The sequence below is a fragment of the Borostomias antarcticus genome (genome assembly GCF_949987555.1).
Source record: "Borostomias antarcticus genome assembly, contig: scaffold_152, whole genome shotgun sequence".
Taxonomy (NCBI): Eukaryota; Metazoa; Chordata; class Actinopteri; order Stomiiformes; family Stomiidae; genus Borostomias; species Borostomias antarcticus.
Window position 1 is genome coordinate 116,361 of NW_028175978.1, and position 72,089 is coordinate 188,449.

The 72,089-nt window shown below is 44.0% G+C and overlaps 2 protein-coding genes across 2 annotated transcripts; both read right to left on the bottom strand.

Moving 5' to 3' along the window:
- Positions 1-11,332: 11,332 nt before the first annotated feature.
- Positions 11,333-13,422, bottom strand: LOC311328959 (HLA class II histocompatibility antigen, DQ beta 2 chain-like; the record flags this gene model as incomplete). The annotated part of the gene is made up of 4 exons (XM_084462850.1): positions 11,333-11,358; positions 11,658-11,774; positions 12,337-12,618; positions 13,341-13,422. The coding sequence occupies 4 exons, from the start codon at positions 13,420-13,422 to the stop codon at positions 11,333-11,335; spliced, it is 507 nt and encodes a 168-aa protein (XP_084318976.1).
- A 2,205-nt stretch (positions 13,423-15,627) lies between these two features.
- LOC311328961 (H-2 class II histocompatibility antigen, E-S beta chain-like) lies at positions 15,628-41,758 on the bottom strand (the record flags this gene model as incomplete). Its single annotated transcript, XM_084462851.1, has 8 exons — positions 15,628-15,639; positions 28,790-28,891; positions 30,377-30,439; positions 32,289-32,372; positions 39,508-39,515; positions 39,973-40,089; positions 40,505-40,786; positions 41,587-41,758. 8 exons carry the CDS (start codon positions 41,756-41,758, stop codon positions 15,628-15,630), a joined length of 840 nt encoding a protein of 279 aa, XP_084318977.1.
- Between the last annotated feature and the right edge of the window lie 30,331 nt (positions 41,759-72,089).

Below are 72,089 nucleotides of genomic sequence, written 5' to 3' on the forward strand. Positions count from 1 at the left end.
TGCGCGATTGTAGGGTCAGAATGTTGTTCGTTCATCTCAGATCCAAATGCCACATTAACAGAGTTCCATGAATCAAACATGAAAGGTATTCAGACTTTAAAGACTGTCCATGGGTTTAATGCTTGGGGAATTTTCGATAATGCTTTTTCAAGTTCTGGAAATATTCTCAGATCTCTAGGTATCATTTTTATGATTATTATTTTGATTATTATTATTATTGGCATTGTTCTTAAGTGTATTGGAAAGTGTTTGAATACTGTTACAAAGATACCCATTACTGCATTAATGTTCAAAGGAGAAGTTGAATTAGACCTTCATTCAACTCAAGAACTTAGTCAAGTCTGTGCCATTGGAAATAAGGATTTTGAATTGTTTTGAAACTTGAAGTTAAGTTTTTTTCCTCTCAAAAGAAAGAGGTTTTTTTTTCCACTCATGAATATATGAAATCTGTATTAGATTAGTATCATGTTTAGTATCATGTTATCTTTTTACCTTGCTTATGATGATATTTTATAATTTGATTCCACATGGTTGATTCTTTCATTTATTATTGTTGTGGATGTTTTACCCACAAGATTGGGGAATTGTTAAAGAATTTCAACTCATCACCATGTGTTCACGCCAAGATAGGTTTCTGTTTATCTTACTCTATTGATGTTCCTGTTTCCTCTGTTTAATTATTTTACAATGTTTGTGGGAATCACACCTTAACTAAGTTCTCACTGCCATATGTGTCTGCCAGAGCAGCTGGTCAAACATCATGTCACGACACTGTCCCCTTAAAAGGGCTCCGCCTCTATTGGACGAGGCTCTCTGACTTGAATATCACTTCCTGTTGTGAGAGACCGCTTGCAAACGTATTGAGAATAAAGCTCTCGTCTTTGTTTTAACCAGCTGAATCGACCACTCGCGTGCTCTTATTCTTAATCCAAGCATTAAGGAAAAATAGCATCAACAGAACATCTAGATTGCCGCTTTCCACATGCGTGGAAGGCAGGGGGCCCCCGAACAGATCACACCGCCAAAAAAGATATGCGTAAAAAATGTACAGTAGGACCCCACTTATCCGAACCCAACGGGACCGAAGGTCGTTCGTATCTCTGAAATGTCCGGATGACTGAAACATGTTAAAATGCACCAAATTCAATAAGTGGTACTTGTTTCATATAGACTCATAATACACCGATAAATACCCTTAATTACTTTTGAAAATGCATCAAAATTGCAATCAAATAGCCAACTAAACTCATACAGCCTAGCCTATAATAGGCCTACAGTATAGTCTAGAATAAAATAAACGAATTTTGCACTTGAGTGCATGCTTTGATCAAATACAGTACTTTATTCTCAAATGAGGCGTACGCTGCATCGATAGGCTACTGTATTCGCAGAACAAAATGGTATAGCCTAAAAGCAACCCAACATTAGAACAATTAGAGCAAATGATAATAAATAAATAAATAAAATGAAATGACAGACAAGTTGTCGTGTCTAGGCTATTGCAGCCTAAACAACCAATGTAGGCTAACGTGGCCTAGGCTGTAGGCTATTATTTAACAAATACAGTAGGCCTAGTAGGCTAATCTACATGCTTACAACACGTCTGTGTTCCTGAAGTCCATTAACTGGGAACGAAAAATGACTCGATGCTCCTCTGCTTCAGGTTGCTGACGCGCTTACTGGCTACCAAGGAATGCAGCTCTCGCGCAGCAGACTCGTTTGTGTTTTGCGCTCGACATTAAAGTAACAAAGAAATTAAACGTGACAGTAGGCTACAGCATACAGGCAACATGTAGGTCTACATACAGTTCTGTTTTTATTCACAGTAGGGTACAGTACTGTAATGAAAATCCCACCAGTAACCAGATAGCAGGCTAAAAAAAACACGTTTTTTTAACGTTTTTAAACGTTTTACTGTCCGGTAGACCGGGAGGTTCGGATCTCTGAAGTTCGGATGAGTGGGGTCCTACTGTATATGCAGTATATATTATTGCATGCTAATAAATGGGTCAATTTTGACTAAAGTGATCTCGACTGAAGTAATTTTATGGTATGTATTTACTGTATTCACTGAGTGTTATTTTTTGTGACATTTATGAATATTTTCACATCATTTCACTGATGGCCAGCTGTCATGATCACTTTAAGCCACTATTAGAAACATGCTCAACATTTTTTTTAAAAGCCAGTCGGTCCTATTGTAATACTTTTTTTAGAATATAAAGCCAATCATTTATTTTACTCACAATTACTTTATGTTATAGTGTTTTGCAATTCATGTAGTACATTTAGAAATCTGTCTTTTTGGGGATTTTGAATGGCCATGTTGTGGTTCTCTCTGTGCATTCATGGTTGAATTCAACACTAGAGATAGAGAGAGAGAAAGAGAAAGAGGTTTATATATAATCTGTTTGTGTGAATGAATGAATGAATGAATGAATGAATGAATGAATGAATGAATGAATGAATGAATGAATGAATAGTTCATTTGTGGCGAGGCCGACACCAGACACCTTCTCATGGTCAGTAGCTGCGATTAACCACTGTAAGCGAAGCAAAGTCTGCCAACAGCCTGGCCCTGTTGTACGATCCCAAGGGCGCAGCCAGCTTTGTCTCAGGTCGCTGGAAAACTGGGACCAATCCTGACTTGGCATTCGCGAGCGTCGGCGTTGATAACCGGCTCCCTGATAGACGCGTGCTAGGAAAGTTCCTGTGGTCCCAACATCGACCATCGCTGATAACCATGCCTAAACTCTTGGACCTCGTCCCGAGCGAACCGGTGAAGCGATGGAACTTCTGAAAGGCCAACTGGAAACGCTACCGCCTCCTTACCCATAGATCCACAAGGTGCCTCCCACCACCTAACACCAACAATGTGGACGAGGCGTACCGGGAACTCTGCAGCATACTGGTGAAAGAGGCCAAGAATCCATCCCACGCGGACGTCGCAATAGTTACAAACCGTGTTGGGATGAGGAGCGTGAGAGTCTCTACTGTGCCTTCCTCCGGGCCCCCCCAGGAGCTGAGTCAGACAGACTTGCCTCAGCCCTGCTGTCTAGACTCAGCCGAAGGAGACAAGAGCGCTGGGAGGAGGCCATTAACTCCATCGACTTCTCACACTCCAGCCGCAAGGCATGGAGCATCCTTAACAACCTCACTGGTAGGTCCAGACACTCCCCCCATCACTGCCCCATCTTTGCAAACAAAATCGCATCACAATTTGTGAAAAGTGGAACACCTGAGGGCAAAGACCGCGGATCGTCACGTCTGACCTCTGGAAGGACACAACTCCTAGCGGTGGTAACTGTTGAGGAATTTACATCCAAACACCTTAAACCTTTGTTCTCTCTCTCCTTTTGTAATTCATCACCTCCCCCAAATATTCACATAGCTGTGCTAACATACAAAATGGCCTCCAGGAGGCCATACACTTTGAATCTGTCTACAACAGAATAACCATCCTTTGTCATCCTTTGTCCCCAATTGCTGCCTTTTTCTCATGTCACATGTCTGTACTCTTGGCCACGCCTGCCATTTCATATGACGTACAATGGAGTAGCCAATCACATCCTGGAAGCACCGTACCTGTGTTTTGATTGCATATAAGGCACAGCAAAACCCAGAGCCGGCACTTGTCTGGATAAACCACTCTTGTTGTGTTGTTAGGAAAGTCCTTGCGCTCGTATGTTTTCACAATAAACCAGACTTAACCTTTTGAGCGAATCTTGGTAAATCCTTTTTACTAGATCAGTAATTCCATTACAATTTGGCGACTCGGGACGGGATCGGCTGCTGTGAGGTTCGCCTGGAGTGGACAACGAAGGAAGCCAGACGTGCGGAGCAGTAGCGAGCTCTGGAAAATCTTCTCTCTTTGCGCCTATTCGCATTGGTTCGGAGAAGTCCGCCTCGTTGGTTTCACTCGGCTAAACTCACGGTACGTTGAAAAACGAATCCTTTTATGCTTTGTATTTGCCTTGGTTTCGTTTCAGATTGTGTTGTGGGTCTGGCGTATTGTTGAAAGCAAACTCCCCGGGGAAGGTGGTGGCGATAAGGCGTTTTTAACAGTGGCAGTTTAGGATTGGTGATATTGCATTGTTCTCTGACTTCGTCCTTGTTTAGGCTACCGGGGTTCTCTTCAGAAGAGGTGTAATTTTGGGTTTGGGACTCGCTCCCTTACAGTTGATGTAGACTACAGTTTAGATTGTTTGTCGGCTCGGCTGTAGTTAAGAAGTGAGAGTGCACTTCTAGGATAACGGTTTGGGTTGCTTTAGTTCGATGTTCCAGAATTAGCACAGAAGGGAACCTGTTGAAGTTCGCAGTGAGTGCGATTTCCAAATTGTTGAAGTTCGCAGATAGTGCGATTCCCACAGGGTTGAAGTTCGCAGATAGTGCGATTCCCACAGGGTTGAAGTTCGCAGATAGTGCGATTCCCACAGGGTTGAAGTTCGCAGATAGTGCGATTCCCACAGGGTTGAAGTTCGCAGTGAGTGCGATTTCCAAATGGGTTGAAGTTCGCAGTGAGTGCGATTACCAGCTAATCTCCGGAGTGTCTGTTTTTGTCCCCGAACGGGGTTGTGTTGTCTTTGTGTTTGTCTAGCGCTATTTCGCCGGCTCAGTGGGATTTTTGATTGCATTTTTGAGCTTCGGCTCTTGCCTTGTATTGTTTGTTAAGCGCGCCTATTATCCAGGTAAGTATTGTAAGTATTTTGTACACTGTTTCGACTGTTAAATCCTAACTGCTAGAATCTAGTAGCTGGTCGCCTGGGAGACGCAGAAAACACCACTCCGCTCTCCCGGTGATCCGCCATCGAGCCAGAGGGAGAACAAAGGACCAGTTGCTGGGTGAGTTAGCCTACTTAGCGGTTTAATGTGTCTTTGTTTCTTTCGAAATTGTATTCCTTTGTTTATTTCCCGCCTGTTTTAACTATACTTTTCTTTTCACCGTTAGTTTTGAATTATAGGCTGTAGGGTATTGTGTTAATTATGAATACCAATACTAGTTCGCTGTCTGGCCCAGCTAAGATTGTTGCGCAAAGGTTTTGGGATGATGCTTGTATGCAGTTTTTGCTCTGGGCGAGACATTCTGATTTCCCCCTGTCCGGTACACTCAAGGTTAGTGAGTTAGCGACTGTTAGAGCTCAGTTACAGGCGTTTGAGATGACTAGATTAGGAAGGGAGCCTGGAAATGCGATAGATTGGAATGCATTCAGGAAGTGGGAAATAGTCGCACACAAGTGTTTTTTCAAGTCAGAAAGAAGCGTAGCTGAGGAAGTTAATCAGAGAGATGAATATGTGACCGCCGCTGGTAATTTGGTCCTCAACTAGGCATTTTCATTTTTCAGTTTTTACAGATTATGAAAGTGCAGATTGTAAGCTTTCAAATGAGGTCTCATACATTGAAATCTGAACATATTTGAAGAAGATATGCTTATTTGAATGCTAGTACTGCCAAATCAACTTAGCTGAGAAATCTCCCTCCAAAGTTCTCCAACATTTTCACACCTCTGACTGCCAGGTAATGGGCGTGAACAATAGCCTGGTAACCGCACCCCCAGCCACTCCCCCACTGGAGGATCTGTCATTATCTGTCAGAGTGGCTGTCAACTTGGGGTATTACCTGAGAGTGGCTGCCAAGTGAGGTGCTCTCTCACTGATGACCCCACACTCTGAGTCAGTATTAATCTTGTGTTGTGAATGCAGTTAAGAACAATATAAGATGAAGTTCAAATTTAACGTTCTTTATTGTCACATACATGATATAAAGTACAAGCATAAGTAGTTAAGTGTACAAAAAAAGGCAACAGTCTAAGTGTTAAAGTGTACAGTCAGTTGTCTGTTTTATAGACAAGGTGCATAGTGTTCATTGTGATCAAGTGTACAACAAAGTAATAACAGTCCCCAGCTCAATACTCAAGGTAATAACAACAGTACTCAGCTCAGTATTCAATATTCCAACAATGCAGTCTGTGCAAGTGTGGGCAAGTCTGTGCAAGAGAACAAGCAACGCTTCAGTATACAAACAGGAAAACAGGAAAGGCTGTGGCCTTTCTCCTGCAGTGCTGTCCGTCCTGATGATCTGCAGTGAATCTACAAGCGGACAGTCTTGTTCTGAGCTGCTGTGGAGTTTGGAGGGGGACATGTGACGTCTCGTCCCTCATCAGAACAGAACTCTCTGATCTTGTCAAAGAGATATGTCTGTCTGGCCATGTCCAGTCCGGGTGGGGCTTGCACAAGAAGACCTTCTCTGGGGGGCAGGACATCAGGCTTGCGCAGCAGCTGAAACTTGACTGCCGGTGCATCACGGTGTTCTCTGGCCACAACCATGCCAGGTCTCTCAGCATCAAAACTGCAATAGAATAGAAGGAAGAAAGTACATTAAACTATTGCCCACAGTACTGGCAGTCCATATAGATAAAATAGTACCAGAATGTGTTGATTAAATAGACTAGCTGGCTAGTTTAGGAACAAAGGGCTAGTTCAGCTAACTAGCATGTTAGCTAACGTTAGCTAGCTAGCCTTTGTTAGTTAGTGCTAGTGCCTTTGTTATGCTAGCTAGACTTAGTCACTTGTTTAGAAAGGAGCTTCTGCTAAACGACTAACGTTAATGTAATGTAAACAGCACGGATAGTATAAAGATCAGCTTACTCCAAAGCAAAGCAGAATGCTTGGCGGTGGTGTGAATCTGGTACGTCGTTCGTCGCTTGGTAGCAGCTTGCTTTGTTACAGTCATCTCTGTATCACAGGTCATCAAGAATAAACTCCGTGTACGAACGAGTCCTGCTCTGCTGGAGTTTTAGCTGCTCTTAAAACTCTTTCCATGTCCTGGATGCCATCCCCGTCTTCTCTTTAGCAAAAGCTGTAGCATCCATGGTTAAACTTGGGACTGAATGTAAACAAAGCCGGCGTGTTGGGGAAGGGTGGGGGCGGAGAACCCGGAAGCAATAGCCAATGAAAACAAATCATGCTAATCGATCTGCCCGCCCCCAAACCTGACTCGAAATCAGCTAAAAACGAGCTTAGTTTGCAGACTAATTATACGTATTTTTTTAACCTAAAACTTTTGTCCATTATAGTAAGTGGGTTCTTCACAACTTCAACTTTGGTAATACACAAAAAAACAAAAAACGAAAAAAAACGTTTTTTGATTTATTTTGCCCTCTAGCGCATTTCGGGGTTTGCCGAGTTGCGGACCAAATCACCAGCCGCTGTCACATTTTATCTCCTCCGGCAGACATACTGTATACTGTAGCTAGATAGCTAACTTGGTTGTCTCTCGAAGCTCTTTCTAAAATACCCCGCCGTGAATTGAGCCAATCAGCAACGAACTGCTGGAATATGGGGGTATAACGTCACTATTATGTGCTCGGCGCGTGTTCGTGCGCTTGCTCGTGCGTCCTCGTGCACGTGCGAGAAATTACGTATACGCAATTTACGCAATTTTCGGGGACCACCTTCTCAAATTTGCTCTAGAACGCATACTAGTGGTCAAAAACTACATCGCGTACCTTTAAGATAGGTCTTGTCGCCTGGACACATTAGTTCCAATGCTTCCAATGCTAATCACACTGATTATTCCTGTAACGTTAGCTATTTTGCTGCAATTGGTTCAACTTCTTTGACCTATAAGGCAAGGGGTAAAGGTTGGATTTAAAGGATGAACATGTGGAGGTTTGGGGTATAGTCCCATAAAGTCATCCCCACTGGGGCCTTGAACCCTCGTCTACTGGGTGGGAGTCCTATGCTCTCACCACTACTCTACTTGTGCAGTGGAGATCGGCAGGTTGATTTTGGTGTCCTTCTTTATTTTGGTGTGCTGGGACTACTGCCGCTTGTGGTGACAACAGAGAAATGCAGGTCAACATTGATCGGAGGGAGGGAGGGAGTGATAACCGGACAAGCGCTATTCAAGGTGCGCTGGATTACAAAAAAACACTGCCTCTTGTCTAGGTGCGCTGGCTTACAACCATAATTGTCTAAATAACACAGAGCATTTATCAATAACAATTATACTTCCTGCTCCAGATCAATGAGTTGGCTAGTTTAAGCCGGAAGTGTGCATGAGTAATACTAAAAGGACACGGGGGAAATAGCAGGTTAGGGAATATATGTTCCGCCTATGAACACGCCTTCTGGCGGCTGTGTGGATTACCTCAGTTTTCTAAAACTATACTGTTCCGTCTCCTCTCAGGCTGTTATGTTTAGGGGTGTAGAGGGAGAGGGGCAAACGCAACAAGCAGTGCCTGCGTGTGGCCAAGTATGGGTAATGTAAGGCAGAGACTATGGAAGCAGTGGCAAAAACAAACAACACAACTAATATCCAAAAAGGTAGACGGACGACCAAGTAACAATAACCTTGTTAGGTTTATTGTGGTACAAAAAGGTGATACGGTAAGAGACGGGTAACGAGACAACATTAAACAATGAAAACATGAGGACAAGCTCTCCTCAGGACAAGCTAAGGGGAGGGGCGGTACAGGTGCCAAAATAACAAAGTACCTAAACCCGTTCCTATTCTAGTCCCTTGAACACTACCCTAACCACTTACTTACCTAGATGTACAAACCATCGTCCTCACTATCCATCCCTAAACTATCCCTCCTAGACTAAGCCCACTAAAATACAAAAGGTAGCACCTGACCAAAGAAGCTTACCTGGTGTATTTAGACATCGAGTTACCTACGTGTGAGAATGTAAACCCATGGGCCGCTAGCCTACCTCCCTAACCCTCCCCTGGAACTAACTATGGGGGGACCGGAACAACAGGACAGACAGAAACCCATAACAAAAAGGGGCTACAAAGACAGGACAGAACGTGAGGTAATAACATGAATCCAGGAGTACAAAACAGAACAGACAGCCTACCTAACAAAAATCAAATGCCACTACCTAAACATACAGGGGAGACAAAGGTTTAAATAAACAGCAGAACACCCTGATTGGACAACAGTAAAGTGACACAATGAGATGATTGGCTGACAGGACGAGACGATTAGCTGGCGGCACGTGGAACAGGGATGATTGCCAGCACAGCTAACGATGACGGACAGGACAGACGACCAATGGGGAACAGGAGCCTAGAACTCAAGGAGAGCAAGAAAGAGAGAACAAAAGCACGAAACGGACAAACATATTGGACTGTAGGCCTAACTAAAGTGGAACGTAACATATACACTGTAAGAAATTAGCTTTGCTAATTAGCTTAATTGGCTTGTCTTGCGCAATAAATCACAGAAACCAAACATAATTGTGACTTGACTTACAGTGCAGAAATTTCTATGAATATGTTTCTTATATCAGGTAGTAAATTAATTTTGGTCCTGACATGTGGTCCAAACTTTTGCGGGCATCACACTACGAATAGTAATATTGAGGTCAAAAGTGGCACAATGTTATCACAAAGTCCTCTTGTAGTGACAAGACACAACGAGTAGTGACATGTTCTTTATTAGTCACATTCTACATCAAACTGGAAAGATGTTCTTCTGTTAGCTCCTACAGTAGATTGTGCACACGCTAAGCAAGAGGTAAAAGAATTATAAGAGAAAGACATTGTGTATCAATCATTAAGCTAATGTTATAGTCCAATAACAGAACCTGAAACCACCACCACGTTTAAACAGACACCAACCGTACTGTTATAGCCTAGTTCATTTAAACAGACACCAACCGTACTGTAATAGCCTAGTTAATTTAAACAGACACCAGCCGTAGACTACTGTAATAGTTAATTTAAACAGACACCAACCGTACTGTTCATTTAAACAGACACCAACCGTACTGTAATAGCCTAGTTAATTTAAACAGACACCAACCGTACTGTAATAGCCTAGTTAATTTAAACAGACACCAGCCGTACTGTAATAGCCTAGTTCATTTAAACAGACTACAACCGTACTGTAATAGCCTAGTTCATTTAAACAGACACCAACCGTACTGTAATAGCCTAGTTCATTTAAACAGACACCAACCGTACTGTAATAGCCTAGTCAATTTAAACAGACACCAACTGAAGTGTAATAGTTCATCTAAACAGAGCTCTGCGTACTGTAATAGTTGACTGGCTCTAACATTAGACACAAGGCAAGCTTTAGCTGATAACACTACTGTATCTCACAAACAAATGAAAACAAAGAATACAACTGAGTTATTCTCCTGAACAGTAGTTTACTCCCCTCTGAATGCCAACATTAGATTATCATTATCATACATTTACCAACACTTGACTGTATGTTAATCATTAGTTAATATATGGTGAAAAAAAGCAATACATTAGTGCAACAAGGACTCTCATACTGGAGTATATGTTAGGTTTGAAGACCTGTCCTGAAGTTGAAGCAGTCCTGAAGCTCCCAAGTACAGTGGATTCTCATGTAGATTATTGACTTAAGGTGAATATACTGTAACATTACAATAATGCATATTTGTTGGCAAAGGATGGATACAGTGTGATAAACCTTGGCCTGGTTATCCTCTAGCAGAGACAGGTTAAGACCTGTAGGAACCAAGTAAACAGGCCTTTGTACAGACCTCTAACCTGCCACAAAGAGTGTCTGAAGTTGTCAGTGATGTTTGGTGTCAGACTCAGGATGTCCTCCAGTCACTTGTCCTGCTAATGCTGTTTCTCCACAGACATCCAGTTTAGACTAGAAACCAGAGGGAAATGACTCCAACTCTCATACATGACTATTATTGATATGTGGATCTTATAACCCTGGTACAGTTGATTAATAACACCCAGGACAGTGCAATATTGATTAATAACACCCAGGACAGTGCATTATTGATTAATTACACCCAGGACAGTGCATTATTGATTAATAACACACAGGACAGTGCATTATTGATTAATAACACCCAGGACAGTGCATTATTGATTAATAACACACAGGACAGTGCATTATTGATTAATAACACCCAGGACAATGCATTACCGATTAATAACACCCAGGACAGTGCATTATTGATTAATAACACCCAGGACACTGCATTATTGATTCAGAACACACAGGACAGTGCATTATTTGTGTATTAAAGGGAATATTGTTGTTGCATATAGAGAGACAAACTCATAACACATATGTATGGCCTTCTTAAGACAGTATTGGTTAATATGGAGCAAAGATATTGTAGTACGCTCAAGCATTTTAGCGTTATTTCAGTTAAACTGAGATTTCTGGTTAGAAGGAAGCTCTAATATCAGGTCTAGTTCAGCAGTGGATTCAGAAACAGACCTGCAAACCTGAGAAGATAAAAGAAAACCGTTACAATGACCATCAGGCACAGTCAGTTGTAGTAGTTGGTGAAACTTTTCTGTGACAAGAGGAGTCTCACCTTAGCTAGCAGGCACCAGCATCCGCCCTGTGAAATAAACACAGAGAGGGTGAAGAGACAGAGGGGACACAATCACTATGTGATATTTCAACAAATAAATCAACATTGCTGCCACCATCCACTGAACACAGGAGCAGTATTCTTGAAAAATACATCTCTCAATGTATCAGTGAATCTTTCTTACATCATGATTATTTTACAGTGTGCTGCGTACATAACACACAGATGACTGTGAAGATTGGATGACTATGAAGACTGTACATGTTCTCTACACACAGATGACTATGAAGACTGTACATGTTCTCTACACACAGCTGATGACTCACCATTGGATTTCTTCTTCTGGTAGTAGATGAGTCCAGCCAGTGCAAAGACCAGTCCCAGCACCAGCCCAGACGCCCCGATGGCGATCTTATTCCTCTCAGACTCAGGCAGGGACGGGTCTGTCAAGGAGAAATGACCCTTCTGTTAGCATGTGATGACACTGTAGCTGTCCTGTATGTAGCTTCTGACAGACCACCATCTATCATACGCTAGCACACACAGTCACAGTCAGGGTCATTCAGGTACCCAGCCACAACACAGCACTCGTACCCTGCTCACCTGAACTCACCCCAGCACACCATGACAACACCCTAACAACAGCTGAGCAGTGAACTCACTCTAGTACACCATGACAACACCCTAACAACAGCTGAGCAGTGAACTCACCCTAGTACACCATGACAACACCCTAACAACAGCTGGACAGTGAACTCACCCTAGTACACCATGACAACACCCTAACAACAGCTGAGCAGTGAACTCACCCTAGTACACCATGACAACACCCTAACAACAGCTGGACAGTGAACTCACCCTAGTACACCATGACAACACCCTAACAACAGCTGAGCAGTGACTTCACCCCAGTACACCATGACAACACCCTAACAACAGCTGAACAGTGAACTCACCCTAGTACACCATGACAACACCCTAACAACAGCTGGACAGTGACCTCACCCCAGTGCTTCACGAGGGGTCTGTCCAGGCTGGCGTGCTCCACCATGCAGGAGATCTTCTCCCCGGATCTGGGCGTGTACTCCAGTTGGGAGTGGAACTGGTAGTACCAGTCACCGTTGACCGACTCCTCAGTGGAGATCACGTCTGAGGTCACTTCCTGTCCATCTCTCTTCCAGGTCACTCTGATCTTTTTGGGGTAGAAGTCATAGGCGCTGCACACCAGCATGGCAGGGTGTCTGCCACTAGAGGGGGTCACTGAGAGAAGTTTGACAGAGGGCTCCACTGATAGTGGAGGAAAAACAGCAACACATTAGTTCATATAACACTATCATTCATATCATATTGATCAGGGTTCTGTTCTCTATTAATTAACACTATTATTGGTCTTTATTATATATACTGTATTATTGGTCTTTATTATATATACTGTATTATTGGTCTTTATTATATATACTGTATTATTGGTCTTTAATATGTCTACTATATTATTGGTCTTTAATATGTCTACTCTATTATTGGTCTTTAATATGTCTACTCTATTATTGGTCTTTAATATGTCTACTCTATTATTGGTCTTTAAACTCTCTAAGCGCTTCTAGCCCTCTCCCACCGGCTGCGCAGAGGTTCTGCATGCGGTTGGACTTTGCTAGATTTACCGCAAGGTCGGGAATTGTAAGCATTTCCTGGTTAATGTGCACAATCCCCGACCGTACGGGAGATGTGAGGAATACTAACCAATTTCTCACATCTCCCTCAAGGTCGGGGAATGTGCACATTACCCGGGAGATGTGAGAAACGCACATGTTCCTCCTACATTCCCCGCGAGGTCGGGGATGTGCGCAATAACCGGGAAAAGCTCACATTCCCCGTTTTCTCACATTGACCGTAACATATCCACCAGACAGAAGCTTCATTACAGGTTTTGTAGTGAACAGATGAAAGAGGTGTCGTATCATCTGGTGAGTGAGAGATGTGATGTTGTTGTGCTGAGGAGGGCAGCTCACCTGTCTTCTCCAGTACGGCAGAGAGGTGGTTCTCAGCGTTGTGCTTGCAGTAACGCACCAGGTTCGCTCGCATAAAAGCCATGTAAGCAGCATCATCATTCCGGATCTTAGCATTATACAGACCATGCTCAGTGTATCCCTCCCACCTTCCCTTAGTGCTGTTGAACCTGAGATACTCAATCTTATTATAAATTAAAGAGCATATGTACTCATGCGGTTGCTCTGTAGAGTATAAGCAGTGTGTCACCCTGTTCATCTCATATCCATCTGAAATATTGAAGAACAAAGTATGCATGATCACAGTTTTCATCTGAATTCATTACACACTTTATTTTCTCATAAATCATGAAGATCATGTCAAAGAACAATTCAGTAACATTTAATACAAATGTTATATGAAACAATATTCAACAATAAGATCACTGTCATTAGTTCATTGATGGAAAGCTAATTATACCTGGTAATACCATAGACTTTATACAGACTGTATTATACAGACTCACGGTGTGTAGTTTATGATAATGTAGCCTACCTGCTTTTTGCGTGGACAGAACCACAGCCATGCAAATGGAAAACACAGTTGACAAGGACATGTTCCTCCAGCGTTCAACTTCTCAACTAAATGAAAGAGAGCAGAGCACTCAGATAATAAACTGACTCTTAACCAAACCAACCAATCTCTGCTTCAGAAAAACACATGTCACATGTTGCTAGGCAGAGGTCAAACATTGTACGTTCATTATTACTGTATGGTCGGTCACTAACAGTTAATTCTCAATCAGAACACAGTCATTTACATAAATACAGCATTGTTTTTAAACATTGTCAAACATTTAATTCAGTTTTACTTTGTATTGAGTTAGAGCGTTGTTTACTCATCATGTTTGGCTCTTCAGGCTGTCACACTCAGTTCTCCTAAATTCAGCCATGCCAACCATATTGACAGTGTTACAGCAACAGACAGACATATCTCTTTATAGGGCAGCACAAGGAATAGCACAGGTATCAACTGACCACTTAAAACTCAATAAACCAATTACATCCAAATCAACAATATCCTGAGTAGCCATTTTGGCCAGTCGTGCAAGGTTTCCTCAGCAAAACAAGGTCTGAGCTGATCCGTGCCAATGCCTATGCCACAATGTGTGTATCTGCTTATGGACCGTGTGCTTGGGATCAAATGAGATACTGGGAAAATGATTCATGTTTAAAATATGGGAGGGACTGATGTCGAAGAGCAAGCTCTGGAAACATTTGCATCTGGAGAAGTGTTTCTGTCTAAAAACTACAAACCTGAGACATTATGATGAAAGACTATGATGTTTTTCCACCAAAAATGTTGTATTTATCAAGCAAAGCATGTAATTGTTGTTGATGTCATTTCTTCACAGAGAGGAGAACTGAGAAGACTTGAATTATACACTGAACTGAACATTTCTTTTCTCTCTCTTTTGTCTCTTGTGTAGGACCCTTGGACCAATCAGATGAGTCATTTCCAGCCTCATCATCTGTATCTAGGTAGACGCTCACATGGCTGTTCAGGCTTGTAGTGTAAATGCACAGTGGATGAGAACTTAGCAGGTAACGCAGGGATAGAATACATAGAGTTGGGGTGTCAGAGGCCTCTCACATAAAGGTCTTTATGTAAAAAGAAGATAATGATCATCAGATTGATGGGGACTTGAAAGTGTACAGTACATAACATGAAGCATATAATGCCATTAGGGAAGTGGCTGATTATATGCTTCAGTTATAGTAGAACTAGATGACTAATGGCTATCATGTAAAAGTGAGAATGCATGACGGAATTATTCAATTAATTATTTTACCTTTTTACATTAATCTGATAACTCATGTACTGACAAAACGCATAATTTAATCAATCTACCCCCTGAAAACAACAACAAAGAAAGATTATGGCTGCGTTCCTATCCACTTACATCAACTGTTGGGGTGAGAATCTCACTGATCCTGTTTCACAGAAACCAGGCTGTCCAGACAAACCAGTCTGGAGAAGTCCCTAAATATTGAAACCATAAAACTATGGAGCGACTTAAGACAGAAGAATATCTTCAGATTTTTTAGAGCAACAAAGTTTAGAGGAATGCTTCTATCTATACAACAACTATTCTGGAGGGTATGTGGGCGTATGGAAGCTGATCATGAACATGTATTCTGGAGCTACCAGAAGATGTGTGTCTGTGCGTGCGTGTGTCAGTGTACAGTGTTACAGTATATAAGATATCATTTCCGTGTGTTTGGTTAGCTAGGACCTGTACTGAGGGCATCAAAGGTCAGCCTACACATTACACAGAACACAATGATATACCCGTATCATTCAGTCAATCATAAATCAATCACATGATACCTCTGCCTCATTCAAAACAGTCAATCATTCAAACAGGTGGTGCAGTACCTAGTACTGTCGCCTCACAGCAGTCATTCAAACAATCAATCATAAATCAATCAAATGATGTGGCTGTATCATTCAAACGGTCAATCATAAATCAATCAAATGATACAGCAAACAAACATCTTTATTTGACAATTGGAGAGTAGGACGCGCCTTCCCAGAAAAAATGACTTGTGGAGCTCAACCAAAAATCCTTAAAGGTGGGGTAGGTAGTTTGATGTCAACAAGGCCTCGGATTGGTAATCTTTTTTTTTTTAAAACGCCCCTTCCTCCTGTCAATCATGATGTAATCCCTCCCTCCAAACATGACTGGTAGGTGTGACCAGATAGAGACCCTGATTGGTCAATACATTCGGGCGCGGTGCATTCTTTGAATCCAAAATACAGAGGCAGCGGTAAACACGGAGATCCAAGTTTATTCTCAGAGCACTTCTGTTACTGATAGCTGAAAGGATATTATGCCAATCTTACCAAATAAAGCCAAAAGCAAACTACCTATCGCACCTTTAAGTCTTTTTCTCTGAATTATTTGATGAATTATGTCTAATGTTTCCCCCCCTGAAAACAACAATGACTGTGGCAAAGTACCTATCCTCTAACCTACAGGAAGTCTTTAAATTCTGACCATGTGTCCAACCTTCTTTATCAGCCAACCAGCTGTAGGCTAGTTATAGTTTATATTACAGTCATTTGTACAGTCAGTTTAAAACAGTCATCTGCATAACAACAGCCTTCAGGTGCAGGAAACTCTTCATCTGATGGTAATATGCGTACCTGGTCAAACACTACTGTACTTAGAAACCCAACCACCCCCTGAGTGAATGAATAACATTGAACATGGCCAGAAAGAGAGTTGAATTTAAATAAAAACAACTTGGCTGTATTTGTCTGTATCTCTTCAAAATGACTGATATTTAGATTTATGAATGTTCATTTCTCTATTCTTCAACCTGGACCATGGTGTGAGTTTCTGTACTGTGTGATGATATGACAGAGGTCTGTTCCATGTTCTGTGGTCTGTCCTGTTCCTCATCTCAGGGCCGGTCAGTGCTGCTACAGCAGGGTGTTTACCTCCAGCTTCCCCTCCACTGAAAGACATGAGGTCTGGAAAGTCCCACAACTCCACTTTCACTTCACTAATCTCTCATCAGCCAATGGCAGATTTTATGTGAGAGTTGTTCTTACCATGTCATCTGTTGCTAGGTGAGGTGATTCTGATCACACAAGACAGGAGCAGAACAAGTGTGCACTGTGGCTGGGGCATAAGGGGTGGGCAGGAGGATATGTAGCACCTCCTATTGGGCTTAGGGGTCATTACAGCTTAAGTGCACCTCAATGCCCCTCCACCCACTTATCCAGCTCCTATATAGGCAGGAAGACTTTACAGGTAGACAAACAGACAGACACACAGGCAGGCCGGCTGGCAGAGAAAAAGCAACATGTTTTCACATCCATCACACTGAAGCTAACCTGGAAACAAGCTGCATTCCTTTAGTGTTTGGTTCTGAATTATTTGATGAATTATTTCATTTTTTGTACCCGGAAACCAACCTGTCCAGACAAACCAGTCTGGAGAAGTCCCTAAATATTGAAACCATAAAACTATGGAGCGACTTTGGACAGAAGAATATCGTCAGAAATGCTTCAGACTCTTTGCATCACCAGTTACTAAGAGAAGCTGTATATAACTGAGAGCTACATCAACTCCTCCTATTGTGTGTGTGTGTGTGTGTGTGTGTGTGTGTTAGTATACTGTATATGAAATATAATTTCTATGTGTTTGTTGAACCAGGACACTTCACCGTACAGGTTAGAGGTCATCAAAGGTCAGCCCACACGTTACACAGGACACAATAATATCCCTGCATCATTCAAACCGTCAATCATAAATCTATCAAATAATATCCCTGAATCATTCAAACCGTCAATCATAAATCTATCAAATAATATCCCTGAATCATTCAAACCATCAATCATAAATCTATCAAATTATATCCCTGAATCATTCAAACCATCAATCATAAATCTATCAAATTATATCCCTGCATTATTTAAACAGTCAATCATACATAATTTTCACAGCCTTTCCCAAAAAGATACTAAACCAAAAGTGAAGCATGCTACACTCCCTTCCTAGCGTCGTTTGTATTAAATGACCGCTTGCCAACATGGTGACCATGGACACCACACAATTAAAAACTGAAGACATGATTATATTGCACACAGAGAAGTGAATCATGAATGATATGGCTGGACTCTTTACCCAACACCAAAACCAAGGAATGCTGACCAGCAGAGTGTCCAGAGGAGTCAAGCAGCAAAGAGAAAGTACTGTAGAAACCTGAAGCTGACCTAAAACAACATATTTGTACCTATACAACAACTGGAGGCGTTTTTGGCCCCACATTGAAAATGACTGTATAAAGACACAGACTGTCAAGTCGTTCTCATAGAAAACTCATGTCAGCCAAAAGGCAATGAATTGTTTAATCATTTTAACACTTTGGGGAAGTGGACATGTTGTTGTTGTTGTTTCATGTTTATGAGATGTTATTTTACATACAAGAATATATCTATACCAGTGGTCAAAAGTAATTTTATGGTATGTATTTACTGTATGCACCGTGTTATTTTTTGTGACATTTGTGAATTGTAAATATTTTCACAACATTTCACTGATGGCCAGCTGTCATGATCACTTTGAGCCACTATTAGAAACATCCTCAAAATTTTTTTTTAAAGCCAGTCGGTCCGATTGTAATACTTTAAAAAAATCAAATAATATTAAGCCAATAATTTATTTTACTCACAATTACTTTATGTTATAGTGTTTTGCAATTCATGTAGTACATTTAGTAATCTGTCTTTTTGGGGATTTTGAATGGCCATGTTGTGGTTCTCTCTGTGCATTCATGGTTGAATTCAACACTAGAGAGAGAGAGAGAGAGAGAGAGAGAGAGAGATGGGGAGAGGGAAGCTTTATATATAATCTGTTTGTGTGAATGAATGAATGAATAGTTCATTCATGGTGAGGCAGACACCTTCTCATGGTCAGTAGCTGCGATTAACCACAGTAAGCGAAGCAAAGTCTGCCAACAGCCTGGCCCTGTTGTACGATCCCAAGGGCTCAGCCAGCTTTGTCTCAGGTCGCTGGAAAACTGGGACCAATCCTGACTTGGCATTTGCGAGCGTCGGCGTTGATAACCGGCTCCCTGATAGACGCTTGCTAGGAAAGTTCCTGTGGTCCCAACATCGACCATCGCTGATAACCATGCCTAAACTCGTGGACCTCGTCCCGAGCGAACCGGTGAAGCGATGGAACTTCTGAAAGGCCAACTGGAAACGCTACCACCTCCTTACCCATAGATCCACAAGGTGCCTCCCACCACCTAACACCAACAACGTGGACGAGGCGTACCGGGAACTCTGCAGCTTACTGGTGAAAGAGGCCAAGAATCCATCCCACGCGGACGTCGCAATAGTTACAAACCGTGTTGGGATGAGGAGCGTGAGAGTCTCTACTGTGCCTTCCTCCGGGCCCCCCCAGGAGCTGAGTCAGACAGACTTGCCTCAGCCCTGCTGTCTAGACTCAGCTGAAGGAGACAAGAGCGCTGGGAGGAGGCCATTAACTCCATCGACTTCTCACACTCCAGCCGCAAGGCATGGAGCATCCTTAACAACCTCACTGGTAGGTCCAGACACTCCCCCCATCACTGCCCCATCTTTGCAAACAAAATCGCATCACAATTTGTGAAAAGTGGGACACCTGAGGGCAAAGACCGCGGATCGTCACGTCTCGTGGCTAAAGAAGTGTCTGACCTCTGGAAGGACACAACTCCTAGCGGTGGTAACATCTCTGGTGAATTCACACCAGAGGAGTTTGCTGCTGCCCTCCAGCATGTAAGGCCAGGGAAAGCCCCAGGGCCTGATTCTATCTGCCCGAAGCTTATACTCCATGCCGCGCCTTTCTTGAAGTCCTGGTTAAGAGCGTTCCTCTCTTCCTGCTTGCGACAACTCAAGATCCCCAGAATCTGGAGAAGAGCCCTAGTTGATCCTGAAACTCTGCCCACAAATTCCAGGGCCTCAGGACAAACCCCAATCAACCTGGCCCAACCAAATCATCTGAAAACAAAAAGAAAAGGATATCAAATATTGGCATGAAACCACCAAATCACAAAGTAAGTTAGATTTCTATTTGACCCTAAACAGAGAGTTCACGGTAGCAGGATACTTGACTGCAGTGACTGATAGAAGACTGTGGAAAACGTTGACCAGGTCCAGACTGAGCGGACACAGCCTGGCCATAGAACCAGGGTCCAGACTGAGGGGACACAGCCTGGCCATAGAACCAGGGTCCAGACTGAGGGGACACAGCCTGGCCATAGAACCAGGGTCCAGACTGAGGGGACACAGCCTGGCCATAGAACCAGGTCCAGACTGAGGGGACACAGCCTGGCCATAGAACCAGGGTCCAGACTGAGGGGACACAGCCTGGCCATAGAACCAGGGTCCAGACTGAGGGGACACAGCCTGGCCATAGAACCAGGGTCCAGACTGAGGGGACACAGCCTGGCCATAGAACCAGGGTCCAGACTGAGGGGACACAGCCTGGCCATAGAACCAGGGTCCAGACTGAGGGGACACAGCCTGGCCATAGAACCAGGGTCCAGACTGAGGGGACACAGCCTGGCCATAGAACCAGGCCGCCGCAGGCAGTACTGGCTACCCAAGGAGGCCAGGCTGTGTTCACTTTGTCATCAGGGAGATGTTGAAACACAATCTCACTTCTTATTATAATGTGAGAAATCAAATAAATAATATATATCCTGAGTTTATTCACCTCCCTGATCCCGAGAAACTGACATATTTATGTGGAGAGAAAAGTCAGTGTGCATTATTAGCTGCTAAATATGTTGACTGTTGCCATACATTAAGGTAAACAAGTTCTACTGTATAGCAAACATCTCAGAGTGATTACATCTGAAGGATATTGCCAGATCCCCATGTTATTTAAAAAAAAAAATGAACTGTTGTTAAATGCTTTTGATTGTATTATTGATATATAGCTTCATGTTTTGTTGCGTATGTTATGTTATGTTTTTATACTATATTAGTATACTATACTATCTAACTAATTACTATAACATAATCACTGATACTCACTCCGCGGGGCTGGGTCTGGGTACGGGAGCTGAACACGCAGCAACCCAGACCCCTCACTGTCAGAGATAACACACCCTCACACTCACTTTTGATTTATTTATTTATACATAATCTGAATGTTGATTTTCTGAATGTTGATTTTATGTACTGCTTTGGCAATGTGGGTTATTTTCAACTATTGTGCCAATAAAGCTTATTTGAATTTGAATTTGAGAGAGAGAGAGAGAGAGAGAGAGAGAGAGAGAGAGAGAGAGAGAGAGAGAGAGACTGAAAGAGGGAGGTTTGTATGTCTGTTTGGAAACACGCTGCCATCCTTTTTTTTCTGAATTATTTGATGAATTATTTCAAATGTTTTACCCCCTGGAAACAACAATGTTCGGGTTTCCCGAACACGTTAAGAAGCACTTAACTTAACTTAACACTTAACTCCAAAGTACGTCTTAAGGGTTCCTTAAGGAGGTTCTTTATCGGGAAACCCGGCCAATGACTGTGGCAAAGTAGCTTTCCTCTGACCTACAGCAAGTCTTTAAGAAACTGCTGGGGTGATAATCTAAGGAAACCAACCTGTCCAGACAAACCAGTCTGGAGAATCCCTGAATATTAAAACCATAAAAATGAACCAATAGAAATGCTCCAGACTGTTTTCATCACCAGTTACTAAGGGAAGCTGTGTACAGTATAACTGAGAGCTACATCAACTGCTCTTAGTGTGTGTGTGTGTGTGTGTGTGTGTGTGTGTGTGCATGCATGTGTCTGTGTGTGTGCATGTGTGTGTGTGTGTGTGTGTGTTGTAGAAGATTTTTTAACTGATCTAGTCAAAAAGGATTTGCCAAGATTCGCTCAAAGAGGTTAAGTCTGGTTTATTGAGAAAACATACGAGCACAAGGACTTCAGAGGAAACACACGTGAGTGGTTCATCCAACAGAAGTGCCGCAGTCTGGTCTTGCGCGGCCTTATATTCAAGCAATACACAGGTATGACGCTTCCAGGGATGTGATTGGCTAAACCATTGTACACGTCATATTAAATGGCAGGCATCATCAACAGTGGTCGAGAATACAGACACGTGACATGAGAAAAGGCGGTAATTCTTGCAGGGACAATGGGACAAAGGATGGTTATTCTGGAGCAGACAACGTCTAGGTGTGTTGACCTCCTGGAGGTCATCCTGTCATAATTTAGATTAGCACAGCTATGTGAAAGGTTGAGGGAGGTGGTGAGGTGGGGAAACTACAATTTCTATGACAGTGTGTTTGTGTGTGTGAGTACAGTGTACTGTTTATGAAATATAATTTCTGTGTGTTTGTTGGGCCAGGACCCTGTACCATACAGGTCAGAGGTCATCAAAGTTGAGCCATATACATTACCCCTGTATCATTCAAACAGTCAATCATAAACCAATCAAATGATAAATGATACCCCTGCATCATTCAAACAGTCAATCATGAATAATCTTCACAGCGTTTCACAGTTGTTTTTTTACAGAGTGCTGAACAAAATACTAAACCCAAAGTGAAGCATGCTACACTCCCTGCCTAGCGTCGTTTGTGTCAAATTACCACTTGCCAACATGGTGACCATGGACACCACACAATTAAACACTGAAGACCTGATTCTACACAGAGAAGTAGAAGTGAATCATGAATGATATGGCTGGACTCTTTACCCAACACCAAAACTAAGGAATGCTGACCAGCAGAGTGTCCAGAGGAGTCAAGCAGCAAAGAGAAAGTACTGTAGAAACCTGAAGCCGACCTAAAACAACATATTTGTACCTAAATAACAACTGGAGGTGTTTCTGGCCCCACATTGAAAATGGCTGTATGAAGACAAAGACTCTCAAGTAGTTCTCTTAGAAAACTCATGTAAGACCCAAGATAATGGATTGTTTAATCATTTTAACACTTTGTTTTGATTTTTTGCATATGTTTCATGTTTATGAGCCGATATTTCATATACAAGAGCATATATATAGAAGCAGGGTTTTTCCTGGCTCAGAATGGGTCTTAGGAGATAAACCAAAAATCCTTAAGTCTTTTTTCTGAATTATTTGATGAATTATTTCTAATGTTTTCCCCCTTGAAAACAACAATGACTGTGGCAAAGTACCTATCCTCTAACCTACAGGAAGTCTTTAAATTCTGGCCATGTGTCCAACCTTCTTTATCAGCCAACCAGCTGTAGGCTAGTTGAATTTAAATACAAACAACATGGCTTCATCTTTCTGTATGTCTTCAAAATGACTGATATTTAGATTTATAAATGTTAATTTCTCTATTCTTCAACCTGGACCGTGGTGTGAGTTTCTGTACTGTTTGATGATATGACAGAGGTCTGTTCCATGTTCTGTGGTCTGTCCTGTTCCTCATCTCAGGGCCGGTCAGTGCTGCTACAGCAGGGTGTTTACCTCCAGCTTCCCCTCCACTGAAAGACATGAGGTCTGGAAAGTCCCACAACTCCACTTTCACTTCACTAATCTCTCATCAGCCAATGGCAGATTTTATGTGAGAGTTGTTCTTACCATGTCATCTGTTGCTAGGTGAGGTGATTCTGATCACAGGAGCAGAACAAGTGTGCACTGTGGCTGGGGCATAAGGGGTGGGCAGGAGGATATGTAGCACCTCCTATTGGGCTTAGGGGTCATTACAGCTTAAGTGCACCTCAATGCCCCTCCACCCACTTATCCAGCTCCTATATAGGCAGGAAGACTTTACAGGTAGACAAACAGACAGACACACAGGCAGGCCGGCTGGCAGAGAAAAAGCAACATGTTTTCACATCCATCACACAGAAGCTAACCTGGAAACAAGCTGCATTCCTTTAGTGTTCGGTTCTGAATTATTTGATTTTGTACCCGGAAACCAACCTGTCCAGACAAACCAGTCTGGAGAAGTCCCTAAATATTGAAACCATAAAACTATGGAGCGACTTTGGACAGAAGAATATCGTCAGAAATGCTTCAGACTCTTTGCATCACCAGTTACTAAGAGAAGCTGTATATAACTGAGAGCTACATCAACTCCTCCTATTGTGTGTGTGTGTGTGTTAGTATACTGTATATGAAATAGAATTTATGTGTGTTTGTTGAACCAGGACACTTCACTGTACAGGTTAGAGGTCATCAAAGGTCAGCCCACACGTTACACAGGACACAATGATACCCCTGCATCATTCAAACCATCAATCATAAATCTATCAAATAATATCCCTGCATCATTCAAACCATCAATCATAAATCTATCAAATAATATCCCTGAATCATTCAAACCGTTAATCATAAATCTATCAAATTATATCCCTGAATCATTCAAACTGTCAATCATAAATCTATCAAATTATATCCCTAAATTATTCAAACCGTCAATCATAAATCTATCAAATAATATCCCTGAATCATTAAAACCATCAATCATAAATCTATCAAATTATATACCTGAATCATTAAAACAGTCAATCATAAATCTATCAAATGATATCCCTGCATTATTTAAACAGTCAATCATACATAATTTTCACAGCGTTTTACAGGTTTTTTCACAGAGTGCTGAACAAAATACTAAACCAAAAGTGAAGCATGCTACACTCCCTGCCTAGCGTCGTTTGTATTCAATGACCGCTTGCCATCATGGTGACCATGGACACCACACAATTAAAAACTGAAGACATGATTATATTGCACACAGAGAAGTCAATCAATCAATCAATCAAAGCTTTATTTGTATAGCGCATTTCATACCCAGAGACAACACAATGCGCTTTACAGAGAACAAGGGAGGTGGGCAGACGTCCCACCCCTACATATTCCAGAGGGAAGCAAAAAAACAGCTGAGCTGTGAGCTGTAAAAATTCTTCCCTGACCCCTCTCAACAAGGCGATCGAGCAAGCTCCTGGAGTATGTTTGTTTACCGGCTAAGAACATTTATAAAGCAATAAAAAACACTAAATTACATTATCAGAGTAAGAGAGGCTAATAACATCATAGGAGAGACATGGCAAACACTGGTGTGTGTCTGTGTGTGCGTGAATGTGCCTGGGCCCAGATAGAGACAGGGGTCAGGGGTAGGGTCGGGGTAGGAAAAGGATAAGAAGTATAAGTGAAACATGAATGATATGGCTGAACTCTTTACCCAACACCAAAACCAAGGAATGCTGACAAGCAGAGTGTCCAGAGGAGTCAAGCAGCAAAGAGAAAGTACTGTTGAAACCTGAAGCTGACATCAAACAACATATTTGTACCTATATAACAACTGGAGGTGTTTTTGGCCCCACATTGAAAATGACTGTATAAAGACACAGACTGTCAAGTCGTTCTCATAGAAAACTTATGTCAGCCCCAAGGCAATGAATTGTTTAATCATTATACAACGGTTAGTTCTGGTTCTTGATTCTGATTGGCTGGAAGCCGTGTTAAAATTAAGCAATAAACCCAGAGAGGCCGTGTGTAATAGTGATTTTATAACAGCTAGTTGGTGTTGTCCGCTTCGCGTGCCTAACAACGCCCCCTAGCTGTTATATGATCACTAATCAACCTCTCATGGTGTATTGCTTAATTTTAACTTTAATTTTAATTTTGACTTAAGGGAAGTGTAAATGTTTTTGTTGTTGTTTCATGTTTATGAGATGTAATTTTACATACAAGAGTATATCTATACCAGTGGTCAAAAATGAAGTCTCCGACGTACTTCAGGCGAGACACGGATGTCAACGCCGGGCTAATCGGCAGAGGCCAATCAGTCACACCCCGTATGACGCAACCCACCAGCTGACTGTCAGCTGTCATAGCATTGGTTCAGCTCGCTAGAGCGCATGTATTTAAGCTGTCAAAACACGTCATTGCTCACTCTTGCCATTACATCTCCGAAGGGCCATCCAGCGGTCCCTCCGGTCACCATGGAGGCAGAGACACTAGGCTGTATCTCCTTGGGACTCCACGAAGCGCTGACCCGTGGAGGCCAGGGACTATAATGTACAGCAGTCCTCCTGTGGCGCTCTTTGACGGTCTTAGTGGGCTGAGTTACCTCCGAGCGTCTTCCCGATCGCGGCCCACTCTGATCGTCATAGAGGCAGGGGGCTAGATGCCGTTCCCTCTTCCGGCCCGGCACTCTGGGCCAAGCGGCCCAGAGGGGGGGAACATCTAGATTGCCGCTTTCCACATGCGTGGAAGGCAGGGGGCCCCCGAACAGATCACACCGCCAAAAAAGATATGCGTAAAAAATGTACAGTAGGACGCCACTTATCCGAACCCAACGGGACCGAAGGTCGTTCGTATCTCTGAAATGTCCGGATGACTGAAACATGTTAAAATGCACCAAATTCAATAAGTGGTACTTGTTTCATATAGACTCATAATACACCGATAAATACCCTTAATTACTTGTGAAAATGCATCAAAATTGCAATCAAATAGCCAACTAAACTCATACAGCCTAGCCTATAATAGGCCTACAGTATAGCCTAGAATAAAATAAACATATTTCCACTTGAGTGCATGCTTTGATCAAATACAGTACTTTATTCTCAAATGAGGCGTACGCTGCATCGATAGGCTACTGTATTCGCAGAACAAAATGGTATAGCCTAAAAGCAACCCAACATTAGAACAATAAGAGCAAATGATAATAAATAAATAAATGAAATGAAATGACAGACAAGTTGTCGTGTCTAGGCTATTGCAGCCTAAACAACCGATGTAGGCTAACGTGGCCTAGGCTGTAGGCTATTATTTAACAAATACAGTAGGCCTAGTAGGCTAATCTACATGCTCACAACACGTCTGTGTTCCTGAAGTCCATTAACTGGGAACAAAAAATGACTCGATGCTCCTCTGCTTCAGGTTGCTGACGCGCTTACTGGCTACCAAGGAATGCAGCTCTCGCGCAGCAGACTCGTTTGCGTTTTGCACTCGACATTAAAGTAACAAAGAAATTAAACGTGACAGTAGGCTACAGCCTACAGGCAACATGTAGGTCTACATACAGTTCTGTTTTTACTCACAGTAGGGTACAGTACTGTAATGAAAATCCCACCAGTAACCAGATAGCAGGCAAAAAAAAACACAACGTTTTTTAACGTTTTTAAACGTTTTACTGTCCGGTAGACCGGGAGAGGGAGAGAGAGAGAGATAGAGAGAGAGAGGAGGGAGAGAGCGAGAGAGGGAGAGAGGAGGGAGAGAGAGAGAGAGGAGGGAGAGAGGGAGAGAGAGGAGGGAGAGAGAGAGGAGGGAGAGAGAAAGAGAGAGAGAGAGGAGGGAGAGAGAAAGAGAGGGGGTAGAGAGAGAGAGAGAAATAGAGGAGTGAGAGAGACAAAGAAAGGAGAGAGAGAGAACATGGAGAGAAAGAGAGAGGAGGGAGAGAGTGAAAGAGAGGAGGGAGAGAGAGAGGAGGGAGAGAGAGAGGAGCGAGAGAGGGGAGGGAGAGCGAGAGAGACAGAGAGGAGGGAGAGAGAGAGGGGAGAGAGAGGAGGGAGAGAGAGAGGGGAGAGAGAGGGGGGGGGGGGAGAGAGAAGTGGAAATGTTAACCCACCCAGTCACCACTCAACACTCCCCTCTGAACACAGGACACTAACCCACCCAGTCACCACTCAACACTCCCCTCTGAACACAGGACACTAACCCTAACCCACCCAGTCACCACTCAACACTCCCCTCTGAACACAGGACACTAACCCACCCAGTCACCACTCAACACTCCCCTCTGAACACAGGACACTAACCCACCCAGTCACCACTCAACACTCCCCTCTGAACACAGGACACTAACCCACCCAGTCACCACTCAACACTCCCCTCTGAACACAGGACACTAACCCACCCAGTCACCACTCAACACTCCCCTCTGAACACAGGACACTAACCCACCCAGTCACCACTCAACACTCCCCTCTGAACACAGGACACTAACCCTAACCCACCCAGTCACCACTCAACACTCCCCTCTGAACACAGGACCCTAACCCACCCAGTCACCACTCAACACTCCCCTCTGAACACAGGTACAGGACACTCAGGTGCAGAAGGACCTGCTTCAGTAAGAGTCTGATCCCTGCAGCCATCGCTGCCTTAAACAGCCGGCCGGGCTTACCGCTAACCGGGGTGTGTGTGTGTGTGTGTGTGTGTGTGTGTGTGTGTGTGTATAGCTGTCCTGTAAGGTTGTTAACCGTGGTGTGTGTGTGTGTGTGTGTGTGTGTGTGTGTGTGTGTGTGTGTAGCTGTCCTGTAAGGTTGTTAACCGTGGTGTGTGTAGCTGTCCTGTAACATGACACAGGAAAACACAGCAACATGACACAGCAAACATGAAACAACTCAGCAACATGACACAGGGAAACACAGCACCATGATACAGCAGAACACAACACAGCAAACATGACACAACACAACATAGCAACATGACACAGGGAAACACAGCAACATGACACAGGGAAACACAGCACAACACCGCAACATGCACAGCACAGAAACATGACCCAGTACAACACAACACAGGAACATGACTCAGCACACCACAACACAGCATTGATAATGTGTGAATAACCAGGAGCAGCAGCACACAGACTGAACGCAGACCCCTGGGCTCTCACACACACACTAAGCCCAGTCGGTCTGATGCTGTGGGGTCTGGACACCCTGTAGTTAAGTGCTCTTTTTTCTCTCATGTGTGTTTCTTGTTGTGTTCATGAGTAGTGGTTCATAGAGGAGGAGGTGAAGGGTTAGGGCCAGGGGTTAGGGTCAGGGATCCTGTCCTACTGATGGTTCATAGTGGAGGAGAGGAAGGGTTAGGGTCAGGGGTTAGGGTCAGGGGTTAGGGTTAGGGTCAGGGGTTAGGGTTAGGGTTAGGGTCAGGGGTTAGGGTCAGTGTCAGGGATCCTGTCCTACTGACCGTGACTCGGCCTCCGTGGGTCAGCATCTGCAGGTCGCTGCTCAGGTTCACGTTGGCCAGCATCTCCACCACCACGTCCACACCCTGACCCCCGGTCACCTCCTGGGTCACACACACACACACACACACACACACACACACACACACACGCACACACACAAACACACACACGCACACACACACACACACACGCACACACACACACACAAACACACACACGCACACACACACACACACACACGCACACACACAAACACACACACGCACACACACACACACACACACACACACACACACACACACGCACCCTTACTGCTTATGGTAGTCCATCGTGACCAATGATGACTTCTGCTACTGGTTCGTGGGTTCTCTGGTGACTGTTCAGTCCAATGCGTGATGCACACTGTCTGCCACACAGGCAAGTGAAGGCCTGATCCGATGGGGCAGGTGTAGTCATGATGGGGCAGGTGTAGTCATGATGGGGCAGGTGTAGTCATGATGGGGCAGGTGTAGTCATGATGGGGCAGGTGTAGTCATGATGGGGCAGGTTTAGTCTTCTGACCCGATGGGGCAGGTGTAGTCTTCTGACCCGATGGGGCAGGTGTAGTCTTCTGACCCGATGGGGCAGGTGAAGTCATGATGGGGCAGGTGTAGTCATGATGGGGCAGGTGTAGTCATGATGGGGCAGGTGTAGTCATGGCCGCCTTTCTCCTCTCTCTTTTTGCCAGATGGTGTTTTCTTCTGTTCTCCTCTGCCAGCTCTGCTCCTTTGTGACAGAGTCCACGCCAGGAGGAACGATCTGCGTCAACAGCTTTCATGGCAGCAGGCTGTATCTCACACGTCTTTAGGAGGGTCTTGAGCTGGTCTTTCAGCCTCTTCTTCTGGCCCCCTGCAGAGCGTCGGCCTAGGTGGAGCTGGCCATACAGGGTTTTGCGCGGGAGGCGACTGGGTGGCATTCTGGTGACATGGCCGAGCCATCTGAGTTGGTGAAGCATGATGGTGACCTCTATGCTCCTGCAGCTGGTTCGCTGAAGGACTACAGTGTGTGGAACACGATCCTGCCACGTCACCTGTAAGATGCGTTGGAGGCACCTTATGTGAAACGCCTCCAGCATCTTGAGATGGCGAGCATAGATTGTCCATGTCTCACAACCATATAGGAGGGTTGTGATGCAGATTGCCTTGTAAACTGAGACTTTGGTGTGGAGGTGGAGGTTATTGTTGTTAAAGACTCTCTTCCTCAGTCGCCCAAAGGAGGATGAGGCCTGTTTGATCCGGTTTTGTATGTCCTGGACGATGCTGCAGTCTTCTGAGAGGATGCTTCCAAGGTATTTGAAGTGTGGAATGATGGTGAGTGGGGAGCCTTCCACGGTGAAAGTTGGAGGTCTCTACGGGGGTTCTGATGACCATTGACAGAGGACTTCTGTCTTGGATACATTAACAGATAGTCCCATTCTGTTGCTTTTACAGCAGCTACAATAGTGGCCTGCAGGGCTTCTGCTGTGTGCGCCACAAGGGCGCAGTCGTCAGCATGCTGGAGTTCAGACAGACTGGAGCTTAGTTGTTCAATAGTCCACCTATCGTGACCTTGGCCATCATCCCATCGTGAAATTGCCGCAGGATGTTCACGAACTTCACCGGGCAGCCATACTGCAGGGGGACTCTCCACAGGAGGTCACGATGTACGGTGTCAAATGCCTTGGAGAGATCCACAAAGGCCATGAACAGGTCTGGTTTTTGTTCGCGACATTTTTCCTGCAGCTGTCTTCAGCAGAAGATCATGTCCACTGTGCTGCGGTTTCTCCTGAATCCACACTGGGATTCCGGTAACAGGGCTTCAGTGATGTTGTTGATGAGCCTGTGGAGCATGATTTTTGCCAGGACTTTACCAGCAACAGGGAGGAGCGCTATACCTCGGCTGTTTACACACATGGATTTGTCTCCCTTGTTCTTGTATATGGTGACAATGTGTGTATCCTTCCATTGCTGGGGAATGCTTCCTTCCCGCCATACTAGGGAGATGAACTGGTGGATTGCTCTGGTACAGAGGTAGCCCCCCTGCTTCAGGATCTCAGCAGGGATGGAGTAAGGACCAGGAGATTTATTGTTTTTAAGTGACCTTATGGCAGCATGGACTTTGGAGAAGGAAGGTGGGAGGTCAAGACTCTGGATGGTGGGTAGGGTTGGGAGCTCCTCTAGAACCCAGATGTCAATTGCGGCTGGCTGGTTTAGCAGGGCCTGTTAATGTTATTTCAAATCATCACCCATGTGTTCACTCCAAAAATAGTTTTTCTGTTTTCCTACTTGACTGTTGTTCTAACTTTGTAGTTTGTTATCATAGATCAGTCTGTTAAAACTACAAATTCTTCCTGTGTGACATCCCTTCCCTGTCCTCTTCATCCTGAAACTATGTCACTTCCTTTTTCACTTTATAACCTATCTACCTCGTCCTCAAGTGAACCACACGAGCCCGGATTCACTTCCTGTGCTCTTGTCCGAATCTGCAGAATCGTAACATAGAATAAACTATTGTCTTTGTTTAAAACCAGCTTGACCGACCAATCAGCGTGTTCTTTGAAATCTAAACTAAACCAAGTAAGATTTTCATTTACAGGCCTCAAAATGTTCTCCCCATCTCTGGACAATCAATGTTTGATCCTTAATGAGGGAGGATTCATCAGCAGTTCTGAGAGGACAGACAGTATGGGTTCTTGGACCATGGATGGACTTTATTGCATCATAAAAATTGTGCATATCATATCTGTCTGCCTATGATTGTATTTCCTGCGCCTTGGATACCCACCACTGGTTTTGAAGTTGTCTCAGAGTACACTGCACCTTTCTCCTGTGTGCCTGCCAGTTGCTTTTAAGGGCAGCAGAGGATGGGTTATTGAGTGAGGCTTTATGAGCTGAGTGCATACTGTTGAGGAGAGAGGAGATATCTGTGGAGTCTTTGTCGAACCAGTCCTGATGTTTCTTCCTGCTGTAGCCGATGGATTGGGCTGCAGCTTCGTAAAGTGATGCACTGAGAGACAGCCACTTCTCTTCAGTCCCTTTCCAGGAGAGGCTCAACATTCTCTAGCTGATTATCTAGGGACCGGTGGAAGGTGTTATGTGCCTCTGTTTCCTCTAGTCGGGCACAGTGCAGCCTTTTACTGCTGGACTTTCTGAGGCGTACTGCTGGTCGGATCCTAATTTTGAGCATGCTCATGATCAAACAATGGTCCATCCAGCACTCTGCCCCTCTCATGGCCCGAGTGATCTGGACGTCTCTCAGATCTGACTGCCTGACGATGATGATGTAGTCGAGGAGGTGCCAGTGCTTGGACCTGGGATGCATCCAGGATGTTTTGTATTTGTTTTTCTGTTGGAATATGGTGTTGGTGAGGGTGAGTCTGTGTTCAACACAGAGACTTAAGAGACGTATCTCATTTGCATTGGAGTGGCCTATGCCATGCTGCCCCAGTACACCTTTCCAAATGCCACTGTCCCTCCCAACTCTTGCATTGAAGTCGCCCATCAACAGGATCTTGTCCTTTTTGGGGACTTTGTGAAGGGCTTCATCCAGCATCTCATAGAAGCTCTGCGTTTTAAGAACCACACTTCCCACAATCCCCCACTCACTCGCTGTAATGGTGGGGAAAAAAATCACTCAAGTTTATGAAATCCAGATCTATCCATCTTCATCCGCTTATCCGGGGTCGGGTCGCGGAGGCAGCAGCTCCAGCAGGGGGCCCCAGACATCCCTTTCCCTGGCAGCATCAACCAGCTCTGCCTGGGGAATCTTTAGCCGCTCACAGGCCAGTGCGGAGATGTAGTCCCGCCACCTGGTCCTGGGTCTACCCCGCGGCCTCCTCCCAGCCGGACACGCCTGGAACACCTCCCTAGGGAGGCGCCCAGGAGGCATCCTCACTAGATGCCCGAACCACCTCAACTGGCTCCTTTCGACGCAAAGGAGCAGCGGCTCTACTCCGAGTCTCTCCCGGATGACTGAACTTCTCACCCGATCTCTCAGGGAGACCCCAGCCGGCCTCCGGAGAAAACTCATTTCGGCCGCTTGTATCCGTGATCTCGTTCTTTCGGTCATGACCCATCCTTCATGACCATAGGTGAGGGTGGGGACGAAGATAGACCGGTAGATCGAGAGCTTTGCCATTTGGCTCAGCTCTCTTTTCGTCATACCGTGCGGTAAAGCGACTGCAGAACCGCACCAGCTGCTCCGATTCTCCGGCCAAACTCCCTCTCCATGGTTCCCTCACTCGTGAACAAGACCCCCAGATACTTGAACTCCTTCACTTGGGGTAAGGGCACATTTCCTACTCGGAGCGGACAGGCCACCGGTTTCCTGCTGAGAACCATGGCCTCAGATTTAGAAGTGCTTATTCTCATCCCAGCCGCTTCACACTCAGTTGCGAACCTATCCAGAGAGTGCTGGAGGTCGCAGGCAGCTGATGCCATCAGGACCACATCATCTGCAAAAAGCAGCGACGTGATCCCCAGCTCACCGAACTTCAAACCCACCTCCCCACGGCTACGCCTCGATATCCTGTCCATGAAAATCACAAACAGGATTGGTGACAAAGCGCAGCCCTGGCGGAGGCCAACCCCCACCGGAAAGGAAGATGACTTACTGCCGAGGACCCGGACACAGCTCTCGCTCTGGGTGTACAGGGATTGGATGGCCCTAAGTAGGGACCCCCTCACCCCATACTCCCGCATAACCCTCCACAAGACCTCTCGAGGGACCCGGTCGTAAGCCTTCTCCAAGTCCACAAAACACATGTAGACAGGTTGGGCAAACTCCCAAGCCCCCTCCAAGATCCTTGCGAGAGTGAAGAGCTGGTCGGTAGTTCCACGACCAGGACGAAATCCGCATTGTTCCTCTTCGATCTGAGGTTCGACTATCGGCCGGACCCTCCTTTCCAGCACCTTGGAGTAAACTTTCCCTGGGAGGCTGAGTAATGTGATGCCTCTATAGTTCGCACACACCCTCTGGTCCCCTTTTTTGAATATTGGGACCACCACCCCAGTCTGCCACTCCTTCGGCACTGACCAAGACTTCCACGCAATGTTACAGAGGCGTGTCAACCAAGACAGCCCCTCTACACCCAGCGCCTTCAGCATTTCTGGACGGATCTCATCAGTCCCTGGGGCTCTGCCACTGTGGAGTTGTTTGACTACCTCAGTGACCTCCTCAAAGGAAATTGACGACCCCCCATCATCTTCCGGCTCCGCCTCGATCGTAGAGGGTGGATTAGTCGGGTTCAGGAGTTCCTCAAAGTGCTCCTTCCAACGCTCAACAACCTCCTCAGTTGAGGTCAGCAGTATCCCCTCCTTGCTGTATACAGCTTGGATGGTCCCCCGCTTTCCCTTCCTGAGTTGTCTGATGGTCTTCCAGAAACACTTTGGTGCCGACCGAAAGTCCTTCTCCATGGTTTCTCCGAACTCCTCCCACTCCCGCTGCTTTGCCTTGGTCACGGCCGAAGCCGCAGCCCTTCGGGCCAGTCGATACCCTGCAACTGCTTCTGGGGTCTCCCGGGCTAACATAACCCGGAAGGCCTCCTTCTTCAGTCGGACGGCTTCCCTGACCACCGCTGTCCACCACGGTGTCCGAGGGTTACCGCCCCTTGAGGTACCTGTGGCCCTCAGGCCACAGCTCCCAGCCGCAGCTTCAGCAATGGAGGCTTTGAACACCGACCACTCATGCTCGATGTCCCCAACCTTCACAGGGATGCCTGAGAAGCTTCACCGGAGATGGCAATTGAAATCTCTCCGGACAGGCTCTTCCTCCAGACGTTCCCAGTTCACCCTCACTACACGCTTGGGTTTTCCAGGTCTGTCCAGAAGTTTCCCCCGCCATCGAAACCAGCTCACCACCAGATGGTGATCAGTGGACAGCTCTTCCCCTCTCTTTACCCGAGTGTCCAAAATGCATGGCCTCAGTTTAGATGATACGATAACGAAATCAATCCAGATGTGTTGCTATAATAATCCACAAAAATGTTTTTTTTTAAATCCCCCCCGCCGATATCATTTCTGACCCACGGGGTCATTACATTATTGTAACCGGCTGTCTGTCTCAAATGCCTAATTCTGGTCAACGTCTACGCCCCCAATTGGGACGATGCCACATTTATAACCAAGCTCTGCTCTTTATTCCCCACACTCAACTCGCACCACTGAATTTTTGGGAGAGACTTGAATTGTATGATGAACCCGGAATTGGACCACTCCAATCCAAAAAATGCCCCCCTCAAAAATGCCCAAGGCTATATCACGTGCCTAACAACGCCCCCTAGCTGTTATAAAATCACTATAACACACGGCCTCGAGTGGTTTATTGCTTTTATACAACGGTTACTACAGCTATAAGTGTAAAATAAACACACAGCAATGTAAAATATTAACATTTATTCAAAACGAAGCATCATTCCCTCAATTCCGCCAAGCAAAATAGTTCCCCTAACAAAAGGGTTGCCAAGCAACAACAACAACTACAATGCATTGGATCAAATGGGAGGCGCATTAATACTGAAAATGGAATGATATGCGGTCCTAGGTGTGTGTTACAAAGTATTTTAACACGGCTTCCAGCCAATCAGAATCAAGAACCAGAACTTACCGTTGTATAACAGCATACTGTATATGAGTTCCATCCATGGAGATTTCTTTACCCAAGGGCCAAGGAATTTTCATTCTTTTCTCATGTTCATCACTCATACACCACAATAGATTATTTGGTAACACTTTACAATAAGGGTACATTAATAAGCATTAGTTAATGCATTATTAAGCATTAAGTAACAGTTAACTAATGTCTCTATTAACCATTTACTAATGTTATTAATGTTAACTAAGGTTAACTCACCTAACCCTAACCCTAACTAAGGTATTCATTAACATTAGTAACCTAACCTAACCGTAAATAAGCGTTAGTTAACAGTTAACTCATGTTTTTTGTGACCCTTATTGTAAAGTGTGAGACATTATTTTTTTATTGACAAAGCCCTCCTTTCTGTTTGTTTCATTTCAGACACCAATACAAACCTGTCTTCTGATCAACTGATGTTTCAACTAAACTACAAACAACTGTTTACATGACCCTTCAAAACACCCATGATGCTCACACTACTTTTTCAATAACAACAGTAAGACATTTGGGAACACTGGGGGTTTAGATACAATCCAAAACAAGAGCTTTTGTTGAAAATGTTGTGGATGTTTTTTACTTGTTTTATATTTCTTTAGAATGTTTCTAATATTAGTTCTGAATATTTTAATGAATATTGTAATGAAATAGAATGTGTTAGTATCCCTGTGATTGGTAGATCCATTCATTATTTACTAGGCACTGTGTTATGGTTCGGGCCCGGTCCGCCCCGGCTCGCCCCCTGTTCCCAGTCTGGACCCTCGACCCTGCCCCTGACCCCTGGTTCATTCTGCTCATCCCTGCCCCTGACCCCTGGTTCATTCTGCTCATCCCTGCCCCTGACCCCTGGTTCATTCTGCTCATCCCTGCCCCTGACCCCTGGTTCATTCTGCTCATCCCTGCCCCTGACCCCTGGTTCATTCTGCTCATCCCTGTCCCTGACCCCTGGTTCATTCTGCTCATCCCTGACCCCTGGTTCACTCTGCTCATCCCTGCCCCTGACCCCTGGTTCATTCTGCTCATCCCTGCCCCTGACCCCTGGTCACTCTGCCTGCTCTGGGTCCAGACCCTCGCCCCTGTCCCGGATCCCCGGCTCGCCCTGCTCACCCCCTGTGCCCCCCCCCCCCCCCCCCCTGAGCACCTCCCCTCCCAGTGACTGTCCCTGAGCACCTCCCCTCCCAGTGACTGTCCCTGAGCACCTCCCCTCCCAGTGACTGTCCCTGCACTCCCCCAGAGACTTTTGTACACTTTGATCACGTTGTCAGCAGGTTTTGTTCTGCCTCCTTGTGTGTTTGGTCTTGTGTTCGTTGTCTTGTCTTCCATGTTGGTTTGATTCCTCCCAGCCCTAGTTCTAGACACCAGTCCCTCACTAATCCCACGTCACTCCAGTCCCTCTCCACTCCTGGCCCTCTAGTTTAGGCCCAATCTCAATACCCCCCTTAGCCCTAGCCCTTGGCCCTACCCCTACATTTTGTGCGTTCACGCGTAGGGTAGTGTGTCCCATTCCTTTTAGCTTCTAGGGCTAGGCGGCATATAGAGGGCTAGTGGACGTTCAAACAGCCCTCCAAAACGAGGGTTTCAAGATGCTGACTTGAAACCGAGGGTAGATGAAAACTCACATAATGCTTTGTGAACCGAGGCAGTGATATGAAACATAGCTGCCGGTGCCGTGAAAAAAAAGAAGCCCAATATCTTCGTAAATAAACATTCAACATTTGTAAAATCCGTTGAATCGTTTAGTTTAAAGTAGATGCAAAGGAACATGTCATTGGATTGAAATGACACCGGTTTCAGAAAAAAAATGCTATTCACGATGTTAACTGCATTTCATTGCTAGCATAACAGCTTCTGGATGTTCCAGTAGGCTACGGTGCAATGTTGAATCTAATATAATCAATAGAACTTTGTGTAAACAACTATTTTTGAGTGACAGTTGATTCCATGTCCCATTCATGAAGTCCAAACCAGGCCAGGTCCAGCCTGGCTTATGTGAGTGGCTGGCTTGTTTCTGTTCAGGACTGGTAGGACAGAAGCTAGTCACGCCACTGAAATAGCTGTGAATTGAAATGACATGAAATAATGTCTGATAGATTAAGATAGGTCTTGTCGCCTGGACACATCAGTTCCAATGCTTCCAATTCTAATCCAGCACAATAAGAGCGGGATAGACAGTTAGCTCATGGGCTCACAACAACTAGCAGCAGCTTCCATAACATTAATGGTAGCAGTCAGTGGCTAAAGCAGTTACACTGATTATTCCTGTAACGTTAGCTATTTTGCTGCAATTGGTTCAACTTCTGTTTCTGGACAAGGTAAGGGATAAAAATATTGGAGTGAAAGGATGAACATGTGGAGTTTTGGGGTATAGTCCCATAAAGTCATCCCCACTGGGGCCTTGAACCCTCGTCTCCTGGGTGGGAGTCCTATGCTCTCACCACTACTCTACTTGTGCAGTGGAGATCGGCAGGTTGATTTTGGTGTCCTTCTTTATTTTGGTGTGCTGGGACTACTGCCTCTTGTGGTGACAACAGAGAAATGCAGGTCAACATTGATCGGAGGGAGGGAGGGAGGGAGGGAGGGATAACCGGACAAACGCTATTCAAGGTGCGCTGGCTTACATCCATGCACAAAAAAACACTGCCTCTTGTCTAGGTGCGCTGGCTTACAGCCATACTTGTCTAAATAACACATAGAGCATTTATCAATAACAATTATACTTCCCGCTCCAGATCAATGAGTTGGCTAGTTTAAGCCGGAAGTGTGCATGAGTAATACTAAAAGGACACGGGGGAAATAGCAGGTTAGGGAATATATGTTCCGCCTATGAACACGCCTTCTGGCGGCTGTGTGGATGACCTCAGTTTTCTAAAACTATACACTGTAAGAAATTAGCTTTGCTAAGTAGCTTAATTGGCTTGTCTTGCGCAATAAATCACATAAACCAAACATAATTGTGACTTGACTTACAGTGCAGAAATTTCTATGAATATGTTTCTTATATCAGGTAGTAAATTAATTTTGGTCCTGACATGTGGTCCAAACTTTTGTGGGCATCACACTACTAATAGTAATATTGAGGTCAAAAGTGGCACAATGTTATCACAAAGTCCTCTTGTAGTGACAAGACACAACGAGTAGTGACATGTTCTTTATTAGTCACATTCTACATCAAACAGGTAAGATGTTCTTCTGTTAGCTCCTACAGTAGATTGTGCACACGCTAAGCAAGAGGTAAAAGAATTATAAGAGAAAGACATTTTGTATCAATCATTAAGCTAATGTTATAGTCCAATAACAGAACCTGAAACCACCACCACGTTTAAACAGACACCAACCGTACTGTAATAGCCTAGTTCATTTAAACAGACACCAACCGTACTGTAATAGCCTAGTTCATTTAAACAGACACCAACCGTACTGTAATAGCCTAGTTCATTTAAACAGACACCAACCGTACTGTAATAGCCTAGTTAATTTAAACAGACACCAGCCGTACTGTAATAGCCTAGTTCATTTAAACAGACACCAACCGTACTGTAATAGCCTAGTTCATTTAAACAGACACCAACCGTACTGTAATAGCCTAGTTCATTTAAACAGACACCAACCGACTGTAATAGCCTAGTTAATTTAACAGACACCCACAGACACCCAGTTTAGACTAGAAACCAGAGGGAAATGACTCCAACTCTCATACATGACTATTATTGATATGTGGATCTTATAACCCTGGTACAGTTGATTAATAACACCCAGGACAGTGCATTATTGATTAATAACACCCAGGACAGTGCATTATTGATTAATAACACCCAGGACAGTGCATTATTGATTCAGAACACACAGGACAATGCCTTATTTGAGTATTAAAGGGAATATTTTTGTTGCATATAGAGAGACAAACTCATAACACATATGTATGGCCTTCTTAAGACAGCATTGGTTAATATGGAGCAAAGATATTGTATTACGCTCAAGCATTTTAGCGTTATTTCATTTAAACTGAGATTTCTGGTTAGAAGGAAGCTCTAATATCAGGTCTAGTTCAGCAGTGGATTCATAAACAGACCTGCAAACCTGAGAAGATAAAAGAAAACCGTTACAATGACCATCAGGCACAGTCAGTTGTAGTAGTTGGTGAAACTTTTCTGTGACAAGAGGAGTCTCACCTTAGCTAGCAGGCACCAGCATCCGCCCTGTGAAATAAACACAGAGAGGGTGAAGAGACAGAGGTGACAGAATCACTATGTGATATTTCAATCACAAATAAATCAACATTGCTGCCACCATCCACTGAACACAGGAGCAGTATTCTTGAAAAATACATCTCTCAATGTATAAGTGAATCTTTCTTACATCATGATAATTTTACAGTGTGCTGCGTACATAACACACAGATGACTGTGAAGACTGGATGACTATGAAGACTGTACATGTTCTCTACACACGGATGACTATGAAGACTGTACATGTTCTCTACACACAGATGACTATGAAGACTGTACATGTTCTCTACACACAGCTGATGACTCACCATTGGATTTCTTCTTCTGGTAGTAGATGAGTCCAGCCAGTGCAAAGACCAGTCCCAGCACCAGCCCAGACGCCCCGATGGCGATCTTATTCCTCTCAGACTCAGGCAGGGACGGGTCTGTCAAGGAGAAATGACCCTTCTGTTAGCATGTGATGACACTGTAGCTGTCCTGTATGTAGCTTCTGACAGACCACCATCTATCATACGCTAGCACACACAGTCACAGTCAGGGTCATTCAGGTACCCAGCCACAACACAGCACTCGTACCCTGCTCACCTGAACTCACCCCAGTACACCATGACAACACCCTAACAACAGCTGAGCAGTGAACTCACCCTAGTACACCATGACAACACCCTAACAACAGCTGAGCAGTGAACTCACCCTAGTACACCATGACAACACCCTAACAACAGCTGAACAGTGAACTCACTCTAGTACACCATGACAACACCCTAACAACAGCTGAACAGTGAACTCACCCTAGTACACCATGACAACACCCTAACAACAGCTGGACAGTGAACTCACCCCAGTGCTTCACGAGGGGTCTGTCCAGGCTGGCGTGCTCCACCATGCAGGAGATCTTCTCCCCAGATCTGGGCGTGTACTCCAGTTGGGAGTGGAACTGGTAGTACCAGTCACCGTTGACCGACTCCTCAGTGGAGATCACGTCTGAGGTCACTTCCTGTCCATCCCTCTTCCAGGTCACTCTGATCTTTTTGGGGTAGAAGTCATAGGCGCTGCACACCAGCATGGCAGGGTGTCTGCCACTAGAGGGGGTCACTGAGAGAAGTTTGACAGAGGGCTCCACTGATAGTGGAGGAAAAACAGCAACACATTAGTTCATATCACACTATCATTCATATCATATTGATCAGGGTTCTGTTCTCTATTAATTAACTATATTATTGGTCTTTATTATATATACTGTATTATTGATCTTTATTATATATACTGTATTATTGGTCTTTATTATATATACTGTATTATTGGTCTTTATTATATATACTGTATTATTGGTCTTTATTATATATACTGTATTATTGATCTTTAATATGTCTACTCTATTATTGATCTTCAATATGTCTACTCTATTATTGGTCTTTAATATGTCTACTCTATTATTGGTCTTTAATATGTCTACTCTATTATTGGTCTTTAATATGTCTACTCTATTATTGGTCTTTAAACTCTCTAAGCGCACGAGCCCTCTCCCACCGGCTGCGCAGAGGTTTTGCATGCGGTTGGACTTTGCTAGATTTACCGCAAGGTCGGGAATTGTAAGCATTTCCCGGTTAATGTGCACAATCCCCGACCGTACGGGAGATGTGAGGAATACTAACCAATTTCTCACATCTCCCTCAAGGTGGGGGAATGTGCTCATTACCCGGGAGATGTGAGAAACGCACATGTTCCTCCTACATTCCCCGCGAGGTCGGGGATGTGCGCAATAACCGGGAAAAGCTCACATTCCCCGTTTTCTCACATTGACCGTAACATATCCACCAGACAAGCTTCATTACAGGTTTTGTAGTGAACAGATGAAAGAGGTGTCGTATCATCTGGTGAGTGAGAGATGTGATGTTGTTGTGGTGAGGAGGGCAGCTCACCTGTCTTCTCCAGTACGGCAGAGAGGCTGATCTCAGCGTGGTGCTTGCAGTAACTCTCCAGCTGCGCTCGCCGACGAGCCAGGATAGCAGGATTATCATTCCGGATCTTAGCATTATGCAGACCAAACTCAGTGTATCCCTCAAACCTGCCCTTAGTGCTGTTGAACCTCATGAACTCAATCTTATTATAAATATAAGACTGTATGTACTCATGCGGTTGCTCTGTAGAGTATAAGCAGTGTGACACCCAGTAGTTCTCATATCCACCTGAAATATTGAAGAACAAATAATGCATAATTACAGTTTTCATCTGAATTCATTACACACTTTATTTTCTAATAAATCATGAAGATCATGTCAAAGAACAATTCAGTAACATTTAATACAAATGTTATATGAAACAATATTCAACAATAAGATCACTGTCATTAGTTCATTGATGGAAAGCTAATTATACCTGGTAATACCATAGACTTTATACAGACTGTATTATACAGACTCACGGTGTGTAGTTTATGATAATGTAGCCTACCTGCTTTTTGCGTGGACAGAACCACAGCCATGCAAATGGAAAACACAGTTGACAAGGACATGTTCCTCCAGCGTTCAACTTCTCAACTAGATGAAAGAGAGCAGAGCACTCAGATAATAAACTGACTCTTAACCAAACCAACCAATCTCTGCTTCAGAAAAACACATGTCACATGTTGCTAGGCAGAGGTCAAACATTGTACGTTCATTATTACTGTATGGTCGGTCACTAACAGTTTATTCTCAATTAGAACACAGTCATTTACATAAATACAGCATTGTTTTTAAACATTGACAAACATTTAATTCAGTTTTACTTTGTATTGAGTTAGAGCGTTGTTTACTCATCATGTTTGGCTCTTCAGGCTGTCACACTCAGTTCTCCTAAATTCAGCCATGCCAACCATATTGACAGCAACAGACAGACATATCTCTTTATAGGGCAGCACAAGGAATAGCACAGGTATCAACTGACCACTTAAAACTCAATTAACCAATTACATCCAAATCAACAATATCCTGAGTAGCCATTTTGGCCAGTCGTGCAAGGTTTCCTCAGCAAAACAAGGTCTGAGCTGATCCGTGCCATGCCTATGCCACAATGTGTTTATCTGCTTATGGACCGTGTGCTTGGGATCAAATGAGATACCGGGAAAAAGATTCATGTTTACAATATGGGAGGGACTGATGTCGAAGAGCAAGCTCTGGAAACATTTGCATCTGGAGAAGTGTTTCTGTCTGAAAACTACAAACCTGAGACATTATGATGAAAGACTATGATGTATTTCCACCTACAATGTTTTATTTATCAAGCAAAGCATGTAATTGTTGTTGATGTCATTTCTTCACAGAGAGGAGAACTGAGAAGACTTGAATTATACACTGAACTGAACATTTCTTTTCTCTCTCTTTTGTCTCTTGTGTAGGACCCTTGGACCAATCAGATGAGTCATTTCCAGCCTCATCATCTGTATCTAGGTAGACGCTCACATGGCTGTTCAGGCTTGTAGTGTAAATGCACAGTGGATGAGAACTTAGCAGGTAACGCAGGGATAGAATACATAGAGTTGGGGTGTCAGAGGCCTCTCACATAAAGGTCTTTATGTAAAAAGAAGATAATGATCATCAGATTGATGGGGACTTGAAAGTGTACAGTACATAACATGAAGCCTATAATGCCATTAGGGAAGTGGCTGATTATATGATTCAGTTATAGTAGAACTAGATGACTAATGGCTATCATGTAAAAGTGAGAATGCATGACGGAATTATTCAATTAATTATTTTACCTTTTTACATTAATATGATAACTCAAGTACTAGCAAAACGCATAATTTAATCAATCTACCCCCTGAAAACAACAACAAAGAAAGATTATGGCTACGTTCCTATCCACTTACATCAACTGTTGGTGTAAGAATCTCACTGATCCTGTATCATAGAAACCAGGCTGTCCAGACAAACCAGTCTGGAGAAGTCCCTAAACATTGAAACCATAAAACTATGGAGCGACTTTGGACAGAAGAATATCTTCAGATTTTTTAGAGCTCCAAAGATTAGAGGAAGGCTTCTATCTATACAACAACTATTCTGGAGGCTATGTGGGCGTATGGAAGCTGATCATGAACATGTATTCTGGAGCTACCAGAAGATGTGTGTCTGTGCGTGCGTGTGTCAGTGTACAGTGTTACAGTATATAAAATATCATTTCCGTGTGTTAAGTTAGCTAGGACCTGTACTGAGGGCATCAAAGGTCAGCCTACACGTTACACAGAACACAATGATACACCCGTATCATTCAGTCAATCATAAATCAATCACATGATACCCCTGCCTCATTCAAAACAGTCAATCATTCAAACAGGTGGCGCAGTACCTAGTACTGTCACCTCACAGCAGTCATTCAAACAATCAATCATAAATCAATCAAATGATGTGGCTGTATCATTCAAACAGTCAATCATAAATCAATCAAATGATATGGCTGTATCATTCAAACAATCAATCATAAATCAATCAAATGATACAGCAAGCAAACAAACATCTTTATTTGACAATTGGAGAGTAGGACGCGCCTTCCCAGAAAAAATGACTTGTGGAGCTCAACCAAAAATCCTTAAAGGTGGGGTAGGTAGTTTGATGTCAACAAGGCCTCGGATTGGTCATCTTTTTCAAAAGAACCCGCCCCTTCCTCCTGTCAATCATGATGTAATCCCTCCCTCCAAACATGACTGGTAGGTGTGACGAGATAGAAACCCTGATTGGTCAATACATTCGGGCGCGGTGCATTCTTTGAATCCAAAATACAGAGGCAGCGGTAAACACGGAGATCCAAGTTTATTCTCAGAGCACTTCTGTTACTGATAGCTGTAAGGATATTATGCCAATCTTACCAAATATAGCCAAAAGCAAACTGCCTATCCCACCTTTAAGTCTTTTTCTCTGAATTATTTGATGAATTATTTCAAATGTTTCCCCCCCTGAAAACAACAATGACTGTGGCAAAGTACCTATCGTCTAACCTACAGGAAGTCTTTAAATTCTGACCATGTGTCCAACCTTCTTTATCAGCCAACCAGCTGTAGGCTAGTTATAGTTTATATTACAGTCATTTGTACAGTCAGTTTAAAACAGTCATCTTCATAACAACACCCTTCAGGTGCAGGAAACTCTTCATCTGATGGTAATATGCGTACCTGGTCAAACACTACTGTACTTAGAAACCCAACCACCCCCTGAGTGAATGAATAACATTGAACATGTCCAGAAAGAGAGTTAAATTTAAATAAAAACAACATTTCAATGGTCAGAAATTGCTTTATCTGTCTGTATCTCTTCAAAATGACTGATATTTAGATTTATAAATGTTCATTTCTCTATTCTTCAACCTGGACCATGGTGTGAGTTTCTGTACTGTGTGATGATATGACAGAGGTCTGTTCCATGTTCTGTTGTCTGTCCTGATCCTCATCTCAGGGCCGGTCAGTGCTGCTACAGAAGGGTGTTTACCTCCAGCTTCCCCTCCACTGAAAGACATGAGGTCTGGAAAGTCCCACAACTCCATTTTCACTTCACTAATCTCTCATCAGCCAATGGCAGATTTTATGTGAGAGTTGTTCTTACCATGTCATCTGTTGCTAGGTGAGGTGATTCTGATCACAGGAGCAGAACAAGTGTGCACTGTGGCTGGGGCATAAGGGGTGGGCAGGAGGATATGTAGCACCTCCTATTGGGCTTAGGGGTCATTACAGCTTAAGTGCACCTCAATGCCCCTCCACCCACTTATCCAGCTCCTATATAGGCAGGAAGACTTTACAGGTACACAAACAGACAGACACACAGGCAGGCCGGCTGGCAGAGAAAAAGCAACATGTTTTCACATCCATCACACTGAAGTTAACCTGGAAACAAGCTGCATTCCTTTAGTGTTCGGTTCTGAATTATTTGATGAATTATTTCATTTTTTGTACCCGGAAACCAACCTGTCCAGACAAACCAGTCTGGAGAAGTCTCTAAATATTGAAACCATAAAACTATGGAGCGACTTTGGACAGAAGAATATCGTCAGAAATGCTTCAGACTCTTTGCATCACCAGTTACTAAGAGAAGCTGTATATAACTGAGAGCTACATCAACTCCTCCTATTGTGTGTGTGTGTGTGTGTGTGTGTGTGAGTATACTGTATATGAAATAGAATTTATGTGTTTTTGTTGAACCAGGACACTTCACTGTACAGGTTAGAGGTCATCAAAGGTCAGCCCACACGTTATACAGGACACAATGATACCCCTGCATCATTCAAACCGTCAATCATAAATCTATCAAATAATATCCCTGAATCATTCAAACGATCAATCATAAATCTATCAAATAATATCCCTGAATCATTCAAACCATCAATCATAAATCTATCAAATTATATCCCTGAATCATTCAAACCGTCAATCATAAATCTATCAAATAATACCCCTGAATCATTCAAACCATCAATCATAAATCTATCAAATAATATCCCTGAATCATTCAAACCGTCAATCATAAATCTATCAAATAATATCCCTGAATCATTCAAACCGTCAATCATACTGTAAATGTATCAAATTATATCCCTGCATTATTTAAACAGTCAATCATACATCATTTTCACAGCCTTTCCCAACAAGATACTAAACCAAAAGTGAAGCATGCTACACTCCCTGCCTAGCGTCGTTTGTATTAAATGACCGCTTGCCAACATGGTGACCATGGACACCACACAATTAAAAACTGAAGACATGATTATATTGCACACAGAGAAGTCAATCAATCAATCAATCAAAGCTTTATTTGTATAGCGCATTTCATACCCAGAGGCAACACAATGCGCTTTACAGAGAACAAGGGAGGTGGGCAGACGTCCCACCCCTACATATTCCAGAGGGAAGCAAAAAAAACAGTAATCACCCGGGGGCCAGATAAGTGAGCTGTAAAAATTCTTCCCTGACCCCTCTCAACAAGGCGATCGAGCAAGCTCCTGGAGTATGTTTGTCTACCGGCTAAGAACATTAATAAAGCAATAAAAAACACTAAATTACATTTTCAGAGTAAGAGAGGATAATAACATCATAGGAGAGACATGGCAAACACTGGTGTGTGTCTGTGTGTGCGTGAATGTGCCTGGGCCCAGATAGAGGCAGGGGTCAGGGGTAGGGTCGGGGTAGGAAAAGGATAAGAAGTATAAGTGAAACATGAATGATATGGCTGAACTCTTTACCCAACACCAAAACCAAGGAATGCTGACAAGCAGAGTGTCCAGAGGAGTCAAGCAGCAAAGAGAAAGTACTGTAGAAACCTGAAGCTGACCTAAAACAACATATTTGTACCTATATAACAACTGGAGGTGTTTTTGGCCCCACATTGAAAATGAATGTATAAAGACACAGACTGTCAAGTCGTTCTCATAGAAAACTCATGTCAGCCCCAAGGCAATGAATTGTTTAATCGTTATACAACGGTTAGTTCTGGTTCTTGATTCTGATTGGCTGGAAGCCGTGTTAAAATTAAGCAATAAACCACGAGAGGCCGTGTGTTATAGTGATTTTATAACAGCTAGTTGGTGTTGTCCGCTTCGCGTCGTGCCTAACAACGCCCCCTAGCTGTTATATGATCACTACACAACCTCTCATGGTTTATTGCTTAATTTTAACTTTAATTTAAATTTTGACTTTAGGGAAGTGGAAATGTTTTTGTTGTTGTTTCATGTTTATGAGATGTTATTTTACATACAAGAGTATATCTATACCAGTGGTCAAAAATGAAGTCTCCGACGTACTTCAGGCGAGACACGGATGTCAACGCCGGGCTAATCGGCAGAGGCCAATCAGTCACACCCCGTATGACGCAACCCACCAGCTGACTGTCAGCTGTCATAGCATTGGTTCAGCTCGCTAGAGCGCATGTATTTAAGCTGTCAAAACACGTCATTGCTCACTCTTGCCATTACATCTCCGAAGGGCCATCCAGCGGTCCCTCCGGTCACCATGGAGGCAGAGACACTAGGCTGTATCTCCTTCGGACTCCACGAAGCGTCGGCCCGTTGAGGCCAGGGACTATAATGTACAGCAGTCCTCCTGTGGCGCTCTTTGACGGTCTTAGTGGGCTGAGTTACCTCCGAGCGTCTTCCCGATCGCGGCCCACTCTGATCGTCATAGAGGCAGAGGGCTAGATGCTGTTCCCTCTTCCGGCCCGGCACTCTGGGCCAAGCGGCCCAGAGGGGGGGAACATCTAGATTGCCGCTTTCCACATGCGTGGAAGGCAGGGGGCCCCCGAACAGATCACACCGCCCAAAAAAATATGCTTAAAAAATGTACAGTAGGACCCCACTTATCCGAACCCAACGGGACCGAAGGTCGTTCGTATCTCTGAAATGTCCGGATGACTGAAACATGTAAAAATGCACCAAATTCAATAAGTGGTACTTGTTTCATATAGACTCATGATACACCGATAAATACCCTTAATTACTTGTGAAAATGCATCAAAATTGCAATCAAATAGCCAACTAAACTCATACAGCCTAGCCTATAATAGGCCTACAGTATAGCCTAGAATAAAATAAACAAATTTCCACTTGAGTGCATGCTTTGATCAAATACAGTACTTTATTCTCAAATGAGGCGTACGCTGCATCGATAGGCTACTGTATTCGCAGAACAAAATGGTATAGCCTAAAAGCAACCCAACATTAGAACAATTAGAGCAAATGATAATACATAAATAAGTGAAATGAAATGACAGACAAGTTGTCGTGTCTAGAGCTATTGCAGCCTAAACAACCGATGTAGGCTAACGTGGGCTATCGGCTGTAGGCTATTATTTAACAAATACAGTAGGCCTAGTAGGCTAATCTACATGCTTACAACACGTCTGTGTTCCTGAAGTCCATTAACTGGGAACGAAAAATGACTCGATGCTCCTCTGCTTCAGGTTGCTGACGCGCTTTCTGGCCACCAAGGAATGCAGCTCTCGCGCAGCAGACTCGTTTGCGTTTTGCGCTCGACATTAAAGTAACAAAGAAATTAAACGTGACAGTAGGCTACAGCCTACAGGCAACATGTAGGTCTACATACAGTTCTGTTTTTATTCACAGTAGGGTACAGTACTGTCATGAAAATCCCACCAGTAACCAGATAGCAGGCTAAAAAAAACACAACGTTTTTTAACGTTTTTAAACGTTTTACTGTCCGGTAGACCGGGAGGTTCAGATCTCTGAAGTTCGGATGAGTGGGGTCCTACTGTATATGCAGTATATATTATTGCATGCTAATAAATGGGTCAATTTTGACTAAAGTGATCTCCACTGAAGTAATTTTATGGTATGTATTTACTGTATTCACTGAGTGTTATTTTTTGTGACATTTATGAATATTTTCACATCATTTCACTGAAGGCCAGCTGTCATGATCACTTTGAGCCACTATTAGAAACATGCTCAACATTAAAGCCAGTCGGTCCTATTGTAATACTTTTTTTTAGAATATAAAGCCAATAGTTTATTTTACTCACAATTACTTTATGTTATAGTGTTTTGCAATTCATGTAGTACATTTAGAAATCTGTCTTTTTGGGGATTTTGAATGGCCATGTTGTGGTTCTCTCTGTGCATTCATGGTTGAATTCAACACTAGAGAGAGAGAGAGAGAAAGAGAAAGAGGTTTATATATAATCTGTTTGTGTGAATGAATGAATGAATGAATGAATGAATAGTTCATTTGTGGCGAGGCCGACACCAGACACCTTCTCATGGTCAGTAGCTGCGATTAACCACCGTAAGCGAAGCAAAGTCTGCCAACAGCCTGGCCCTGTTGTACGATCCCAAGGGCGCAGCCAGCTTTGTCTCAGGTCGCTGGAAAACTGGGACCAATCCTGACTTGGCATTCGCGAGCGTCGGCGTTGATAACCGGCTCCCTGATAGACGCGTGCTAGGAAAGTTCCCGTGGTCCCAGCATCGACCATCGCTGATAACCATGCCTAAACTCGTGGACCTCGTCCCGAGTGAGCCGGTGAAGCGATGGAACTTCTGAAAGGCCAACTGGAAACGCTACCGTCTCCTTACCCATAGATCCACAAGGTGCCTCCCACCACCTAACACCAACAACGTGGACGAGGCGTACCGGGAACTCTGCAGCATACTGGTGAAAGAGGCCAAGAATCCATCCCACGCGGACGTTGCAATAGTTACAAACCGTGTTGGGATGAGGAGCGTGAGAGTCTCTACTGTGCCTTCCTCCGGGCCCCCCCAGGAGCTGAGTCAGACAGACTTGCCTCAGCCCTGCTGTCTAGACTCAGCCGAAGGAGACAAGAGCGCTGGGAGGAGGCCATTAACTCCATCGACTTCTCACACTCCAGCCGCAAGGCATGGAGCATCCTTAACAACCTCACTGGTAGGTCCAGACACTCCCCCCATCACTGCCCCATCTTTGCAAACAAAATCGCATCACAATTTGTGAAAAGTGGGACACCTGAGGGCAAAGACCGCGGATCGTCACGTCTCGTGGCTAAAGAAGTGTCTGACCTCTGGAAGGACACAACTCCTAGCGGTGGTAACATCTCTGGTGAATTCACACCAGAGGAGTTTGCTGCTGCCCTCCAGCATGTAAGGCCAGGGAAAGCCCCAGGGCCTGATTCTATCTGCCCGGAGCTTATACTCCATGCCCCGCCTTTCTTGAAGTCCTGGTTAAGAGCGTTCCTCTCTTCCTGCTTGCGACAACTCAAGATCCCCAAAATCTGGAGAAGAGCCAGAGTTGATCCTGAAACTCTGCCCACAAATACCAGGGCCTCAGGACGAACACCAATCAACCTGGCCCAACCAAATCATCTGAAAACAAAAAGAAAAGGATATCAAATATTGGCATGAAACCACCAAATCACAAAGTAAGTTAGATTTCTATTTGACCCTAAACAGAGAGATCACGGTAGCAGGATACTTGACTGCAGTGACTGATAGAAGACTGTGGAAAACGTTGACCAGGTCCAGACTGAGGGGACACAGCCTGGCCATAGAACCAGGGTCCAGAATGAGCGGACACAGCCTGGCCATAGAACCAGGGTCCAGACTGAGGGGACACAGCCTGGCCATAGAACCAGGTCCAGACTGAGGGGACACAGCCTGGCCATAGAACCAGGGTCCAGACTGAGGGGACACAGCCTGGCCATAGAACCAGGTCCAGACTGAGGGGACACAGCCTGGCCATAGAACCAGGTCCAGACTGAGGGGACACAGCCTGGCCATAGAACCAGGGTCCAGACTGAGGTGACACAGCCTGGCCATAGAACCAGGTCCAGACTGAGGGGACACAGCCTGGCCATAGAACCAGGTCCAGACTGAGGGGACACAGCCTGGCCATAGAACCAGGTCCAGACTGAGCGGACACAGCCTGGCCATAGAACCAGGGTCCAGACTGAGGTGACACAGCCTGGCCATAGAACCAGGTCCAGACTGAGGGGACACAGCCTGGCCATAGAACCAGGTCCAGACTGAGCGGACACAGCCTGGCCATAGAACCATCATAAACCAATCAAATGATAAATGATACCCCTGCATCATTCAAACAGTCAATCATAAACCAATCAAATGATAAATGATACCCCTGAAAGAGGGAGGTTTGTATGTCTGTTTGGAAACACGCTGTCATCCTTTAGTCTTTTTTTCTGAATTATTTGATGAATTGTTTCAAATGTTTCCCCATGAAAACAACAATGACTGTGGCAAAGTAGCTTTCCTCTGACCTACAGCAAGTCTTTAAGAAACTGCTGGGGTGATAATCTAAGGAAACCAACCTGTCCAGACAAACCAGTCTGGAGAATCCCTAACTATTAAAACCATAAAAATGAACCAATAGAAATGCTCCAGACTGTTTTCATCACCAGTTACTAAGGGAAGCTGTGTACAGTATAACTGAGAGCTACATCAACTGCTCTTAGTGTGTGTGTGTGTGTGTGTGTGTGTGTGTGTGTGTGTGTGTGTGTGGTTGTGTGTGTGTGTGTGTGTGTGTGTGCATGCATGTGTCTGTGTGTGTGCATGTGTGTGTGTGTGTGTGTTGTAGAAGATTTTTTAACTGATCTAGTCAAAAAGGATTTGCCAAGATTCGCTCAAAGAGGTTAAGTCTGGTTTATTGAGAAAACATACGAGCACAAGGACTTCAGAGGAAACGCACGTGAGTGGTTCATCCAACAGAAGTGCCGCAGTCTGGTCTTGCGCAGCCTTATATTCAAGCAATACACAGGTATGACGCTTCCAGGGATGTGATTGGCTAAACCATTGTACACGTCATATTAAATGGCAGACATCATCAACAGTGGTCGAGAATACAGACACGTGACATGAGAAAAGGCGGTAATTCTTGCAGGGACAATGGGACAAAGGATGGTTATTCCGGAGCAGACAACGTCTAGGTGTGTTGACCTCCTGGAGGTCATCCTGTCATAATTTAGATTAGCACAGCTATGTGAAAGGTTGAGGGAGGTGTCGAGGTGGGGAAACTACAATTTATATGACAGTGTGTTTGTGTGTGTGAGTACAGTGTACTGTTTATGAAATATAATTTCTGTGTGTTTGTTGGGCCAGGACCCTGTACCATACAGGTCAGAGGTCATCAAAGTTGAGCCATATATATTACCCCTGCATCATTCAAACAGTCAATCATAAACCAATCAAATGATAAATGATACCCCTGCATCATTCAAACAGTCAATCATGAATAATCTTCACAGCGTTTCACAGTTGCTAAACAATATAGCCAAAGTGAAGCATGCTACACTCCCTGCCTAGCGTCGTTTGTGTCAAATTACCACTTGCTAACATGGTGACCATAGACACCACACAATTAAACACTGAAGACATGATTCTACACAGAGAAGTAGAAGTGAATCATGAATGATATGGCTGAACTCTTTACCCAACACCAAAACCAAGGAATGCTGACCAGCAGAGTGTCCAGAGGAGTCAAGCAGCAAAGAGAAAGTACTGTAGAAACCTGAAGCTGACCTAAAACAACATATTTGTACCTATATAACAACTGGAGGTGTTTCTGGCCCCACATTGAAAATGGCTGTATGAAGACAAAGACTCTCAAGTAGTTCTCATAGAAGCCTCATGTAAGACCCAAGATAATGGATTGTTTAATAATTTTAACACTTTGTTTTGTTTTGATTTTTTTGCATATGTTTCATGTTTATGAGCTGAAATTTCATATACAAGAGCATATATATAGAAGCAGGGTTTTTCCTGGCTCAGAATGGGTTTTAGGAGATAATCCAAAAATCCTTAAGTCTTTTTTCTGAATTATTTCAACTGCTGCACCCCCCCCCCCCCCCTCCCCCGAAAACAACAATGACTGTGGCAAAGTGCCTATCCTCTAACCTACAGGAAGTCTTTAAATTCTGGCCATGTGTCCAACCTTCTTTATCAGCCAACCAGCTGTAGGCTAGTTATAGTTTATATTACAGTCATTTGTACAGTCAGTTTAAAACAGTCATCTACATAACAACAGACTTCAGGTGCAGGAAACTCTTCATCTGATGGTAATATGCGTACCTGGTCAAACACTACTGTACTTAGAAACCCAACCACCCCCTGAGTGAATGAATAACATTGAACATGTCCAGAAAGAGAGTTGAATTTAAATAAAAACAACTTGGCTGTATCTGTCTGTATCTCTTCAAAATGACTGATATTTAGATTTATAAATGTTCATTTCTCTATTCTTCAACCTGGACCATGGTGTGAGTTTCTGTACTGTGTGATGATATGACAGAGGTCTGTTCCATGTTCTGTGGTCTGTCCTGTTCCTCATCTCAGGGCCGGTCAGTGCTGCTACAGCAGGGTGTTTACCTCCAGCTTCCCCTCCACTGAAAGACATGAGGTCTGGAAAGTCCCACAACTCCACTTTCACTTCACTAATCTCTCATCAGCCAATGGCAGATTTTATGTGAGAGTTGTTCTTACCATGTCATCTGTTGCTAGGTGAGGTGATTCTGATCACAGGAGCAGAACAAGTGTGCACTGTGGCTGGGGCATAAGGGGTGGGCAGGAGGATATGTAGCACCTCCTATTGGGCTTAGGGGTCATTATAGCTTAAGTGCACCTCAATGCCCCTCCACCCACTTATCCAGCTCCTATATAGGCAGGAAGACTTTACAGGTACACAAACAGACAGACACACAGGCAGGCCGGCTGGCAGAGAAAAAGCAACATGTTTTCACATCCATCACACTGAAGCTAACCTGGAAACAAGCTGCATTCCTTTAGTGTTCGGTTCTGAATTATTTGATGAATTATTTCATTTTTTGTACCCGGAAACCAACCTGTCCAGACAAACCAGTCTGGAGAAGTCCCTAAATATTGAAACCATAAAACTATGGAGCGACTTTGGACAGAAGAATATCGTCAGAAATGCTTCAGACTCTTTGCATCACCAGTTACTAAGAGAAGCTGTATATAACTGAGAGCTACATCAACTCCTCCTATTGTGTGTGTGTGTGTGTGTGTGTGTGTGTGTTAGTATACTGTATATGAAATATAATTTCTATGTGTTTGTTGAACCAGGACACTTCACCGTACAGGTTAGAGGTCATCCACACGTTACACAGGACACAATGATACCCCTGCATCATTCAAACCATCAATCATAAATCTATCAAATAATATCCCTGAATCATTCAAACCATCAATCATAAATATATCAAATTATATCCCTGAATCATTCAAACCATCAATCATAAATCTATCAAATTATATCCCTGCATTATTTAAACAGTCAATCATACATACTTTTCACAGCCTTTCCCAACAAGATACTAAACCAAAAGTGCAGCATGCTACACTCCCTGCCTAGCGTTGTTTGTATTAAATGACCGCTTGCCAACATGGTGACCATGGACACCACACAATTAAAAACTGAAGACATGATTATATTGCACACAGAGAAGTGAATCATGAATGATATGGCTGAACTCTTTACCCAACACCAAAACCAAGGAATGCTGACCAGCAGAGTGTCCAGAGGAGTCAAGCAGCAAAGAGAAAGTACTGTAGAAACCTGAAGCTGACCTAAAACAACATATTTGTACCTATATAACAACTGGAGGTGTTTTTTGCCCCACATTGAAAATGACTGTATAAAGACACAGACTGTCAAGTCGTTCTCATAGAAAACTCATGTCAGCCAAAAGGCAATGAATTGTTTAATCATTTTAAAACTTTGGGGAAGTGGACATGTTGTTGTTGTTGTTTCATGTTTATGAGATGTTATTTTACATACAAGAGTATATCTATACCAGTGGTCAAAAGTAATTCCATGGTATGTATTTACTGTATTCACTGTGTTATTTTTTGTGACATTTGTGAATAGTAAATATTTTCACATCCTTTCACTCATGGCCAGCTGTCATGATCACTTTGAGCCACTATTAGAAACATCCTCAACATTTTTTTTTAAAGCCAGTCGGTCCTATTGTAATACTTAAAAAAAATAAAATTATATAAAGCCAATAATTTATTTTACTCACAATTACTTTATGTTGTAGTGTTTTGCAATTCATGTAGTACATTTAGTAATCTGTCTTTTTGGGGATTTTGAATGGCCATGTTGTGGTTCTCTCTGTGCATTCATGGTTGAATTCAACACCAGAGAGAGAGAGAGAGAGAGATGGGGAGAGAGAGAGAGAGATGGGGAGAGGGAAGCTTTATATATAATCTGTTTGTGTGAATAAATGAATGAATGAATGAATGAATGAATGAATGAATGAATGAATGAATAGTTCATTCGTGGCGAGGCAGACACCTTCTCATGGTCAGTAGCTGCGATTAACCACCGTAAGCGAAGCAAAGTCTGCCAACAGCCTGGCCCTGTTGTACGATCCCAAGAGCGCAGCCAGTTTTGTCTCAGGTCGCTGGAAAACTGGGACCAATCCTGACGTGGCATTCGCGAGCATCGGCGTTGATAACCGGCTCCCTGATAGACGCGTGCTAGGAAAGTTCCCGTGGTCCCAACATCGACCATCGCTGATAACCATGCCTAAACTCGTGGACCTCGTCCTGAGCGAACCGGTAAAGCGATGGAACTTCTGAAAGGCCAACTGGAAACGCTACCGTCTCCTTACCCATAGATCCACAAGGTGCCTCCCACCACCTAACACCAACAACGTGGACGAGGCGTACCGGTAACTCTGCAGCATACTGGTGAAAGAGGCCAAGAATCCATCCCACGCGGACGTCGCAATAGTTACAAACCGTGTTGGGATGAGGAGCGTGAGAGTCTCTACTGTGCCTTCCTCCGGGCCCCCCCAGGAGCTGAGTCAGACAGACTTGCCTCAGCCCTGCTGTCTAAACTCAGCCGAAGGAGACAAGAGCGCTGGGAGGAGGCCATTAACTCCATCGACTTCTCACACTCCAGCCGCAAGGCATGGAGCATCCTTAACAACCTCACTGGTAGGTCCGCAGGCAAAGACCGCGGATCGTCACGTCTCGTGGCTAAAGAAGTGTCTGACCTCTGGAAGGACACAACTCCTAGCGGTGGTAACATCTCTGGTGAATTCACACCAGAGGAGTTTGCTGCTGCCCTCCAGCATGTAAGGCCAGGGAAAGCCCCAGGGCCTGATTCTATCTGCCCGGAGCTTATACTCCATGCAGCGCCTTTCTTGAAGTCCTGGTTAAGAGCGTTCCTCTCTTCTGCTTGCGACAACTCAAGATCCCCAAAATCTGGAGAAGAGCCCTAGTTGATCCTGAAACTCTGCCCACAAATACCAGGGCCTCAGGACGAACACCAATCAACCTGGCCCAACCAAATCATCTCAAAACAAAAAGAAAAGGATATCAAATATTGGCATGAAACCACCAAATCACAAAGTAAGTTAGATTTCTATTTGACCCTAAACAGAGAGTACACGGTAGCAGGATACTTGACTGCAGTGACTGATAGAAGACTGTGGAAAACATTGACCAGGTCCAGACTGAGCGGACACAGCCTGGCCATAGAACCAGGGTCCAGACTGAGCAGACACAGCCTGGCCATAGAACCAGGGTCCAGACTGAGGGGACACAGCCTGGCCATAGAACCAGGGTCCAGACTGAGGGGACACAGCCTGGCCATAGAACCAGGTCCAGACTGAGGGGACACAGCCTGGCCATAGAACCAGGGTCCAGACTGAGGGGACACAGCCTGGCCATAGAACCAGGGTCCAGACTGAGGGGACACAGCCTGGCCATAGAACCAGGGTCCAGACTGAGGGGACACAGCCTGGCCATAGAACCAGGGTCCAGACTGAGGGGACACAGCCTGGCCATAGAACCAGGGTCCAGACTGAGGGGACACAGCCTGGCCATAGAACCAGGGTCCAGACTGAGGGGACACAGCCTGGCCATAGAACCAGGCCGCCGCAGGCAGTACTGGCTACCCAAGGAGGCCAGGCTGTGTTCACTTTGTCATCAGGGAGATGTTGAAACACAATCTCACTTCTTATTATAATGTGAGAAATCAAATAAATAATATATATCCTGAGTTTATTCACCTCCCTGATCCCGAGAAACTGACATATTTATGTGGAGAGAAAAGTCAGTGTGCATTATTAGCTGCTAAATATGTTGACTGTTGCCATACATTAAGGGAAACAAGTTCTACTGTATAGCAAACATCTCAGAGTGATTACATCTGAAGGATATTGCCAGCTCCCATGTTATTAAAAAAAAAAATTGAACTGTTGTTAAATGCTTTTGATTGTATTGTTGATATATAGCTTCATGTTTTGTTGCGTATGTTATGTTATGTTTTTATACTATATTAGTATACTATACTATCTAACTAATTACTATCACATAATCACTGATACTCACTCCGCGGGGCTGGGTCTGGGTACGGGAGCTGAACACGCAGCAACCCAGACCCCTCACTGTCAGAGATAACACACCCTCACACTCACTTTTTACTTATTTATTTATACATAATCTGAATGTTGATTTTCTGAATGTTGATTTTATGTACTGCTTTGGCAATGTGGGTTATTTTCAACTATTGTGCCAATAAAGCTTATTTGAATTTGAATTTGAGAGAGAGAGAGAGAGAGAGAGAGGGAGGGAGAGAGAGAGACTGAAAGAGGGAGGTTTGTATGTCTGTTTGGAAACACGCTGCCATCCTTTTTTTTCTGAATTATTTGATGAATTATTTCAAATGTTTTCCCCCCTGGAAACAACAATGTTCGGGTTTCCCGAACACGTAAAGAAGCACTTAACTTAACTTAACACTTCACTCCAAAGTACGTCTTAAGGGTTCCTTAAGGAGGTTCTTTATCGGTAAACCCGGCCAATGACGGTGGCAAAGTAGCTTTCCTCTGACCTACAGCAAGTCTTTAAGAAACTGCTGGGGTGATAATATAAGGAAACCAACCTGTCCAGACAAACCAGTCTGGAGAATCCCTGAATATTAAAACCATAAAAATGAACCAATAGAAATGCTCCAGACTGTTTTCATCACCAGTTACTAAGGGAAGCTGTGTACAGTATAACTGAGAGCTACATCAACTGCTCTTAGTGTGTGTGTGTGTGTGTGTGTGTGTGCATGCATGTGTCTGTGTGTGTGCATGTGTGTGTGTGTGTTGTAGAAGATTTTTTAACTGATCTAGTCAAAAAGGATTTGCCCCGATTCGCTCAAAGAGGTTAAGTCTGGTTTATTGAGAAAACATACGAACGCAAGGACTTCAGAGGAAACACACGTGAGTGGTTCATCCAACAGAAGTGCCGCAGTCTGGTCTTGCGCGGCCTTATATTCAAGCAATACACAGGTATGACGCTTCCAGGGATGTGATTGGCTAAACCATTGTACACGTCATATTAAATGGCAGACATCATCAACAGTGGTCGAGAATACAGACACGGGACATGAGAAAAGGCGGTAATTCTTGCAGGGACAATGGGACAAAGGATGGTTATTCTGGAGCAGACAACGTCTAGGTGTGTTGACCTCCTGGAGGTCAACCTGTCATAATTTAGATTAGCACAGCTATGTGAAAGGTTGAGGGAGGTGGTGAGGTGGGGAAACTACAATTTCTATGACAGTGTGTTTGTGTGTGTGAGTACAGTGTACTGTTTATGAAATATAATTTCTGTGTGTTTGTTGGGCCAGGACCCTGTACCATACAGGTCAGAGGTCATCAAAGTTGAGCCATATATATTACCCCTGTATCATTCAAACTGTCAATCATAAACCAATCAAATGATAAATGATACCCCTGCATCATTTAAACAGTCAATCATGAATAATCTTCACAGCGTTTCACAGTTGTTTTTTCACAGAGTGCTGAACAAGATACTAAACCCAAAGTGAAGCATGCTACACTCCCTGCCTAGCGTGGTTTGTGTCAAATTACCACTTGCCAACATGGTGACCATGGACACCACACAATTAAACATTGAAGACCTGATTCTACACAGAGAAGTATGATATGGCTGGACTCTTTACCCAACACCAAAACCAAGGAATGCTGACAAGCAGAGTTTATGAGCTGATATTTCATATACAAGAGCATTTATATAGAAGCAGGGTTTTTCCTGGCTCAGAATGGGTTTTAGGAGATAGTCCAAAAATCCTTAAGTCTTTTTTCTGAATTATTTCAAATGCTGCCCCCCCCCCCACCCCCCCCCCCCACCCCCCCGAAAACAACAATGACTGTGGCAAAGTACCTATCCTCTAACCTACAGGAAGTCTTTAAATTCTGGCCATGTGTCCAACCTTCTTTATCAGCCAACCAGCTGTAGGCTAGTTATAGTTTATATTACAGTAATTTGTACAGTCAGTTTAAAACAGTAATCTGCATAACAGCCTTCAGGTGCAGGAAACTCTTCATCTGATGGTAATATGCGTACCTGGTCAAACACTACTGTACTTGGAAACCCAACCACCCCCTGAGTGAATGAATAACATTGAACATGTCCAGAAAGAGAGTTGAATTTAAATAAAAACAACTTGGCTTTATCTGTCTGTATCTCTTCAAAATGACCGATATTTAGATTTATGAATGTTCATTTCTCTATTCTTCAACCTGGACCATGGTGTGAGTTTCTGTACTGTGTGATGATATGACAGAGGTCTGTTCCATGTTCTGTGGTCTGTCCTGTTCCTCATCTCAGGGCCGGTCAGTGCTGCTACAGCAGGGTGTTTACCTCCAGCTTCCCCTCCACTGAAAGACATGAGGTCTGGAAAGTCCCACAACTCCACTTTCACTTCACTAATCTCTCATCAGCCAATGGCAGATTTTATGTGAGAGTTGTTCTTACCATGTCATCTGTTGCTAGGTGAGGTGATTCTGATCACAGGAGCAGAACAAGTGTGCACTGTGGCTGGGGCATAAGGGGTGGGCAGGAGGATATGTAGCACCTCCTATTGGGCTTAGGGGTCATTACAGCTTAAGTGCACCTCAATGCCCCTCCACCCACTTATCCAGCTCCTATATAGGCAGGAAGACTTTACAGGTACACAAACAGACAGACACACAGGCAGGCCGGCTGGCAGAGAAAAAGCAACATGTTTTCACATCCATCACACTGAAGTTAACCTGGAAACAAGCTGCATTCCTTTAGTGTTCGGTTCTGAATTATTTGATGAATTATTTAATTTTTTGTACCCGGAAACCAACCTGTCCAGACAAACCAGTCTGGAGAAGTCCCTAAATATTGAAACCATAAAACTATGGAGCGACTTTGGACAGAAGAATATCGTCAGAAATGCTTCAGACTCTTTTCATCACCAGTTACTAAGAGAAGCTGTACAGTATATAACTGAGAGCTCCATCAACTCCTCCTATTATGTGTGTGTGTGTGTGTGTGTGTGTGTGTGAGTATACTGTATATGAAATAGAATTTCTGTGTGTTTGTTGAATCAGGACACTTCACCGTACAGGTTAGAGGTCATCAAAGGTCAGCCCACACATTACACAGGACACAATGATACCCCTGCATCATTCAAACCGTCAATCATAAATCTATCAAATAATATCCCTGAATCATTCAAACCGTCAATCATAAATCTATCAAATTATATCCCTGAATCATTCAAACAGTCAATCATAAATCTATCAAATTATATCCCTGCATTATTTAAACAGTCAATCATACATCATTTTCACAGTGTTTCACAGGTTTTTCACAGAGTGCTGAACAAGATACTAAACCAAAAGTGCAGCATGCTACACTCCCTGCCTAGCGTCGTTTGTATTAAATGACCGCTTGCCAACATGGTGACCATGGACACCACACAATTAAAAACTGAAGACATGATTATATTGCACACAGAGAAGTGAATCATGAATGATATGGCTGGACTCTTTACCCAACACCAAAACCAAGGAATGCTGACCAGCAGAGTGTCCAGAGGAGTCAAGCAGCAAAGAGAAAGTACTGTAGAAACCTGAAGCTGACCTAAAACAACATATTTGTACCTATACAACAACTGGAGTTGTTTTTTGCCCCACATTGAAAATGACTGTATAAAGACACAGACTGTCAAGTCGTTCTCATAGAAAACTCATGTCAGCCAAAAGGCAATGAATTGTTTAATCATTTAAACACTTTGGGGAAGTGGACATGTTGTTGTTGTTGTTTCATGTTTATGAGATGTTATTTTACATACAAGAGTATATCTATACCAGTGGTCAAAAGTAATTCCATGGTATGTATTTACTGTATTCACTGTGTTATTTTTTGTGACATTTGTGAATTGTAAATATTTTCACAACATTTCACTGATGGCCAGCTGTCATGATCACTTTGAGCCACTATTAGAAACATCCTCAACATTTTTTTTTAAAGCCAGTCGGTCCTATTGTAATACTTTAAAAAAATAAAATTATATAAAGCCAATAATTTATTTTACTCACAATTACTTTATGTTATAGTGTTTTGCAATTCATGTAGTACATTTAGTAATCTGTCTTTTTGGGGATTTTGAATGGCCATGTTGTGGTTCTCTCTGTGCATTCATGGTTGAATTCAACACCAGAGAGAGAGAGAGAGAGAGATGGGGAGAGAGAGAGAGAGATGGGGAGAGGGAAGCTTTATATATAATCTGTTTGTGTGAATGAATGAATGAATGAATGAATGAATGAATGAATGAATGAATGAATGAATGAATGGTTCATTCGTGGCGAGGCAGACACCTTCTCATGGTCAGTAGCTGCGATTAACCACCGTAAGCGAAGCAAAGTCTGCCAACAGCCTGGCCCTGTTGTACGATCCCAAGGGCGCAGCCAGCTTTGTCTCAGGTCGCTGGAAAACTGGGACCAATCCTGACTTGGCATTCGTGAGCGTCGCCGTTGATAACCGGCTCCCTGATAGACGCGTGCTAGGAAAGTTCCCGTGGTCCCAACATCGACCATCGCTGATAACCATGCCTAAACTCGTGGACCTCGTCCCGAGCGAACCGGTGAAGCGATGGAATTTCTGAAAGGCCAACTGGAAACGCTACCGCCTCCTTACCCATAGATCCACAAGGTGCCTCCCACCACCTAACACCAACAACGTGGACGAGGCGTACCGGGAACTCTGCAGCATACTGGTGAAAGAGGCCAAGAATCCATCCCACGCGGACGTCGCAATAGTTACAAACCGTGTTGGGATGAGGAGCGTGAGAGTCTCTACTGTGCCTTCCTCCGGTCCCCCCCAGGAGCTGAGTCAGACAGACTTGCCTCAGCCCTGCTGTCTAGACTCAGCCGAAGGAGACAAGAGCGCTGGGAGGAGGCCATTAACTCCATCGACTTCTCACACTCCAGCCGCAAGGCATGGAGCATCCTTAACAACCTCACTGGTAGGTCCAGACACTCCCCCCATCACTGCCCCATCTTTGCAAACAAAATCGCATGATTCTATCTGCCCGGAGCTTATACTCCATGCCGCGCCTTTCTTGAAGTCCTGGTTAAGAGCGTTCCTCTCTTCCTGCTTGCGACAACTCAAGATCCCCAAAATCTGGAGAAGAGCCCTAGTTGATCCTGAAACTCTGCCCACAAATACCAGGGCCTCAGGACGAGCACCAATCAACCTGGCCCAACCAAATCATCTGAAAACAAAAAGAAAAGGATATCAAATATTGGCATGAAACCACCAAATCACAAAGTAAGTTAGATTTCTATTTGTGCCCCAAACAGAGAGTACATGGTAGCAGGATACTTGACTGCAGTGACTGATAGAAGACTGTGGAAAACGTTGACCAGGTCCAGACTGAGCGGACACAGCCTGGCCATAGAACCAGGGTCCAGACTGAGGGGACACAGCCTGGCCATAGAACCAGGGTCCAGACTGAGGGGACACAACCTGGCCATAGAACCAGGGTCCAGACTGAGGGGACACAGCCTGGCCATAGAACCAGGGTCCAGACTGAGGGGACACAGCCTGGCCATAGAACCAGGTCCAGACTGAGCGGACACAGCCTGGCCATAGAACCAGGGTCCAGACTGAGGGGACACAGCCTGGCCATAGAACCAGGGTCCAGACTGAGGGGACACAGCCTGGCCATAGAACCAGGGTCCAGACTGAGCGGACACAGCCTGGCCATAGAACCAGGGTCCAGACTGAGGGGACACAGACTGGCCATAGAACCAGGCCGCCGCAGGCAGTACTCGCTACCCAAGGAGGCCAGGCTGTGTTCACTTTGTCATCAGGGAGATGTTGAAACACAATCTCACTTCTTATTATAATGTGAGAAATCAAATAAATAATATATATCCTGAGTTTATTCACCTCCCTGATCCCGAGAAACTGACATATTTATGTGGAGAGAAAAGTCAGTGTGCATTATTAGCTGCTAAATATGTTGACTGTTGCCATACATTAAGGGAAACAAGTTCTACTGTATAGCAAACATCTCAGAGTGATTACATCTGAAGGATATTGCCAGCTCCCCATGTTATTATATTATGAATTGAACTGTTGTTAAATGCTTTTGATTGTATTGTTGATATATAGCTTCATGTTTTGTTGCGTATGTTATGTTATGTTTTTATACACAAACATGTAATTACTATCACATAATCACTGATACTCACTCCGCGGGGCTGGGTCTGGGTACGGGAGCTGAACACGCAGCAACCCAGACCCCTCACTGTCAGAGATAACACACCCTCACACTCACTTTCTATTCATTCATTTATACATAATCTGAATGTTGATTTTCTGAATGTTGATTTTATGTACTGCTTTGGCAATGTGGGTTCTTTTCAACTATTGTGCCAATAAAGCTTATTTGAATTTGAATTTCAGAGAGAGAGAGGGAGAGAGAGAGAGAGAGAGAGAGAGAGGGAGAGAGAGAGAGACTGAAAGAGGGAGGTTTGTATGTCTGTTTGGAAACACGCTGCCATCCTTTTTTTTCTGAATTATTTGATGAATTATTTCAAATGTTTTCCCCCCTGGAAACAACAATGTTCGGGTTTCCCGAACACGTTAAGAAGCACTTAACTTAACTTAACACTTAACTCCAAAGAACGTCTTAAGGGTTCCTTAAGGAGGTTCTTTATCGGGAAACCCGGCCAATGACGGTGGCAAAGTAGCTTTCCTCTGACCTACAGCAAGTCTTTAAGAAACTGCTGGGGTGATAATCTAAGGAAACCAACCTGTCCAGACAAACCAGTCTGGAGAATCCCTGAATATTAAAACCATAAAAATGAACCAATAGAAATGCTCCAGACTGTTTTCATCACCAGTTACTAAGGGAAGCTGTGTACAGTATAACTGAGAGCTACATCAACTGCTCTTAGTGTGTGTGTGTGTGTGTGTGTGTGTGTGTGTGTGTATGTGTGTGTGCATGCATGTGTCTGTGTGTGTGCATGTGTGTGTGTGTGTGTGTGTGTGTGTGTGTGTGTGTGTGTGTGTGTGTGTGTGTGCATGCATGTGTCTGTGTGTGTGCATGTGTGTGTGTGTGTGTGTGTGTGTGTGTGTGTGTGTGCGTGCATGCATGTGTCTGTGTGTGTGCATGTGTGTGTGTGTGTTGTAGAAGATTTTTTAACTGATCTAGTCAAAAAGGATTTGCCAAGATTCGCTCAAAGAGGTTAAGTCTGGTTTATTGAGAAAACATACGAACGCAAGGACTTCAGAGGAAACGCACGTGAGTGGTTCATCCAACAGAAGTGCCGCAGTCTGGTCTTGCGCGGCCTTATATTCAAGCAATACACAGGTATGACGCTTCCAGGGATGTGATTGGCTAAACCATTGTACACGTCATATTAAATGGCAGACATCATCAACAGTGGTCGAGAATACAGACACGTGACATGAGAAAAGGCGGTAATTCTTGCAGGGACAATGGGACAAAGGATGGTTATTCTGGAGTAGACAACGTCTAAGTGTGTTGACCTCCTGGAGGTCATCCTGTCATAATTTAGATTAGCACAGCTATGTGAAAGGTTGAGGGAGGTGTCGAGGTGGGGAAACTACAATTTCTATGACAGTGTGTTTGTGTGTGTGAGTACAGTGTACTGTTTATGAAATATAATTTCTGTGTGTTTGTTGGGCCAGGACCCTGTACCATACAGGTCAGAGGTCATCAAAGTTGAGCCATATATATTACCCCTGTATCATTCAAACAGTCAATCATAAACCAATCAAATGATAAATGATACCCCTGCATCATTCAAACAGTCAATCATGAATAATCTTCACAGCGTTTCACAGTTGTTTTTTTTACAGAGTGCTAAACAAAATACTAAACCCAAAGTGAAGCATGCTACACTCCCTGCCTAGCGTCGTTTGTGTCAAATTACCACTTGCCAACATGGTGACCATGGACACCACACAATTAAACACTGAAGACCTGATTCTACACAGAGAAGTAGAAGTGAAACATGAATGATATGGCTGGACTCTGTACCCAACACCAAAACCAAGGAATGCTGACCAGCAGAGTGTCCAGAGGAGTCAAGCAGCAAAGAGAAATTTACTGTAGAAACCTGAAGCCGACCTAAAACAACATATTTGTACGTTTATAACAACTGGAGGTGTTTTTGGCCCCACATTGAAAATGGCTGTATGAAGACAAAGACTCTCAAGTAGTTCTCATAGAAGCCTCATGTAAGACCCAAGATAATGGATTGTTTAATAATTTTACCACTTGTTTTGATTTTTTGCATATGTTTCATGTTTATGAGCCGATATTTCATATACAAGAGCATATATATAGAAGCAGGGTTTTTCCTGGCTCAGAATGGGTCTTAGGAGATAAACCAAAAATCCTTAAGTCTTTTTTCTGAATTATTTGATGAATTATTTTTTCTAATGTTTTCCCCCTTGAAAACAACAATGACTGTGGCAAAGTACCTATCCTCTAACCTACAGTAAGTCTTTAAATTCTGGCCATGTGTCCAACCTTCTTTATCAGCCAACCAGCTGTAGGCTAGTTATAGTTTATACTACAGTCATTTGTACAGTCAGTTTAAACACGTCATCTTCATAACAACAGCCTTCAGGTGCAGGAAACTCTTCATCTTATGGTAATATGCGTACCTGGTCAAACACTACTGTACTTAGAAACCCAACCACCCCCTGAGTGAATGAATAACATTGAACATGTCCAGAAAGAGAGTTGAATTTAAATACAAACAACATGGCTTTATCTTTCTGTATGTCTTCAAAATGACTGATATTTAGATTTATGAATGTTCATTTCTCTATTCTTCAACCTGGACCATGGTGTGAGTTTCTGTACTGTGTGATGATGTGACAGAGGTCTGTTCCATGTTCTGTGGTCTGTCCTGTTCCTCATCTCAGGGCCGGTCAGTGCTGCTACAGCAGGGTGTTTACCTCCAGCTTCCCCTCCACTGAAAGACATGAGGTCTGGAAAGTCCCACAACTCCACTTTCACTTCACTAATCTCTCATCAGCCAATGGCAGATTTTATGTGAGAGTTGTTCTTACCATGTCATCTGTTGCTAGGTGAGGTGATTCTGATCACACAAGACAGGAGCAGAACAAGTGTGCACTGTGGCTGGGGCATAAGGGGTGGGCAGGAGGATATGTAGCACCTCCTATTTGGCTTAGGGGTCATTACATCTTAAGTGCACCTCAATGCCCCTCCACCCACTTATCCAGCTCCTATATAGGCAGGAAGACTTTACAAGTAGACAAACAGACAGACACACAGGCAGGCCGGCTGGCAGAGAAAAAGCAACATGTTTTCACATCCATCACACTGAAGCTAACCTGGAAACAAGCTGCATTCCTTTAGTGTTCGGTTCTGAATTATTTGATGAATTATTTCATTTCTTGTACCCGGAAACCACCCTGTCCAGACAACCAGTCTGGAGAAGTCCCTAAATATTGAAACCATAAAACTATGGAGCGACTTTGGAGAGAAGAATATCGTCAGATGTTATAGAAATGCTTCTCTGGAAAACGGTTGTTTTCATCAATCTGTCTTGATGAATCGCTAGTTGTGCTTACATAGAGAGCATAGGCCTGTTGTGGTATTTCACATGCCTCTTTAATATGATCTTTTGAAATGTCTTTAGACACGAAATAGCTTCCTCACTTGCTCCAGCACGCATGCGCACAGCGTGCTGGAGCAACTATTGCGCGCTGTGCGCATTAGTGCTGGAGCAAATAGCTTTGCTATTTTTATTATAATTATTTTGTTATTTTTATATTTTTGCTATTATAAAAGACGTTTCTAAAGATCATATTACAGAGGCATGTGAAATACCACAACAGGCCTATGCTCTCTATGTAAGCACAACTAGCATTTCATCAAGACAGATTGATGAAAACAACCGTTTCGCGGCAGAAAATAGATTTTTAGAAACTGCATTCTAAGTGCCCCGACCACCGCCATTACATGGATATACTGGCTCGCGCTGGATTCTTAATTTCTTCTACATGCCTCCGAACTACACCAAAGTGATCTCGGTGAGTCAAACGTCTTATAATATGTCGTAAATAAGGTCCAGGTTGTCAAAAACAAGCATTGTCCTTTAACAATGTTTCTGAGAATATCTTCAACAGACTGCTGATAACCATTCCTGACGAAAGAGGGGTTCCTGACCAAAGAAGGGTTCCTGCATCACACCAAGCCTGGGGATTGGGTCCTGATCCGTGACCTGGGGCCGTACCAGATTCAACTCACCACGCAGACGGCTGCCAGAGTAGCTGAGAGAACTTTGTGGGTCCATGAGAGCCGTTGCGTCCCAAACCAGGGAGCAGATGAGCAGCCTGAGAAGAAGAGGCCAGAAGACATGGAAGAGAAGTAGAAGTAGCGGGGTGAACCTACCCGTAGAAGATGGAGCAATCAGGACCATGGCATTCAGGCCTGTGTGGAATAGCTGTCAAAGTAGCTGAGAGGATTTTGTGGGTCCATGCGAGCCATTGTCGGCGGGTCCAAGCAGCAGAGGACGGTCCATGCAGCCGAACCAGAGATCTCAAGAGCAAAGCAGTGGGCCGCCACACTGTCCTCTCCTCTGATGAGCAATCGGAGAGTGACCTTGCCGGTCACCTCCTTCTCGTGGTCGTTATGACAACGTGGACAAGCTCAACAGCAATGACTGCACCACATACACACACACACTGGAACCTACATTGAACATTCAGTGGACAAGCCCAACAGCAATGACTGCATCAAAACACACACACACACGCACACACTGGAACCAACATTGAATATTCAGAGACGCAAACATGGAAGCTGCGATCCAGAAGAGGAGTCGCCTTGTTTCCCCAATGACATTCGATTGTTCACAACAGGAGTGAATGAACTTTGAAATTATCTTGAAGAAGTGTATGATATTTGTTTTAGAGTTACAATGGTTGAAACATGAGCTGATAAATGAGTTTGAAGGGTTATTTCTTTGGGTTTTTCCTCTAAATTGACCAAGAGGTTTTTTGCCCTTTTTCAGAACTTCAACTGTTTTACACTGGATACCATGTCATCTTTTTACCTTGTTTCTGTCAAACTTTAAATCAAGGTTTTTTGGTGAATGGTTGTCCCTTTTTTAGACTAGTAATCATGTCATCTTTTTTACCTTGTTTTCTGTCAAATTTCTGAATCAAGGAGTTTGGGTGCATGATTTGCATGTGGAGAGAAAATAATCTAATTTTTGTTAAATGTTCCATAATAAAATTCTCAGGCCTTTTTTACTCTGCTCCACCTAGTGGAGAAAAAGAGATTACTTCCTTTCCACATGTATAGCATAGCTGAATGTTTACACTGTGTTTGGAGTTTATATTTGATATTTCTATATTTTTATGTGCCTCGTTAGGCACAAACCGGGGAATTGTCATAGAAATTGTAGTTTCACGTTTCACCACCTCCTTTGTAATTCACCCCTTCCCTCAACCTTTCACATAGACAGGATGACCTCTCCAGAAGGTCGAGACACCTAGACGTTGTCTGCTCCAGAATAACCATCCTTTGTCCCATTGTCCCTTCAAGAAATCACCGCCTTTTCTCATGTCACGTGTCTGTATTCTCGACCACTGTTGATGACGCCTGCCATTTAATATGACGTGTACAATGGGTTAGCCAATCACATCCTGGAAGCGCCATACCTATGTATTGCTTGAATATAAGGCCACGCAAGACCAGACTGCGGCACTTAACTTGGATAAACTACTCACGTGCGTTGTCCTGAAGTCCTTGCGCTCGTATGTTTTCTCAGTAAACCAGACTTAACCTGTTTGAGCGAATCTTGGCAAATCCTTTTTGACTAGATCAGTTAAAAATCTTCTACCACTGTATGTATATCAAGTAGTGTACAGAAGCTGGTTACCCTGAAACAGGCTTGTTCTGTTCTGACATCTGTGTTGCTTCAATGGCTCAGCATGCCACTAACCGTTTTCTGTCTCCCCTAGTGCCTCTATCTCTCTCTCCCTCCTATCGTCTAACCAGGTCCAGTGGATGCCCCACTGTTGCCCGCAAACCACCCTGAGTTCGATTGATAGCCTCGTGTCAGCTGTGGATGTTGTAATATTTAGTTAATACACACACACACACGTACACACAGACACACATCAGTCCACATCCGGCTTAGGCCTAGACCTGATGCTCTTAGCCTTTCTTGCCCTGAAAATGTAATTTAAAGTCACACTGAAACGGACGTTTGAGATCATCTAACTTCCGTAGTTTGACGTATTTCCGACGCAAACAAGCTATGAGGGCGGGACATGTGTTGAGGAATTTGATTGGAGCATTGACAAGTGGATGGGTTTTAAGAACTTTAGACAGATTCGATAGAAGGATAGCGTTGATTGGTTGGATGTCGTGAGATTATTGGCCTAAAATCTAAGGTACCTGTTGTCGTCATTGCACGTGACCTACCGTTTTCCAGGAAGTAAGAAATGATATACTTTGATATAAGATTACAACAAAAGTAGAATTTTGTAATTTTTTTGGCATACATCGTTGAATAGGTGAACACTTTGACCAATTATGTGAACCGAAATGGGACAGAATGCTTTTTTCATTTCAGTGCGACTTTAATGTAATTTATTGCTCTATAAATGTTCTTAGCCATTAGACAAATATATTCCAGGAGCTTGCTCCAGGTTGCCTGGTTTAATATCCGTGTTGCTTTTATGTCTCTGTGTGCTGCGAACCCTGTTCTGCCTTCCCTCTCCCTTATGCCTCTCTCTCTCCCTCCTATCTTCTAACCAGGTCCAGTGGATGCCCCACTGTCACCAGCAGACCTCCCTGAGTCCGATAGATACCCCTGTGTCTGCTGTGGATGTCGTAGCACTTAGTTAACACACACACACACATACACACAGACATCCACCAGCCCACTTCCGGCTTTAGGCCTGGGCCATAGCAAACACACACCAGTATTTGCCATGTCTCTCCTATGTTGTTTTTTAGCTTCTCTTACTCTGAAAATGTAATTCAATGTAATTTATTGCTTTATAAATGTTCTTATCTCAAACATACTCCAGGAGCTTGCTTGATCGCCTTGTTGAGAGGGGTCAGGGAAGAATTTTTACAGCTCAATTATCTGGCCCCCGGGTGATTACTGTTTTTTTGCTTCCCTCTGGAATATGTAGGGGTGGGTCGTATGCCCACCTCCCTTGTTCTCTGTAAAGCGCATTGTGTTGCCTCTGGGTATGAAATGCGCTATACAAATAAAGCTTTGATTGATTGATTGATTGAATGTTGTCCACCCGGAAGTAGGCTATCTTTGCGACCTTTATGAAGATGCATCTGGCTGCAGACATAATGGCCGACCTCCGCAAGAGGCGCCTCCGCAGTTGACAGGAAATCACGTGACCTCTGCAGTTGACAGGAAATCCGTTCTGTTTTTTGTGAGCATGCGCAAGAGGCACCTCCACAATTGACAGGAAATCACGTGACCACCACAGTTGACAGGAAGGTCATCTTCTGGTAGTTTTTTCGTGAATGACAGTTCATGATGTGCAGTCAGATGTTTGTTGTTTGCGAGCCGCCATTAATTCCAGTGAAGAAGATAAGATATTCTTTATTTATTCTTTATTAGTCCACTTGTTGCCGAGAAGCCTCTGATACTGCGATAAGATACTTTAAAAGGTTTGTTGTCTTTTCTAAGGTTTTATTCAGTGTTGTCTATCAAACTTTAGGCCAAGTGGCTCTAAGCATTTAGCTAATGTTAGCTAGCGATGTTTCGTTGCATCATTGTTGCAGGTCATGTAGCTAGCTAGCAGTTATTAAAATATTTGTGTAAATTAATTAGTTTAATTGAGTTTAAAATGGATATCGTTTGAGTACAAACTGTTTGAATCAGGTTACATTAGCTCACTAATTGGCAGCAGCTGTAGCTAGCTGGTCGGATGCTAGGGAGATGTTTTATTCTTTATTGGAAGTTTTATTGGACAGTTTTACCATTGGGAACTAGTCTGGCTAACTCCCAGAGCGTGCAGCCAGTGTAGCACGCAGTTGACTAGCCTGACAGCCAAGGTTAGCGGGCTACTACTAGCTGGCAAGTAGCCTATTGTATGATTACATTTTGATATTGATAATTATCAATTGATTGATAACAACATGTACAAATATGTGTACTGGTTTATTTACATGGATAGACAACATGAATGTAATGGTTAGAAATGTGCGTCTGCCTCAGGGGTCTCTCCATCCAGCCCTCCACCCCGGGGACCCCCACCAAGCCCCAGGTCACACCCCAGCAGGCCCCCACCTCCCAGCACAGGCCCATCCACACCCAGCTGTCACAGCCCCCGCCCCTGCAGGCCCCCACCTCCCAACACAGGCCCATCCACACCCAGCTGTCACAGCCCCCGCCCTGCAGGCCCACCTCCCAGCACAGGCCCATCCACACCCAGCTGTCACAGCCCCCGCCCTGCAGGCCCACCTCCCAACACAGGCCCATCCACACCCAGCTGTCACAGCCCCCGCCCTGCACGCCCACCTCCCAACACAGGCCCATCCACACCCAGCTGTCACAGCCCCCGCCCTGCAGGCCCACCTCCCAACACAGGCCCATCCACACCCAGC